At 44.3% G+C, this 71,749-nt stretch overlaps 4 protein-coding genes across 5 annotated transcripts; all 4 read left to right on the top strand.

The window, feature by feature from the left end:
* Window positions 1-34,352: 34,352 nt before the first annotated feature.
* LOC109745870 (putative lipase YDR444W) lies at window positions 34,353-38,341 on the top strand. Of its 2 annotated transcripts, none has more exons than XM_020304987.4 (12): window positions 34,353-34,700; window positions 35,117-35,258; window positions 35,602-35,669; window positions 35,800-35,870; window positions 35,949-36,212; window positions 36,517-36,680; window positions 36,756-36,811; window positions 36,909-36,961; window positions 37,058-37,226; window positions 37,310-37,407; window positions 37,502-37,631; window positions 37,828-38,341. In XM_020304987.4, exons 1-11 carry the CDS (start codon window positions 34,583-34,585, stop codon window positions 37,592-37,594), a joined length of 1,296 nt encoding a protein of 431 aa, XP_020160576.1. In that variant the 5' UTR covers window positions 34,353-34,582; the 3' UTR covers window positions 37,595-37,631; window positions 37,828-38,341. The 2 variants fall into 2 exon arrangements, with proteins under 2 accessions (XP_020160576.1, XP_040252684.1); XM_040396750.3 differs by having other exon boundaries at window positions 37,844-37,924.
* A 200-nt stretch (window positions 38,342-38,541) lies between these two features.
* On the top strand, window positions 38,542-43,425 carry LOC109745869 (disease resistance protein RGA5). The gene is given in 6 exon segments (XM_073505452.1): window positions 38,542-38,897; window positions 39,379-39,463; window positions 39,598-40,502; window positions 40,862-41,098; window positions 41,100-42,850; window positions 42,955-43,425. Coding segments are annotated over 3 exon segments (2,799 nt in total). The 5' UTR covers window positions 38,542-38,897; window positions 39,379-39,463; window positions 39,598-39,669; the 3' UTR covers window positions 42,829-42,850; window positions 42,955-43,425.
* Window positions 43,426-44,177: 752 nt separating this feature from the next.
* LOC109745866 (proteasome subunit beta type-5-A) lies at window positions 44,178-46,980 on the top strand. The gene is made up of 7 exons (XM_020304984.3): window positions 44,178-44,447; window positions 44,535-44,664; window positions 45,596-45,702; window positions 45,776-45,910; window positions 45,989-46,092; window positions 46,178-46,278; window positions 46,655-46,980. The coding sequence occupies exons 1-7, from the start codon at window positions 44,319-44,321 to the stop codon at window positions 46,786-46,788; spliced, it is 840 nt and encodes a 279-aa protein (XP_020160573.3). The 5' UTR covers window positions 44,178-44,318; the 3' UTR covers window positions 46,789-46,980.
* Window positions 46,981-49,667: 2,687 nt separating this feature from the next.
* LOC109745868 (uncharacterized) lies at window positions 49,668-53,828 on the top strand. The gene is made up of 8 exons (XM_020304986.4): window positions 49,668-50,633; window positions 50,717-50,761; window positions 50,848-50,895; window positions 50,976-51,032; window positions 51,116-51,208; window positions 51,363-51,455; window positions 51,526-51,627; window positions 53,491-53,828. The coding sequence occupies exons 1-8, from the start codon at window positions 49,770-49,772 to the stop codon at window positions 53,494-53,496; spliced, it is 1,308 nt and encodes a 435-aa protein (XP_020160575.1). The 5' UTR covers window positions 49,668-49,769; the 3' UTR covers window positions 53,497-53,828.
* The last annotated feature ends 17,921 nt before the right edge of the window (window positions 53,829-71,749 follow it).

The following is a 71,749-nucleotide window of genomic DNA, read 5'->3' as shown; positions in this document are numbered from 1 at the left end:
TGCCCCGTTGGGCCTACCGGCAACTTATATACATTCACCGCGGGCCTGCATCCTGGCCCAATGGGTTACTAGTCGTATGCAGGCTGTGGGGTTTCATATAAATGCTGTTGGTAGGCTGGCATTTTTTATTATTTATTTAATTTTTTGCATATGTCACATGTCAAATTTTGCAAACAAGTTTGAATCATTAAATTTTCAAATTATAAATTAAATTTAAAATTTAAAAATATTAAAAATATTTGGACCAAACATTTCCACCATGTGAGGATACCCAAAGTAAATTTTTAAATTTGTATTCAATTTTTTGCATATGTCAAATGTCTAATTTTGCACACAAGTTTGAAACAAAATATGTCCTCTAGACTGACTGGTCAAAACATCGGTCTATACCTCAAGGGGGCATTGTAAAGTATTATTTTTCCAATTTTTTTTCATAGCCATGTTTGGCACATGTGGGTCACCATGTACAAGAAAATTTGGGTGATTTGGAGGTGGTGGAAAAAATCACGTATGTTCAAAAACTGGCTTAAGTTAGACCAAATGGTCCCTCAGGATCGATGTTGGGTTGATTTACATGTACATGTACAGGGACCGGAAATGCGCGTGTCAGAGATCGTACTTGCGTGTACATGTACTAATGATCCCAAACTTTCTTCATGGCATCCCATGACCCCATAGAGAATTCATGCATAATGGTTTCCATGTGGGGCAAAATTTTGAATGTTTTTACGGTTTTGTGTGTGTGGGGGGGGGGGGGGTTCGGGTTCAGGGTACATGCCACATTGTTCACATTGTCCAATTAACACTTTGTATAGATTTTTTGGGTAAAAAATGAACGAAATAATGCAACTAATCTGAACGTAACGTTTGGCATGTATCAAACCAAGTAGCCCCTATTCCTAAAAAAACCCAGTTAGCCACTAATTTGGCATGCATCGAAGCGCATTACTTCAAAATAACTAATTAACCCTACAATCACGGATATATACGTTCCCATTCTACCGCATATCAACCCTATCCTAACCACCCCCATCTACCTTGTTTCTCCTCACATAGCCATCGCCGGGATCGCGCCATCGCTTCTCAAGCGACCACGCCGACGCCGGATTAAAAAGGTCTCCTCCACGGCTCCTCCCATCTTCGATTGCAGTGCTGATTATTTTTTCCATTGATTCGACCAAGAAGTCATTTCCGAAGAGATTAGAAAATACAGCCTTTGCCATAGTTGAGTAGTTCTGGTGTAATTGGAGTACAGGATGTCATGCAAGAGCTTTTTGATTGATAGTTTGTAGTAGTTGTTCGTACGAACTGGTTATGAATATATTTTCTCGATGGTATTGTTAGGAATTAGTTGGATGAGGTTGTGGATACAGTTTTCATACTATGGGTATATTTGTTGTTGTAGGGACCATGGTCTCAGAGGCGCATAACAACCGTGCGGAGTACGACAAGTCTTTGCATGAAGCGCGCCGGGAGATCGACTTGAAGGTGCAAAAGGATCGCGCTGAGGTAGATAAGAAACTCAAAAAAGAACGTTCATACGTGGACAGGATGATAAAGGAGGAGCGTGAGGAGTTTTCCCGTAAGATGGCGAAGATGCGTCTTGAGATTGAAGAAAAGTATAAGCGGGACTGTGAGGACATGGAAAAAAAGTTTTTCCTTGGCTACAAGGAAATGCATCAAACGTTGCAGAAGGACCGGAAGCTTGTGGATAGTATTATACAGACAGAGCGAGTCAGGATGGATGCCTATGTGTTGCAGGCACGTTCCGATATGGACAGCAAGCTGCTACAGGAGCGGTGGGACATGGATTATAAGGCCATGCTGGAGAAGGTCCGTTTGGAAGGACATATGTTAGAAGCCCGTGCGATCTCACGGCCACCCCGACAACATGTCTTCAATTTTTCTCCCCCTGTAAGTATCTCGCACCGATTGTATATATTAAGGACCTACGTATTCTATGATAAAAACATCTTCAATTTGTGGCAACCTTATGTCGGCGATTGTATGTAGGCTAAGCATCATGAGACGGCACAGTCGCCATCCACTCGAGACATTGCGATAGAGTCACCCGTTCAATGCCACATCACTCCACCCCAACAACATATCTTCAATTCTCCCCTTGTAAGTACCTCGCAACGATGCCATACCCAAGATATGGTATGACCTTTTAAAATTTGTGTGTAAACCCACTGTCGACGGTTCATACGCAGGATAAGAAACCTGTGATGGCAGAGTCCCCAGTCACACCACATGAAGGATACATTCCACATAACAAGGTCAGAAGGTTTGAGATGGCACAATCCACAGTCACTCCACGTGAAGGATACATTCCACAAAAGCAGGTAACAACACCGCAATGTTGCTATGCACATAAAAAATTATGTTTGCCCCTTTACTCATTGAATGTATTAACTCTGATGTGAGATACTAGGTGCTGGTCATGGAATTTTTTGTTAGTAGGGATGATGAGATGTCACATGTCCCGAGAGCATACTTTGATGAACACCCGGTAGAAGTCAGAATTTTTGAACCTGCCAAAGTGACCTACGATCTCATTATGAGTGAAATGAGAGATACTTTTGGTTGCCAACTGGGAGCAGAACTGTACTACTTCTTACCTGGGTCTGCGTGGAAGCTGCCAGAAGGAATGTTCTTGATTGCAGGACCAGATGATGTAGAAAAAATGCTTTCTGATCTGAATGGCAGCAAGACATGTCACCTGTACATTGTGTACAATAGAACTACGGGTTGTTTTCCCGAGGATGACATTGATCCAGAGGTTCAAATTTTACATGTTACATGCATCTAGTTTATGGCTACGTCATTTTTAAGTTCTTCCTAATACAATTCCTATGGTTTTCTACAGCATGTGAGAATCCAAGAAATGGAGGGTCTTGCTAGAGAGTTGGCGGAGAAAGAACAAGAACAACTTCAGTTGTATGGTTACATTGATGTTAAAGAGAAAAAGATTGAAGCACATGGGTCGTCGCCAAGCCCGACACAATCTCCAACGTCGCAACGCAAGAGGTCACTGGATTTTGGCAGTGCAGAAGACCATATGGAGTAGGCTCAATTGTTTTTCAACCAGTTTAAGCTTCAAACCAGGATTATTTTGTTGCAAACAAACATTTTTTTTCTGTTTCACACTATGTTCGCAATTATGGTACAATTTATTCATGAGACAGTTCTTTGAACAACAATGCATGTGTTTTATGATCAATCATACAGTTGTTTCTGAGTTGTTTGTGAGATGGCATTGCATCTAAAGAAGTTTCCATCTATAAAACTTGTAAAAAATCATTTATGTTGTCTTTGTTGAAACTGTTTTTTCATGCCTTTCATCTACACGTGTAATCATTATAGCCTACAAAACCATACAACGTCGCAAAACAATTTCCAGTTGGCATGGATGCTTGTCATCTTGGTACAAGGGTTTCAAAAAAAAATTCGGTCCTTTTCAAGCATGCCGAAAAAATCCGTCTTCCCAGACGGAACATCCCCTGCTACCCGAACGGCTAAGTTGAATGACACCAATTTTTTCCATCAAGCGTGCAAGCACACCCCCGTGGGCCGCGTGAAATCTGAGCTAACCCCAAAACTTGCTGGTTTTGACGTCAAATAAGATAGAAATATCAAGGGAAGAAGATAGAAATAGCAAGCAAAACACAGATAACCAACAACATATCAAATAGACTGGTAGAAATCATAACATAGTTCGGATAGATAAAGTTCACGGTAGAACCAACAACATGATTTAATAGAAATATTTAAAAGATAAAAAACTTGCCCTAACACGCTAGGGCAAGACAAGCTGACGAGACCGGGCCTTCACCACCATCTTCACTGCGCCTCCTCTCCAGTGCTCCTCTCCATCCCGTCCTCGCCGATGTAGTAGGGGAGGGTGTGCATACCGTCGCGGGTGGGGAAGACGCAGTCGAAGTTTGTGAAGATGTTGTGGGTTGTGAATGGGATGAATTCGCATCCACACCAAAACACCTTGCCGAGGAGGTAGTACGCATCAAATCTGTTGGTGAAGGTGACGGTGAGCCCTATCGGCGGAGACCAGGAGTTTGGACGCACTTCATCCAGTCGGAACATCACCGGCGAGCCCGCCGGGAGGTGGGCGAAGCCCGCACGGAGGAACCACTGGGCAAAGCCCCTTGCACCCCTCCAGCGTGAGAACGCCCACACGCGAAGCGTGCTCTCCACGACGACGCCGGCCGGATACTGTCTCTCCGGCACGGTCGGTGGGAGCCGGTAGGTGGGGCCGTTGTACTGCATCCTCGCGGCTCGCTCAGAGAGTGCTCTGGGTCTGGGGAAGAAGAGAAGGACGGCGCAAATGGATGTGTGCAGAAGGTGAGGGCGGTGGTTTAAATAGGGAAAGGGGAGGTCAAACGATCCATATGCCACTTTAATTGCCTCGTTGAATAGATGCGGGTGGATCAAAAAAGTGTGAACCCAAGGCTTTAATTGCCACGTTGAATACATGCGGGTGGATCAAAAAAGTGTGAAACCAAGGTTTTAATTGCCACGTTGAATCGAAAAGTGTGAAAACAAGGTTTTAATCGCCTCACTCGCATGCATGCACGTCCGCCACCCGCGCATGCAAACCCACGTCGCCGCCCTTCCCATGCATGCAGGCCTCAGGCGCAGACAACGAGATGGCCCAACGGTCCATCCAGCGACCCAGCGGGTGAGGCTGGCGTGGGACGGCCCACCCAAATTAGGCCCAAGCGAGCTTCGCGTCGGGCACATCCCAAGGCTGCAGGGAGTTTAGTCCCACCTCGCCGAGCGAGGGGAGCTAGCACCGGTTTATATAGCGGGCTGAGCTTTCCCTCTCAAGTTCCTTTCTAAAGCGGGCAGCACATTGCCTAACCGTCTCTGTCCCTGCCCTGTGGGGCCTACTTGCTACCTGTTTTCACAATCTGGCGGGCCACTGCATCCTGGCCCAATAAATGATTGGGTTACTAGTCGTATGCATGCCGTTGAATTGTGAAAGCGGGCAAGTAGGCGGGCTTTTTTTGTCTATTTCATTTTTTTCATTTGTCACCATTATTTCCATTGCAGCCTGTCCATCATGCTGCATTTTGGCAAGAACAAGCTAGAGTTGTACACACCCGGATTTAATGCTCAAAACGTCGGTCTATACCTCAAGGGGACATTGTAAAATAATTGTTTTCAAAAATTTCTTTCATAGACATGTTGCACACATGATCTCTTCCACAAACAAAACTAGGTTTTCAAGTTTTTGTATTTTTTGAATTTTTTTTGAATTTATAATGCCCTCTAGACTGACTACTAAAAACATCGGTCTATGCCTCAAGGGGGCATTGTAAAATAATTTTTTTTAAAATTTCTTTCATAGACATGTTTGGCACATGTGGGTCACCATGTACAAGAAAATTTGGGTGATTTGGAGGTGGTGGAAAAAATCACGTATGTTCAAAAACTGGCTTAAGTTACCAAATGGCCCCTCCGGAATGCGATGATTTTTTCGACCACCTCCAAATCACCTCAGTTTTGGCACACATGATCTCTTGCACAAACAAAGCTAGTTTTCCAAGGTTTTACTTTTTTTGAATTTTTTATTAATTTATAATGCCCTCTAGACTGACTGGTCAAAACATCGGTCTATACCTCAAGGGGCATTGTAAAGTATTATTTTTCCAAAATTTCTTTCATAGCCATGTTTGGCACATGTGGGTCACCATGTACAAGAAAATTTGGGTGATTTGGAGGTGGTGGAAAAAATCACGTATGTTCAAAAACTGGCTTAAGTTACCAAATGGCCCCTCCGGAATGCGATGATTTTTTCGACCACCTCCAAATCACCTCAGTTTTGGCACACATGATCTCTTGCACAAACAAAGCTAGTTTTCCAAGGTTTTACTTTTTTTGAATTTTTTTATTAATTTATAATGCCCTCTAGACTGACTGGTCAAAACATCGGTCTATACCTCAAGAGGGCATTGTAAAGTATTATTTTTCCAAAATTTCTTTCATAGCCATGTTTGGCACATGTGGGTCACCATGTACAAGAAAATTTGGGTGATTTGGAGGTGGTGGAAAAAAACACGTATGTTCAAAAACTGGCTTAAGTTAGACCAAATGGCCCCTCCGGAATGCGATGATTTTTTCGACCACCTCCAAATCACCTCAGTTTTGGCACACATGATCTCTTGCACAAACAAAGCTAGTTTCCAAGGTTTTATTTTTTTGAATTTTTTATTAATTTATAATGCCCTCTAGACTGACTGGTCAAAATATCGGTCTATACCTCAAGGGGGCATTGTAAAATATATATTTTCAAATTTTTTCTTTCATAGCCATGTTTGGCACATGTGGGTCACCAAGTACAAGAAAATTTGCGTGATTTGGAGGTGGTGGAAAAAATCACCTATGCTCAAAAACTGGCTTAAGTTAGACCAAATGGCCCCGTCGGAATGCGGTGATTTTTTCGACCACCTTCAAATCACCTCAATTTGGGCACACATGATCTCTTGCACAAACAAAGCTAGGTTTCCAAGGTTTTATATTAGTTTTTTTTTTAATTTATACTGCCCTATAGACTGACTGCAAAAAATCACCATGTAAGTTTGACCAAATGGTCCCTCCAGAAGGCGGTGATTTTATCGACGACCTCCAAAATTTCCACTTTTTAAAATATATTAGAAATGGAAGATTCAATCTTGCTAACTTATGAACATTGACAAAAAAAGATTTTCAAAATTTTCTAATTCTTATAATATATTTCAAATGGAAGTTTCAATCACGCTAACTTATGAACATTGACAAAAAAGATTTTCAACATTTTCTAATTTTAAAAACATATTTCAAATGGAATATTCAATCATGCTCACTTATGAACATTGACAAAAAAGGATTTTCAACATTTTCTCATTTTAAATATATATTTGAAATGGAATATTCAATCATGCTCACTTATGAACATTGACAAAAAAGGATTTTCAACATTTTCCAATTTTTATAATATATTTGAAATGGAATATTCAATCATGCTAACTTAACAACATTGACAAAAAATGATTTTCAACATTTTCTAAATTTAATAATATATTTGTAATGGAAGATTCGATCATGCTAACTTATGAAAACCTGAAGTCAATGTTTTTTACTATCTATCCTATGTAGATAAGGCTTGTTATTTGCACACACCATTACCAAGCACATGCCCACTGTATGCAGCATGTCTCATCAGTCAAGCAACATTGAAGCACCTACTGTGATCATTGCAGCATCAGAATATAAACACTGCAACAAAGCATAGCTGACCTGCATCTAGACAGTTGATATACTTCAGAGACATACTAGATTAAGTAAGTCTCTGCCATACTTAAGAGTCTGCCATACTACTTAAGAGTCTGCCATACTACTTAACAGTTCACAAACACTTCCACCTTCCAGATTCACAGTTCACAACCATACTAGCGCAAAAGTTAAACATCATCAACTATATTGATGATGAGTACCACTACCAGCTTCACAGAGGGTGACTAGATGGGACCCATAGCCTTTAGGAGGGCTGCATGCTCTGCCCTGATCTTCACGTCGTTCCCACTCGTCGCTACACCGCGTGCATGCGACATAAGGTGCTCATACAACCCATCCTTGGGAATTGGCTTAGTGGTGCAGTATGGGCACCTGAACTTGCCCCACTTGTAGTACGCCGCCTTCCCCTTCTCCCTGATCTTGTTGGCTTCATGCTCAATGAAGGACTTGTGGTTCCACTCTTCCACCTCATCTCCAGAGTTGTACTGCACATACAAATAATTTGCATAAATACATACTTCCCATTTAGAGTAATGTAATTAACAAACATCAAATGATTGCCATTTACTTGCCCGTTAATGAACAAACAAACATAATATCCCATTTACAGCTAATTAATGCACAGACAACAGAATAGTTCCATCTAGAAGATTTTAATGGACAAACAACAGAATAGTTCCATTTATATGCATTCATATATGGTTTCATGAAAAAACATCACACATATCCCATTTACAGCTAATTAATGCACAAACAACACAACTTTCAGAGGAATTAATTGAAAGTACAACAAAACTTTCCATTTTAGAATAATTCAATGGACAAACAACACAATATTTCCATTTATGTGCATTCAGATATGGTTTCATGATCAAAGACCACAAATATGCCATTTAGAGCTAATTAATGACCAAACAACACAACTTTATGATATCAATGAATAAACTATATAACATTCCAATTTAGAGGCATTCATATAGGGCATCATCAACAAAGAACATCTCACACAGATTAATAAACAGACCAAAAACAACTTGGGGTTACCTCCTCGTCGTCGTCAGACTCAGACGGGTCGTCGAACCCAGCGATGTCCAGCTTCCTCTTGTTGCCAGCAGCTTCCTCATTCTGCAATACAAGTAATTAATTCAATTATACTACTAACTACATATAACATAGTATGCAAAGGTCAAGCAATCTGCAATGTGCTTCTAATAACCTAAAATGTTACTTTGACCTAAAATTATCCAAAGGTCAAGCATTCTACAATGATAGCTTGGACAAACTAAAATTTTAGATCATACTGACTGTGGTCCTTCAAACTATAATGCCAGACTGGGCACCAACAATAATTTTGTGAGTGCTCAGGTCTGCCAATTAATGGAGGTAGTACATTGGTTGACAACAAGTAATTGCATTTACTTCATCTGGCTCATGTAATGTACATAGTGGTGCATCAGCTGCCCTATAATCTGAACCTTATATTGGATAGTATATTGTAATGCCATGAGCTTCAGGAAAGGAAATCTTAGTGCAATTTTTGGTGCTAGGTGTGAAACTATTTCATGTGACATTCATTCATGGAGTTATGCAACATAAATTTAATATGACCTGGTCATCTGGCATAGTTGCATGTCTAGCAAATCTACTTATGGTTTACTTTATAAGTACAGCAATCCTACAGATCAAAAATAAAACCTACCTACAATTTTAGTTTATGGATAATGAAGTGAAGCTCCTAACTATTTTGAAATTGTGCACTAGTTAAACGTACTGTGTTCATTTCAACAATTAATTGATAGACATCAAATGAACAAAGTAGGATTTTAACCTCATTTGTACAATATCAACTTTAATAGATACACTGGGTGGCGGCTCAGCCCCTGCCGTGGCCCACTGAGGGAATATGCAAAACAAATCTAACAACATATACAGCATAGAACAAAATCTGAGCACATGAGGCAATCCAGATTCTAATATAAAAAACCTAACTCTCATTATGATCTCTCTAGCATTCAACCACGAATCAACTACAAAAAACCCTAACTCTCAAATGGGGTTCCCCATTCAATCAAAAAACCCTAACAAGCAGAAGGGGGTGCCGCATTCAATCACAAATCTACAATAAAAAACACTATCTACTAAATCTTCTGCTTAACAACTACAACTAAGAGAGGAGGGGAACGAGAAGGATTACCACATCCACCACCTGCTTGTCGCTCGCCTCCGCACCTGCATCCAGTGCGCCGTCAGACGCCGTCACCACCAGGTCCGGCACGACGGAGTCCGAGCCCACCACCCCCTGCTCCAACAGATCCGCCGCCGCAGCGACCGATCCAGCGACCGCGGGTGCAGCATCTCCCGCACTGCCGACGACGGCCACTTCTTGGACGGCATCTGCCACGGTGTTCGCGGTCTCGACCGCAACTCCGTGCGCAGTGGCGGCAGCGCCACCACCTTGCGCCATCAAAGCCTAAGAGAACCCACCGGAGAGAGGGAGGCGGTGGGGTTGAGCGAGTAGGTGCAGTGGCGGGGCGATGGAGACGAGGGGGAGACGATGCGGCAAGGAGGGAGGGAGTGAGCCGATTTGGGGGGAAATGGTGGGGGCGATGCGGCCGGTGGTGGTTCCCCTCCCTCTTTATAGGATGTGACGTTTTTGGAAGTTTTCGTGCGCCGCGTGGCCGCGTGGCTAGCCCACGACCGCCGCCGCCCACGCCCACGACCGCCGCACGTGACAAGGGAAAACGAATCACCCACGTACAATACATGTATACCCCCAGTGTACAAAAGTAATCGGGCCGGTGCAGGCTTGTACAGGGCTGTACGCGCGCTCTCCGCGGGCATAAAAAGACGATCGTGCCCCTCTTCACGAATCATTTTTGACAGATCTCAGCCATCCTTGTGTTTCTCCCCCTCGCGTTCAGCCCAGGGGGGAGCACCGGAGCAGAAACCCTTGAATTCAATATTGTATCAAAGTTAAAGAGGTTTTAAGTTCAATGCCTAGCTCCACCACTCGAACTTTTGAATTGATTGTCCGAATTTATAAAGCTACACAAATTTAGTTCATACCATGATGAGACTAGAGTACTATTCTTGTCATATTCAAATGTCCACCTAACTAGGCCTCATGCTCAACTAACTCAACACACCCCAAGACACGGTGAAAGGGCAAGGGGTGCCAAACTAGTTTTTCTTCGAAGGAGTGTTTCCGCTGACGAGAACTTTCAGTATCTCTCGTCTTGGTGGTTTTTTGGCTCTAGAGGGATCCTGAATCTAAAGGAAATATGCCCTAGAGGCAATAATAAAGACATTATTTATATTTCCTTATATCATGATAAATGTTTATTATTCGTGCTAGAATTGTATTAACCAAAAACTTAGTACATGTGTGAATATATAGACAAACAAAGTGTCACTAGTATGCCTCTACTTGACTAGCTCATTGAATCAAAGATGGTTAAGTTTCCTAGCCATAGACACGAGTTGTCATTTGATTAACGGGATCACATCATTAGAAGAATGATGTGATTGACTTGACCCATTCCGTTAGCTTAGCACTTGATCGTTTAGTATATTGCTATTGCTTTCTTCATGACTTATACATGTTCCTATGACTTTGAGATTATGCAACTCCCGAATACCGAAGGAACACTTTGTGTGCTACCAAACATCACAACGTAATTGAGTGATTATAAAGTTGCTCTACAGGTGTCTCCGATGGTGCTTGTTGAGTTGGCATAGATCGAGATTACGATTTGTCACTCCGATTGTCGTAGAGGTATCTCTGGGCCCTCTCGGTAATGCACATCACTATAAGCCTTGCAAACAATGTGACTAATGAGTTAGTTGCGGGATAATGCATTACGGTACGAGTAAAGAGACTTGCCGGTAACAAGATTGAACTAGGTATTGAGATACCGACGATCGAATCTCGGGCAAGTAACATACCGATGACAAATGGAACAACGTATGTTGTTATGCGGTTTGACCGATAAAGATCTTTGTACAATATGTGGGAGCCAATATGAACATCCAGGTTCCGCTATTGGTTATTAACCGGAGACGTGTCTCGGTCATGTCTACATAGTTCTCGAACCCGTAGGGTCTGCACGCTTAACGTTCGGTGATGATCGGTATTATGAGTTTATGTGTTTTGATGTACCGAAGATAGTTCGGAGTCCCGGATGTGATCACGGACATGACGAGGAGTCTCGAAATGGTGGAGACATAATGATTGATATATTGGACGGCTATATTCGGACACCGGAAGTGTTCCGGGTGATTTCCAAGAAAATCGGAGTGCCGGAGGGTTACCGGAACCCCCCCCCCCGGAGAACTAATGGGCCACATGGGCCTTAGTGGAGAGAGAGGGCAGGCCGCGCGCCCCCTCCCTCTCTGGTCCGAATTGGACTAGGGAAGGGGGCGGCTCCCCCCTTTCCTTCTCCCTCTCCTCCTTCCTTTCCCCCTCCTAGTAGGAGTAGGAAAGGGCAGTCCTACTCCTACTAGGAGGAGGACTCCTCCTCTCCTGGCGCGCCACAAGGGCCGGCCGGCCTCCCCCCTTTCTCCTTTATATACGGGGGCAGGGGGCACCCTAGAACACACAAGTTGATTGTTTCCAGCCGTGTGCGGTGCCCTCCTCCACAATAATCCACCTCAGTCATATCGTCGTAGTACCATGCTTTACGGCTTAGAACCGGGACTTCAAAAATGTTTTGAGCACCATGGAGCATATAATATGTTCCAAGAGTTGAAATTGGTATTTCATACTCACGTCCGTGTCGAGAGGTATGAGACCTCTGACAGTACTTTGCCTACAAGATGGAGGAGAATAGCTCAACCAGTGAGCATGTGCTCAGATTGTCTGGGTACTACAATTGCTTGAATCAAGTGGGAGTTAATCTTCCAGATAAGATAGTAATTGACAAAGTTCTCTAGTCACTATCACCAAGTTACTAGAACTTCGTGATGAACTATAATATGCAAGGGATAACAAAAGTAATTCCCGAGCTCTTCGCGATGCTGAAATTGACGAAGGTAGAAATCAAGAAAAACATCAAGTGTTGATGGTTGACAAGACCACTAGTTTCAAGAAAAGGGCAAAGGGAAGAAGTGGAACTTCAAGAAGAACGGCAAGCAAGTTGCTAACTCAAGTGAAGAAGCCCAATTCTATACCTAAGCCTGAGACTAAGTGCTTCTACTGCAATGGGACTGGTCACTAGAAGCGGAACTGCCCCAAGTATTTGGCGGATAAGAAGGATGGCAAAGTGAACAAAGGTATATTGGATATACATGTTATTAATGTGTACTTTACTAGTGTTTATAGAAACCCCTCGGCATTTGATACTGGTTCAGTTGCTAAGAGTAGTAACTCGAAACGGGAGTTGCAGAATAAAACAGAAACTAGTAAAGGGCGAGGTGACGATGTGTGTTGGAAGTAGTTCCAAGACTGATATGATCATCATCGCACACTCCCTATACTTTCGGGATTAGTGTTGATACTAAATAAGTGTTATTTGGTGTTTGCGTTGAGCATGAATATGATTTGATCATGTTTGTTGCAATACGATTATTCATTTAAATTAGAGAATAATTGTTGTTCTGTTTACATGAATAAAACCTTCTATGGTCATACACCCAATAAAATGGTTTGTTGGATCTCGATCGTAGTGATACACATATTCATAATATTGAAGCCAAAAGATGCAAAGTTAATGATGATACTGCAACTTATTTGTGGCACTGCCGTTTAGGTCATATTGGTGTAAAGCGCATGAAGAAACTCCATGCTGATGAGATTTTGGAATCACTTGATTATGAATCACTTGATGCTTGCGAACCATGCCTTATGAGCAAGATGACTAAGACTCCGTTCTCCGGAACAATGGAGCGAGCAACTGACTTATTGGAAATAATACATACTGATTATGCGATCCGATGAGTGTTGAGGCTCGCGGCGGGTATCGTTATTTTCTCACCTTCACAGATGATTTGAGCAGATATGGGTATATCTACTTGATGAAACATAAATCTGAAACATTTGAAAAGTTCAAATAATTTCAGAGTGAAGTGGAAAATCATCGTAACAAGAAAATAAAGTTTCTACGATCTGATCGTGGAAGAGAATATTTGAGTTACGAGTTTGGTCTTCATTTGAAACAATGCGGAATAGTTTCACAACTCACGCCACCTGGAACACCACAGCGTAATGGTGTGTCTAAACGTCGTAATCGCACTTTACTAGATATGGCGCAATCTATGATGTCTCTTACTGATTTACCGCTATCGTTTTGGGGTTATGCATTAGAGACAATTGCATTCACATTAAAAAGGGCACCATATAAATCCGTTGACACGACACCGTATGAACTGTGTTTTAGCAAGAAACCTAAGCTGTCGTTTCTTAAAGTTTGGGGCGGCGATGCTTATGTGAAAAGGTTTCAAACTGATAAGCTCGAACCCAAATCGGAGAAGTGCATCTTCATAGGATACCCAAACGAAATTGTTGGGCACACCTTCTATCACAGATCCGAAGGCAAATTCGTTACTGAGAATGGATCCTTTCTAGAGAAGGAGTTTCTCTCGAAAGAAGTGAGTGGGAGGAAAGTAGAACTTGATGAGGTAATTGTAACTTCTCTCGAATTGAAAAGTAGCTCATCACTGAAATCAGTTCCAGTGATGCCTACACGAATTAGTGAGGAAGTTAATGATGATGATCATGAAACTTCAGATCAAGTTACTACCGAACCTCGTAGGTCAACAAGAGTAAGATCCGCACCAGAGTGGTACGTAATCCTGTTCTGGAGGTCATGTTACTAGACCATGACGAACCTACGAACTATGAGGAAGCGATGATGAGCCCAGATTCCGCGAAATGGTTTGAGGCCATGAAATCTGAGATAGGATCCATGTATGAGAACAAAGTATGGACTTTGGTTGACTTGCCCGATGATCGGCAAGCCATAGGAAATAAATGGATCTTCAAGAGGAAGACGGACGCTGATAGTAGTGTTACTATCTACAAAGCTAGACTTGTCGAAAAAGGTTTCTTGACAAAGTTCAAGGTGTTGACTACGATGAGATTTTCTCACTCGTATCGATGCTTAAAGTCTGTCCGAATCATGTTAGCAATTGCCGTATTTTATGAAATCTGGCAAATGGATAACAAAACTGCAATCCTTAGTGGACTTATTAAAGAAGAGTTGTATATGATGCAACCAGAAGCTTTTGTCAATCCTAAAGGTGCTAACAAAATGTGCAAGCTCCAGCGATCCATCTGTGGACTGGTGCAAGCATCTCGGAGTTGGAATATGCGCTTTAATGAGATTATCAAAGCATATAGTTTTATACAGACTTGCGATGAAGTCTGTATTTACAAGAAAGTGAGTGGGAGCACTACAACATCTCTGATAAGTATATGTGGATGACATATTGATGATCAAAAATAATGTAGAATTATTCTGGAAAGCATAAAGGAGTGTTTGAAAGGAGTTTTTTCAAAGAAAGACCTCGATGAAGCTTCTTACATATTGAGCATCAAGATCTATAGAGATAGATCAAGACGCTTGATAAGTTTTTCAATGAGTACATACCTTGACAAGATTTTGAAGTAGTTCAAAATGAAACAGTCAAAGAAAGAGTTCTTGCTTGTGTTACAAGGTGTGAAATTGAGTAAGACTCAAAGCCCGACCACGGCAGAAGATAGAAAGAGAATGAAAGTCATTCCCTATGCCTTGGCCATAGGTTCTATAAAGTATGCCATGCTGTGTACCAGATCTATTGTATACCCTACACTGATTTTGGCAAGGGAGTACAATAGTGATCTAGGAGTAGATCACTGGACAACGGTCAAAGTTATCCTTAGTGGAATAAGGATATGTTTCTCAATTATGGAGGTGAAAAAAAGGTTCGTCGTAAAGGGTTACGTCGATGCAAATTTTGACACTGATCCAGATGACTCTAAGTCTCAATCTGGATACATATTGATAGTGGGAGCAATTAGCTAGAGTAGCTCCGTGCAGAGCATTGTTGACATAGAAATTTGCAAATTACATACGGATCTGAATGTGGCAGACCCGTTGTCTAAACTTCTCTCACAAGCAAAACATGATCACACCTTAAGTACTCTTTGGGTGTTAATCACATAAGCGATGTGAACTAGATTATTGACTCTAGTAAACCCTTTGGGTGTTCGTCACATGACGATGTGAACTATGGGTGTTAATCACATGGCGATGTGAACTATTGGTATTAAATCACACGGTGATGTGAACTAGATTATTGACTCTAGTGCAAGTGGGAGACTGAAGGAAATATGCCCTAGAGGCAATAATAAAGTTATTACTTATTTCCTTATATCATGATAAATGTTTATTATTCATGCTAGAATTGTATTAACCGGAAACATAATACATGTGTGAATACATAGACAAACAGAGTGTCACTAGTATGCCTCTACTTGACTATCTCGTTAATTAAAGATGGTTATGTTTCCTAACCATAGACATGAGTTGTCATTTGATTAACGGGATCACATCATTAGGAGAATGATGTGATTGACTTGACCCATTCCGTTAGCTTAGCATTTGATCGTTTACTATGTTGCTATTGCTTTCTTCATGACTTATACATGTTCCTATGACTATGAGATTATGCAACTCCCGTTTACCGGAGGAACACTTTGTGTGCTACCAAACGTCACAACGTAACTGGGTGATTATAAAGGTGCTCTACAGGTGTCTCCGAAGGTACTTGTTGGGTTGGCATATTTCGAGATTAGGATTCGTCACTCCGATTGTCGGAGAGGTATCTCTGGGCCCACTCGGTAATGCACATCACTATAAGCCTTGCAAGCATTGCAACTAATGAGTTAGTTGCGGGATGATGTATTACGGAACGAGTAAAGAGACTTGCCAGTAACGAGATTGAACTAGGTATTGAGATACCGACGATCGAATCTCGGGCAAGTAACATACCGATGACAAAGGGAACAACGAATGTTGTTATGCGGTTTGACCGATAAAGATTTTCGTAGAATATGTAGGAGCCAATATGAGCATCCAGGTTCCGCTATTGGTTATTGACCGGAGACGTGTCTCGGTTATGTCTACATAGTTCTCGAACCCGTAGGGTCCGCACGCTTAAAATTCGATGACGGTTATATTATGAGTTTATGTGTTTTGATGTACCGAAGGTAGTTCGGAGTCCCAGATGAGATCGGGGACATGACGAGGAGTCTCGAAATGGTCGAGACGTAAAGATCGATATATTGGACGACTATATTCGGACATCGGAATGGTTCCGAGTGATTTAGGTATTCTCGGGGGTACCGGGGAGTTATGGGAATACGAGGAAGAAGCAATGGGCCTCATGGGCCAAGTGGTGGAAGAGAGGAGGCAGGGCGCGCGGCCCCCCTAGCCCAAACCGAATTGGACTAGGGGGCCAGCCCCCCTTTCCGCCCTTTCCTCCCTCTCCTTCCTTCTCCTTCTCCTTCCCTTCCTTCCCCTCTCCTACTTGGACTAGGAAAGAAGGGGGAATCCTACTTGGAGTAGGATTGCCCCCCTTGGGCGCGCCTCTCCCCTTGGTCGGCCCTCTCCTCCTCCCCCCCTTTATATACGGAGGGGGGGCACCCCATAGACACAACAATTGATCATTGATCTTTTAGCCGTGTGCGGTGCCCCCCTCCACCATAGTCCACCTCGATAATACTGTAGCGGTGCTTAGGCGAAGCCCTGCATCGGTAGAACATCATCATCGTCACCACGCCGTCGTGCTGACAAAACTCTCCCTCAACACTCGGCTGGATCGGAGTTCGAGGGACGTCATCGAGTTGAACATGTGCAGAACTCGGAGGTGCCGTGCGTTCGGTACTTGATCGGTCAGATCGTGAAGACGTACGACTACATCAACCGCGTTGTGCTAACGATTCTGCTTTCAGTCTACGAGGGTACGTGGACAACACTCTCCCCTCTCGTTGCTATGCAGCACCATGATCTTGCGTGTGAGTAGGAATTTTTTTGAAATTACTACGTTCCCCAACAAGTAGAACACAAGTGAGTTGTTGTGGGCGATAATAGTCATACTGCTTACCAGCATGTCATACTTTGATTCGGTGGTATTGTTGGATGAAGCGACCCAGACCGACATTACGCGCACGCTTACACAAGACTGGTTCTACCGATGTGCTTCGCACATAGGTGGCTGGCGGGTGTCAGTTTCTTCAACTTTAGTTGAATCGAGTGTGGCTACGCTTGGTCCTTGTTGAACGTTAAAACAACACATACTTGACGAAAAATCGTTGTCGTTTTGATGCGTAGTTAAGAACGGTTCTTGCTCAGCCCATAGCAGCCACGTAAAACTTGCAACAACAAAGTAGAGGACGTCTAACTTGTTTTTGCAGGGCATGTTGTGATGTGATATGGTCAAGACATGATGCTAAATTTTATTGTATGAGATGATCATGTTTTGTAACGGAGTTATCGGCAACTGGCAGGAGCCATATGGTTGTCGCTTTATTGTATGAAATGCAATCGCCATGTAATTGCTTTACTTTATCACTAAGCGGTAGCGATAGTCGTAGAAGCAATAGTTGGCGAGACGACAACGATGCTTCGATGGAGATCAAGGTGTCAAGCCGGTGACGATGGTGATCATGACAGTGCTTTGGAGATGGAGATCAAAGGCACAAGATGATGATGGCCATATCATATCACTTATCTTGATTGCATGTGATGTTTATCCTTTATGCACATTATTTTGCTTAGTTCGACGGTAGCATTATAAGATGATCTCTCACTAAATTTCAAGGTACAAGTGTTCTCCCTAAGTATGCATCGTTGCGGAAGTTCGTCGTGCCGAGACACCACGTGATGATCGGGTGTGATAAGCTCTACGTTCACATACAACGGGTGCAAACCAGCTTTGCACACGCAGAATACTCGGGTTAAACTTGACGAGCCTAGCATATGCAGATATGGCCTCGAAACACTGAGACCGAAAGGTCGAGCGTGAATCATATAGTAGATATGATCAACATAGTGATGTTCACCATTGAAAACTACTCCATCTCACGTGATGATCGGACATGGTTTGGTTGATATGGATCACGTGATCACTTAGATGATTAGAGGGATGTCTATCTAAGTGGGAGTTCTTAAGTAATTTGATTAATTGTACTTTAAATTTATCATGAACTTAGTCCTGATAGTATTTGCATATCTATGTTGTAGATCAATAGCTCACAAATAGCTTCCCCGTTTTATTTATGATATGTTCCTAGAGGAAACTAAGTTGAAAGATGATAGTAGCAATGATGCAGACTTGGTCTGTAATCTGAGGATTATCCTCATTGCTGCACAGAAGAATTATGTCCTTGATGCACCGCTAGATGACAGACCTATTGCAGGAGCAGATACAGATGTTATGAACGTTTGACAAAGCTCGGTATGATGACTACTTGATAGTTTAGTGCATCATGCTTTACGGCTTAGAACCGGGACTTCAAAAATGTTTTGAATGCCATGGAGCATATAAAATGTTCCAAGAGTTGAAACGGGTATTTCATACTCATGCCCGTGTCGAGAGGTATAAGACCTCTGACAGTACTTTGCCCACAAAATGGAAGAGAATGGCTCAACCAGTGAGCATGTGCTCAGATTGTCTGGGTACTACAATTGCTTGAATCAAGTGGGAGTTAATCTTTCAGATAAGATAGTAATTGACAAAGTTCTCTAGTCACTATCACCAAGTTACTAGAACTTCGTGATGAACTATAATATGCAAGGGATGACGAAAGTAATTTCCGAGCTCTTCGCGATGTTGAAATTGGCGAAGGTAGAAATTAAGAAAGAGCATCAAGTGTTGATGGTTTACAAGACCACTAGTTTCAAGAAAATGGGCAAACTAATAGAAGGGGAACTTCAAGAAGAACGACAAGCAAGTTACTGCTCAAGTGAAGAAACTCTAGTCTGGACCTAAGCCTGAGACTGAGTGCTTCTACTGCAAAGGAAATGGTCACTAGAAGTGGAACTGCCCCTAGATACTTGGCGGATAAGAAGGATGGCAAAATGAACAAAGGTATATTTGATATACATGTTATTGATGTGTACTTTACTAGTGTTTATAGCAACCCCTCGGTATTTGATACTAGTTCAGTTGCTAAGAGTAGTAACTCAAAATGGGAGTTGCAAAATAAACAGAGACTAGTTAAGGGGGCCATAGGTTTCACTAGTGGCTTCTCTCAAGAGCATAAGTATTACGGTGGGTGAACGAATTACTGTCGAGCAATTGATAGAATTGAGCATAGTTATGAGAATATCTAGGTATGATCATGTATATAGGCATCACGTCCGCGACAAGTAGACCGAAACGATTCTGCATCTACTACTATTACTCCACACATCGACCGCTATCCAGCATGCATCTAGAGTATTAAGTTCATAAGAACAGAGTAATGCTTTAAGTAAGATGACATGATGTAGAGGGGTAAAGTCATGCAATATGATATAAACCCCATCTTTTTATCCTCGATGACAACAATACAATACGTGTCGTTTCCTTTACTGTCACTGGGATCGAGCACCGCAAGATTGAACCCAAAGCTAAGCACTTCTCCCATTGCAAGAAAGATCAATCTAGTAGGCCAAACCAAACTGATAATTCGAAGAGACTTGCAAAGATAACCAATCATACATAAAAGAATTCAGTGGAGATTCAAATATTGTTCATAGATAATCTTGATCATAAACCCACAATTCATCGGATCTCAACAAACACACCGCAAAAGAAGATTACATCGAATAGATCTCCAAGAAGATCGAGGAGAACTTTGTATTGAGATCCAAATAGAGAGAAGAAGCCATCTAGCTAATAACTATGGACCCGAAGGTCTGAGGTAAACTAATCACACATCATCGGAGAGGCTATGGTGTTGATGTAGAAGCCCTCCGTGATCAATGCCCCCTCCGGTGGAGCGCCGGAAATGGCCCCAAGATGGGATCTCACGGGTACAGAAGGTAGCGGCGGTGGAAATAGGTTTTTGGCTCCGTATCTGGTAGTTTGGGGGTACGTAGGTATATATAGGAGGAAGAAGTACGTCAGTGGAGCAACATGGGCCCCACGAGGGTGGAGGGCGCGCCTGGGGGGTAGGCGCGCCCCCTGCCTCGTGCTCTCCACGTTGATTGCTTTGCGTAGACTCCAAGTCCTCTGGATCACGTTTGTTCCGAAAATCACGTTCCCGAAGGTTTCATTCCGTTTGGACTCTGTTTGATATTCTTTTTCTGCGAAACACTGAAATAGGCAAAAAACAGCAATTCGGGCTGGGCCTCCGGTTAATAGGTTAGTCCCGAAAATAATATAAAAGTGTATAATAAAGCCCATTAATGTCCAAAACAGAATATAATATAGCATGGAACAATCAAAAATTATAGATATGTTGGAGACGTATCAAGCATCCCCAAGCTTAATTCCTGCTCGTCCTCGAGTAGGTAAATGATAAAAATATAATTTTTGATGAGGAATGCTACTTAGCATAATTTTCAATGTAATTCTCTTATTTGTCGTATGAACATTCAGATCCGAAAGATTGAAGATAAAAGTTTAATATTGACATAAAAATAATAATGCTTCAAGCATACTAAGTAAGCAATTATGTCTTCTCAAAATAACATGGCCAAAGAAGGTTATCCCTACAAAATCATATAGTCTGGCTATGCTCTATCTTCACCACACAAAGTATTTAAATCATGCACAACCCCGATGACAAGCCAAGCAATTGTTTCATACTTTTGGTGTTCTCAACCTTTTTCAATCTTCACGCAATACATGAGCGTGAGCCATGGATATAGCACTATATGTGGAATGGAATGGTGGTTGTGGAGAAGACAAAAAAGGAGAAGATAGTCTCACATCAACTAGGCGTATCAACGGGCTATGGAGATGCCCATCAATAGATATCAATGTGAGTGAGTAGGGATTTCCATGCAACGGATGCACTAGAGCTATAAGTATATGAAAGCTCAACAAAAGAAACTAAGTGGGTGTGCATCCAACTCGCTTGCTCACGAAGACCTAGGGCATTTTGAGGAAGCCCGTCATTGGAATATACAAGCCAAGGTCTATAATAAAAAATTCCCACTAGTATATAAAAGTGATATCATAGGAGACTCTCTATCATGAAGATCATGGTGCTACTTTGAAGCACAAGTGTGGTAAAAGGATAGTAACATTGTCCCTTCTCTCTTTTTCTCTCTCTTTTTTTATTTGGGCCTTTTCTCCTTTTTTATGGCCTCTTTTTTTCTTTTTCTTTTATTTTTTGTCCGGTGTCTCATCCCGACTTGTGGGGGAATCATAGTCTCCACCATCCTTTCCTCACTTGGGACAATGCTCTAATAATGATGATCATCACACTTTTGTTTACTTACAACTCAAGAATTACAACTCAATACTTAGAACAAAATATGACTCTATGTGAATGCCTCCGGCGGTGTACCGGGATATGCAATGAATCAAGAGTGACATGTATGAAAGAATTATGAACGGTGGCTTTGCCACAAATACGATGTCAACTACATGATCATGCGAAGCAATATGACAATGATGGAGTGTCTCATAGTAAACGGAACGGTGGTAAGTTTCATGGCAATACATCTCGGAATGGCTACGGAAATGCCATGATAGGTAGGTATGGTGGCTATTTTGAGGAAGGTATATGGTGGGTGTATGATACTGGCGAAAAGTGCGCGGTATTAGAGAGGCTAGCAATGGTGGAAAGATGAAAAGTGCGTATAATCCATGGACTCAACATTAGTATAAAGAACTCATATACTTATTGGAAAAATCTACAAGTTATCAAAGCAAAGTATTACGCGCATGCTCCTAGGGGGATAGATTGGTAGGAAAAGACCATCGCTCGTCCCCGACCGCCACTCATAAGGAAGACAATCAATAAATAAATCATGCTCCGACTTCATCACATAACGGTTCACCATACGTGCATGCTACGGGAATCGCAAACTTTAACATAAGTATTCCTTAAATCCACAACTACTCAACTAGCATAACTCTAATATCACCATCTTCATATCTCAATACAATTATCAAGCATCAAACTTCTCATAGTATTCAACACACTCATAAGAATTTTTTTACTAATCTTGGATGCCTATCACTTTAGGACTAATTTCTCAATTTAAGCAAATTACCATGCTGTTTTGTAGGACTCTCAAAATAATATAAGCGAAGCATGAGAGAACAATAGTTTCTATAAAACAAATCCACCACCGTGCTCTAAAAGATATAAGTGAAGCACTAGAGCAAAAACTATATGGCTCAAAAGATATAAGTGAAGCACATAGAATATTCTAATAAATTCCGAACCATGTGTCTCTCTCTCAAAAGGTGTGTACAGCAAGGATGATTGTGGTAAACTAAAAAGCAAAGACTCAAATCATACAAGACGCTCCAAGCAAAACACATATCATGTGGTGAATAAAAATATAGCTCCAAGTAAAGTTACCGATGGACGAAGACGAAAGAGGGGATGCCTTCCGGGGTATCCCCAAGCTTTGGCTTTTTGGTGTCCTTAGATTATCTTGGGGTGCCATGGGCATCCCCAATCTTAGGCTCTTGCCACTCCTTGTTCCATAATCCATCAAATCTTTTACCCAAAACTTGAAAACTTCACAACACAAAACTTAGCAGAAAATCTCGTGAGCTCCGTTAGCAAAAGAAAACAAAACACCACTTCAAGGTACTGTAATGAACTCACTATTTATTTATATTGGTGTTAAACCTACTGTATTCCAACTTCTCTATGGTTTATAAACTATTTTACTAGCCATAGATTCATCAAAATAAGCAAACAACACACGAAAAACATAACAGTCTGTAGTAATCTGTAACTAACGCACACTTCTGGAACTCAAAAAAATCTACCAAAATAGGACGACCTAGACAATTTATTTATTGATCTGCTGCAATTGGAATCAATATTTTATCACGCTCTGGTGATTTTTAACAATTGTTTTCGTGAACAGAAAGTTTCTGGAATTTTCAGCAAGATCAAATAACTATCATCCAATAAGATCCTATAGGTTTAACTTGGCACAAACACTAATTAAAACATAAAAACAAATCTAACCAGAGGCTAGATAAAATATTTATTCCTAAACAGAATCAAAAATAAAAAAACTAAAATAAAATTGGGTTGCCTCCCAACAAGCGCTGTCGTTTAACGCCCCTAGCTAGGCAATGAGATTTCGATGATGCTCACATGAAAGACAAGAATTGAAGCGCAAAGAGAGCATCATAAAACACGTGACAAACACATCTAAGTCTAACATACTTCCTATGCATAGGCATTTTATAAGCAAACAAATTATCAAGACAAGCAAAAGCTAGCATATGCAAGGAAGAAGAAAGAGACGATAGCAATCTCAACATGAAGAGAGGTAATTTAGTAACATGAAAATTTCTACAACCATATTTTCCTCTCTCATAATAATTGCATGCAGGATCATAAGCAAATTCAACAATATAGCTATCACATAACATATCAACACGATCCACATGCATGCGAAGTTGACACTCTTCCAAAATAGTGGGATTAACATTAACTAAAGTCATGACCTCTCCAAACCCACTTTTATCAAAAATTTCATAAGATTGAACATGCTCCAAATATGTGGGATCTAAAGTTGACACTCTTCCAAACCCACTTTCAATAATATTGCAAACACTATTATCAATCTCATATTCATCATGGGGCATAAATAAATTTTCAAGATCATAAGAAGAATCACCCCAATCATGATCATTGCAACAAGTAGTAGACATAGCAAAACTAGCATCCCCAAGCTTAGGGTTTTGCATATTTTTAGCACAATTTACATCAAGAAAATTTATAGTAAAATCATCGCAATCATGCTTTTTATTCAAAGATCTATCGTGAATCGCTTCATAAAGTACTTCATCACAATTTTCAGATTCACGAATTTCAAGCAAAACCTCATAAAGATAATCTAGTGCACTTAAATCACTAGCAATAGGTTCATCATAATTGGATCTCTTAAAGAGATTAGCAAGTGGATGAGGATCCATAAACTTTTAGCAAGCGAAGATGCAAGCAAAAAGAAGGTACATGGTAACACAAGATCGAACGGAAGGAGGGCGAAGAAAAGGAAAAGGTGAAGTGGGGGAGAGGAAAATGAGAGGAAAATGGAAAATAATGTAATGCGAGGGATAAGAGTTTGTGATGGGTACTTGGTATGTCTTGACTTGTGCATAGACTCCCCGGCAACGGCGCCAGAAATCCTTCTTGCTACCTCTTGAGCACTGCGTTGGTTTTCCCTTGAAGAGGAAAGGGTGATGCAGTAAAGTAGCGTAAGTATTTCCCTCAGTTTTTGAGAACCAAGGTATCAATCCAGTAGGAGATCACGCACGAGTCCCTCACACCTACACAAAAAAATAAGAACCTTGCAACCAACGCGATAAAGGGGTTGTCAATCCCTCAACGGTCACTTACGAGAGTGAGATCTGATAGATATGATAAGATAATATTTTTTGTATTTTTATGATAAAGATGCACAGTAAAACAAACGGCAATAAAAAATAGCTAAGTGTTAGAAGATTAATATGATGGAAAATAGACCCGGGGGCCATAGGTTTCACTAGTGGCTTCTCTCAAGAGCATAAGTATTACGGTGGGTGAACGAATTACTGTCGAGCAATTGATAGAATTGAGCATAGTTATGAGAATATCTAGGTATGATCATGTATATAGGCATCATGTCCGCGACAAGTAGACCGGAACGATTCTGCATCTACTACTATTACTCCACACATTGACCGCTATCCAGCATGCATCTAGAGTATTAAGTTCATAAGAACAGAGTAATGCTTTAAGTAAGATGACATGATGTAGAGGGATAAACTCATGCAATATGATATAAACCCCATCTTTTTATCCTCGATGGCAAAAATATAATACTTGTCGTTTCCCTTACTATCACTGGGATCGAGCACCGCAAGATTGAACCCAAAGCTAAGAACTTCTCCCATTGCCAGAAAGATCAATCTAGTAGGCCAAACCAAACTGATAATTCGAAGAGACTTGCAAAGACAACCAATCATACATAAAAGAATTCAGAGGAGATTCAAATATTATTCATAGATAATCTTGATCATAAACCCACAATTCATCGGATCTCGACAAACACACCGCAAAAGAAGATTACATCGAATAGATCTCCAAGAAGATCGAGGAGAACTTTGTATTGAGATCCAAATAGAGAGAACAAGCCATCTAGCTAATAACTGTGGACCCGAAGGTCTGAGGTAAACTACTCACACATCATCGGAGAGGCTATGGTGTTGATGTAGAAGCCCTCCATGATCAATGCCCCCTCCGGCGGAGCGCCGGAAAAGGCCCCAAGAAGGGATCTCACGGGTACAGAAGGTTGCGGCGGTGGAAATAGGTTTTGCTCCGTATCTGGTAGTTTGGGGGTACGTAGGTATATATAGGAGGAGGAAGTACGTCGGTGGAGCAACATGGGCCCCACAAGGGTGGAGGGCGCGCCTAGGGGTAGGCGCTCCCCCCTGCCTCGTGCTCTCCACGTTGATTGCTTTGCGTAGACTCCAAGTCCTTTGCATCACGTTTGTTCCGAAAATCATGTTCCCGAAGGTTTCAATACATTTGGACTCCGTTTGATATTCTTTTTCTGCGAAACACTGAAATAGGTTAAAAAACAGCAATTCGGGCTGGGCCTCCGGTTAATAGGTTAGTCCCAAAAATAATATAAAAGTGTATAATAAAGCCCGTTGAACATCCAAAACAGAATATAATATAGCATGGAACAATCAAAAATTATAGATACGTTGGAGACTTATCAGCTCACGGCGGGTATCATGTTTTTCTGACCTTCATAGATGATTTGAGTAGATATGTGTATATCTACTTGATGAAACACAAGTCTGAAACACTTGAAAAGTTCAAAGATTTTCAGAGTGAAGTAGAAAATAAAGTTTCTACGATCTGATCGTAGAGGCAAATATTTGAGTTACGAGTTTGGCCTTCAATTAAAACAATGTGAAATAGTTTCACAAACTCATGCCACCTGGAACACCACATCATAATGGTGTGTCCGAACGTCATAACCGTACTTTATTGGATATAGTGCAATCTATGATGTCTCTTACCGATTTACCACTATCGTTTTGGGGTTATGCATTAGAGACAGCTGCATTCACGTTAAATAGGGCACCATCTAAATCAGTTGAGACGACACCTTATGAACTGTGGTTTGGCAAGAAACCCAAGTTGTCGTTTCTTAAAGTTTGAGGCTGCGATGCTTATGTGAAAAAGCTTCACCCTGATAAGCTCGAGTCCAAATCGGAGAAATGTGTCTTCATAGGATACCCAAAAGAGACTATTGGGTACACCTTCTATCACAGATCCGAAAGCAAGATGCTTGTTACTAAGAATGGATCCTTTCTGGAGAAGGAGTTTCTCTCGAAAGAAGTGAGTGGGAGGAAGGTAGAACTTGATGAGATAATTGTACCTTCTCCCGAATAGGAAAGTATTTCTTCACTGAAATCAGTTCAAGTGATGATTACACCAATTAGTGAGGAAGTTAATGATGATGATCATGAAGCTTCGGATCAAGTTACTACCGAACCTCATAGGTCAACCAGAGTACGTTCCGCACCAGGGTGGTATGGTAATCCTATTCTGGAGTTCATGTTACTTGACCATGACGAACCTACGAACTATGAGGAAGCGATGATGAGCCCAGATTCCGCGAAATGGCTTGAGGCCATGAAATCTGAGATGGGATCCATGTATGAGAATAAAGTGTGGACTTTGGTTGACTTGCCCGATGATTGGCAAGCCATAGAAAATAAATGGATCTTCAAGAGGAAGACGGACGCTGATAGTAGTGTTACTATCTACAAAGCTAGACTTGTCGATAAAGGTTTTTGACAAAGTTCAAGGTGTTGACTACGATGAGATTTTTCTCACTCGTAGCGATGCTTAAGTCTGTCCGAATCATGTTAGCAAATTGCCACATTTTATGAAATCTGGCAAATGGATGTCCAAACTACATTCCTTAATGGATTTCTTAAAGAAGAGTTGTATATGATGCAACCAGAAGGTTTTGTCAATCCTAAAGGTGCTAACAAAATGTGCAAGCTCCGGCGATCCATCCATGGACTGGTGCAAAGCATCTCAGAGTTGGAATATACGCTTTGATGAGTTGATCAAAGCATATAGTTTTATACAAATTTGCGATGAAGCCTATATTTATAAGAAAGTGAGTGGGAGCACTACAACCTTTCTGATAAGTATATGTGAATGACATATTGTTGATCGGAAATGATGTAGAATTTTCTGGAAAGCATAAAAGGAGTGTTTGAAAGGAGTTTTTCAAAGAAAGACCTCGATGAAGCTGCTTACATATTGAGCATCAAGATCTATAGAGATAGATCAAGACGCTTGATGAGTTTTTTCAATGAGTACATACCTTGGCAAATTTTTGAAGTAGTTCAAAATGGAACAGTCAAAGAAGGAGTTCTTGCTTGTATTGCAAGGTGTGAAATTGAGTAAGACTCAAAGCCCGACCACGGCAGAAGATAGAAAGAGAATGAAAGTCATTCCCTATGCCTCAGCCATAGGTTCCATAAAGTATGCCATGCTATGTACCAGATCTATTGTATACCCTACACTGAGTTTGGCGAGGGAGTAAAATAGTGATCTAGGAGTAGATCACTGGACAGCGGTCAAAATTATCCTTAGTGGAATAAGGATATGTTTCTCGATTATGGAGGTGACAAAAGGTTCGTCGTAAAGGGTTACGTCGATGCAAGTTTTGACACTGATCCAGATGACTCCAAGTCTCAATCTAGATACATATTGAAAGTGGGAGCAATTAGCTAGAGTAGCTCCGTGCAGAGCATTGTTGACATAGAAATTTGCAAAATACATACGGATCTGAATATGGCAGACCCGTTGACTAAACTTCTCTCACAAGCAAATCATGATCACACCTTAGTACTCTTTGGGTGTTAATCATATGGCGATGTGAACTAAGATTACTGACTCTAGTAAACCCTTTGAGTGTTGGTCACATGGCGATGTGAACTATGGGTGTTAATGACATGGTGATGTGAACTATTGGTGTTAAATCACATGGCTATGTGAACTAGATTATTGACTCTAGTGCAAGTGGGAGACTGAAGGAAATATGCCCTAGAGGCAATAATAAAGTTATTATTTATTTCCTTATTTCATGATAAATATTAATCATGCTAGAATTGTATTAACCAGAAACTTAGTACATGTGTGAATACATAGACAAAACAAAGTGTCCCTAGTATGCCTCTACTTGACTAGCTCGTTTATCAAAGATGGTTATGTTTCCTAACCATAGACATGTGTTGTCATTTGGTGAACAGGGATCACATCATTAGGAGAATGATGTGATGGACAAGACCCATTCGTTAGCTTAGCATTATGATCGTTACAGTTTCATTGCTACTGCTTTCTTCATGACTTATACATGTTCCTCACACTATGAGATTATGCAACTCCCGAATACCGGAGGAACACCTTGTGTGCTATCTGTTGGGGAACGTAGTAATTTCAAAAAATTCCTACGCACACACATGATCATGGTGATGCATAGCAACGAGAGGGGAGAGTGTGTCCACGTACCCTTGTAGACTGAAAGCGGAAGCGTTAGCACAACGCGGTTGATGTAGTCGTACGTCTACACGATCTGACCGATCCAAGTACTGAACGCACGGCACATCCGAGTTCAGCACACGTTCAACTCGATGACGTCCCGCGAGCTCCGATCCAGAAAAGCTTCGCCGGAGAGTTTTGTCAGCATGACGGCGTGATAACGGTGATGATGATGCTACCGACGCAGGGCTTCGCCTAAGCACCGCTACGATATGATCGAGGTGGATTATGGTGGAGGGGGGCACTGCACACGGCTGGGAGATCAACAGATCAACTTGTGTGTCTAGAGGTGCCCCCTGCCCCCGTATATAAAGGAGCAAGGGGGGAGGCCGGCCGGCCCCTGTAGGCGCGCCAGGAGGAGGAGTCCTCCTCCTAGTAGGAGTAGGACTCCCCTCTTTCCTACTCCTACTGGGTGGGGAAAAGGAAGGGGGAGAGGGAGAAGGAAAGGGGGCGCCGCCCCCCTCTCCTAGTCCAATTCGGACCAGAGGGGGAGGGGCGCGCGGCCTGCCCTAGGCCAGCCCTCTCTCTCCACTAAGGCCCATAAGGCCCACTATTTCTCCCAGGGGGTTCCGGTAACCCTCCGGCACTCCGGTTTTCTCCGAAACCACCCGGAACACTTCCGGTGTCCGAATATAGTCGTCCAATATATCGATCTTTACGTCTCGACCATTTAGAGACTCCTCGTCATGTCCGTGATCATATCCGGGACTCTGAACTACCTTCGGTACATCAAAACACAAAAACTCATAATACCGATCGTCACCGAACTTTAAGCGTGCGGACCCTACGGGTTCGAGAACTATGTAGACATGACCGAGACACGTCTCCGGTCAATAACCAATAGTGGAACCTGGATGCTCATATTGGCTCCCACATATTCTACGAAGATCTTTATCGGTCAAACCGCATAACAACATATGTTGTTCCCTTTGTCATTGGTATGTAACTTGTCCGAGATTCGATCGTCGGTATCTCAATACCTAGCTCAATATCATTACCGGCAAGTCTCTTTACTCGTTACGTAATGCATCATCCCGCAACTAACTCATTAGTCACATTGCTTGCAAGGCTTATTGTGATGTGCATTACCGAGAGGGTCCAGAGATACCTCTCCGACAATCGGAGTGACAAATCCTAATCTTGAACTATGCCAACTCAACAAGTACCATCAGAGACACCTGTAGAGCACCTTTATAATCACCCAGTTATGTTGTGATGTTTGGTAGCACACAAAGTGTTCCTCCGGTAATCGGGAGTTGCATAATCTCATAGTCATAGGAACATGTATAAGTCATGAAGAAAGCAATAGCAGTAAACTAAACGATCAAGTGCTAAGCTAACGGAATGGGTCAAGTCAATCACATCATTCTCCTAATGATGTGATCCCATTAATCAAATGACAACTCATGTCTATGGCTAGGAAACTTAACCATCTTTGATTCAACGAGCTAGTCAAGTAGAGGCATACTAGTGACACTTTGTTTGTCTATATATTCACACATGTACTAAGTTTCCGGTTAATACAATTCTAGCATGAATAATAAACATTTATCATGATATAAGAAAATATAAATAACAACTTTATTATTGCCTCTAGGGCATATTTCCTTCACTATCAAACGTCACAACGTAACTGGGTGATTATAAAGATGCTCTACAGGTATCTCCGATGGTGTTTGTTGAGTTGGCATAGATCGAGATTAGGATTTGTCACTCCGTGTATCGCAGAGGTATCTCTGGGCCCTCTCAGTAATGCACATCACTATAAGCCATGCAAGCATTGTGACTAATGAGTTAGTTGCGGGATGATGCATTATGGAACGAGTAAAGAGACTTGCCGGTAACGAGATTGAACTAGGTATGAGGATACCGACGATCGAATCTCGGGCAAGTAACATACCGATGACAAAGGGAACAACGTATGTTGTTATGTGGTTTGACCGATAAAGATCTTCGTAGAATATGTAGGAGCCAATATGAGCATCCAGATTCCGCTATTGGTTATTGGCCGGAGATGTGTCTCGGTCATGTCTACATAGTTCTCGAACCCGTAGGGTCCGCACGCTTAACGTTCAATGACGATTTGTACTATGAGTTATGTGATTTGATGACCGAAGTTTGTTCAGAGTCCCGGATGAGATCGGGGACATGACGAGGAGTCTCGAAATGGTCGAGAGGTAAAGATCGATATATTCGAAGGGTATATTCGGACATCGGAAAGGTTCTGAGTGATTCGGTTATTTTTCGGAGTACCGGAGAGTTACGGGAATTCGTTGGGAGAAGTATTGGGCCTTATTGGGCCATACGGGAATAGAGGAGGCAGGCCAAAGGGAAGGAGGCGCCCCCCCCCCATGGGTCCTAATTGGACTAGGGGAAAGGGAGCGCCCCCCCCCCCCCTTTGCCCTTTCCTACTCCCTCTCTCTTTCCCTCTTTCTTCTCTCCTACTCCGGAAAGGAAAAGGGGAATCCTACTAGGACTTGGGAGTCCTAGTAGGACTCCCCACACTTGGCGCGCCCCCTCTAGGGCCGGCCTCCTCCTCCTCCCTCCTTTATATACGTGGGCAGGGGACACCCCAAAGACACAACAGACAATCTCTTAGCCGTGTGAGGTGCTCCCCTCCATAGTTACACACCTTGGTCATATCGTCGTGGTGCTTAGGCGAAGCCCTGCGCCGGTAACTTCATCATCACCGTCGCCACGCCTTCATGCTGACGGAACTCTACCTCGGCCTCAACTGGATCAAGAGTACGAGGGACGTCATCGAGCTGAGCACACAGAGGTGCCGTACGTTCGGTGCTAGGATCGGTCGGATCGTGAAGACGTACGACTACATCAACTGCGTTAATAAAATGCTTCCGCTTACGGTCTACGAGGGTACGTGGACTACACTCTCCCCTCTCGTTGCTATGCATAACCATGATCTTGCGTGTGCGTAGGAATTTTTTTGAAATTACTGCGTTCCCCAACACGAGCAGGCTTCTCTCGGTATTTATGTTTTGCCAACGGTGTTGGAGGAGTGACAAAATAAAAGTTGTGACTGGAAGTTTCTTCTTCTCTAACATTTTCCATTGGTGCCTTCAGTCTTGATTTTTGGACACGTAGGGAATATTTCTGGCCTATTTTTTGGGTTGAGACTAGTTCGATGAGCTGTAGATGTGCTATTATTCCATCTCGTGCTTAGTGAGGTTTCCACACTAACGCATACTGAATCAGCCGTTGTATAAGTCCTAGAGTGGAGTCGACAATCTCATGTTGATGGATGATCGACCACATCTTTTCCCATGAAAAGACCTTCTAAATGCGAATTAAGACATCACATCTTATTTTGTGAAATTGAATGGTTGGAACTCAACGGTAAGCATATTTTTCTTTCATTTTCTCTCCCCCCCCACCCCCCCACCCCCCCCCCACCCCCCCCCACCCCCCCCCCCCCCCCCCCCCACCCCAAAAAAATGTAACTCCTTTCATTTTCATGTATTTTTTATCAAGGAAACATAATTTTTATGTCAGTAAAACACTCTTATATTTCTTTACAGATAGAGTAGTCAATAAACAAAAAAACTTTATGTGAGAAGTGCATCAAAGTTCTTTTCAGAATCCACGAAAGAGTTACTTTGGCCTGGGGCATGCCCTGATCCCGACACAGTGGCGATCCACTGTACGCATGTCCGTGTTGCACATTATATGTGCAGACTGCAGACCTTTATTCGTGTGTATATGATATGACAGTTTCTATCCACCGTAAGTGTATCCTTGTGAGAATCACATATACTCCCTCCGTTCCTAAATATAAGTCTTTGAAGAGATTTCACTATGAACCATATACGGATGTATATAGATGTATTTTAGAGTGTAGATTCATCCATTTTGCTCCGTATGTAGTCCATAGTGAAATCTCTATAAAGACTTATATTTAGGAACGGAGGGAATAGTTTTTCTGTTTTATAGTTTTTTTGGAGGGGGGGGGGGGGGGGGGGGGGGGGGAGGTGGCATATGTACCCTAGTTGTGATGTAGGTGTGCCCGTGCGTTAGACAAGGCCGTCTTAGGTTTCACGCTGTAGGTTTTTTAGGGCTAAAGTTCAAACATTCACTGGAATGCAAATAATGTATAGTGTGAGCCAAAAGTGGCGACCACAGACTAACATAGTAGCGGCATTTGCAATCACATGAGCTTCAGTATTATGATCACGTGGATAACTTCCACGGACGAAATTAGTAGTAATTTCGACTTCATTTCTTCCACCACACCCATACTTGGAGGCTGTTTGGTTCACAGCCGAGAGCTGCCACGCCAAATTATTGGCGCTGACCAGATGTCTTGGCCAGCGTTTGGATAGACGCCAATCTTTTGGACATGCGCCAACTTTTTGGCTCCCCGTTCAGTTTTCTGCGCCAACTCCCGGCGAGGCAGCGGCGGCGAATTTGTTCGCCAAATATTTGGCTAGCCCCGCGTTGGTAAGGCTGGCATGGGCGCAAGCCAAACAGGCCCTTAGTCCTAAGAATAGCTCCTGAACGTGTTTAACTGTTGCAGAACAATCAGTAGCAATCTGTACTTTGTGGACATTAAGATCAAGTGCCAACGAGATGCTTTCGCTGCATGCCATTGCCTCAAGCGTTTCCGGCTCAGCCAGATCATCTACTATCATTGCCGATACACCCAGGAACATTCCAGCGTGGTCTCGACAGATTGCAGCAAAGGTTCCCCTATCCAGATTTCACGCTATAGGTGGGACGATATGCGGAGGACAGTGGTATCCCGGCCCACCAAATCCTGATGCTCGCATTTATCCTGTATTTGTTTCTGAATTGCCGGCGATGCATGTTCAATGAGAGGAGACGTTCTTGTCCACCTAGGCGCCGGACGCCTCATCCGTTTTCTTCCTGTGATCCGTTTTCTTCCAGTGATGCAGACCCTATAGATATTCTTTATGTAGAAAATTAAAAGAATTAAACACAATACAGACGCAAGCGCTCATATACACGCAGACTGAGCCAGCGTATCATCTTGAAATTTACGAAGTCACCGTAAGCACCTCGTCGTCGACAGGAACGTTTCCTCCCACTGAATGCGCATCGCCGGTGTCCTAAAACCTCCAACCATCCAACTACAGGTTGGCTCGCGTAGAAAATTAATTTTGTTAGCGCTCAAACAATCGCTCCTGCATCGGAGGAGTGGACTCCTACATGGGCGCCATTTCCTTAGTTAATTTTTTTTATTTTCTAAGTGCACAGATAAGCGACTCTCCATTCGAGATGCCCTGAAGCGTCTATGCTTAAGATGGCGTGCCGGTTCAGTCATTCGGATGTGCTCATAGGAGTAAGGGGTGCGCGTCTGAACTGAGGTGTGTTAAAAAAATCCATGAACAGTGGTCCGATGTAGAGCCGTTTGAGCCGCCGGCCGTCCGCGGCGAATCCAACGGACGGCGGCGACGCCGTATCCCACCCGAGCGCCGGAACCGCCGCGTCGTCCGCACGCGCGTCAGCCCCTCGTCGGCCGCCGCATTTCCTCGATTCGCGAGCGTCGGCGGCGATAACTCCCGCTTACGCGCGCGCGGGATGGCGTCAACGCTTTGCTCTCCCCGCCACCACCACCGCTCGTATATCTGCCGTCGCCGCCTGCGCCCCTCCCCTCCCAGCCACGCCCGTCCCCGGAGCGGCGCCGGCGGCCCACCAGGTACGTTCCGCTCCCAGGATCCGTTCCACATAGTTCCTGCCGTAGCTTTACCGCTCCGTTGAAGAAAAATCTGTCGCCTTGGTTCGGGATCGAATCGAGGGAAAATATTGAGATTTTCGAAATTCGGGGTCGCGGTTGGGGTGTGCCGGATCATTTCGTAGCCGCAGTGCTAAAATTCGGCAGTTCTTCAAGTGCCCAAGCGACCGGTGCTCTGATGGGATTCGTTTCGGTAGTTTGTTTCCCACGAGCACAGAGGATTCTTGGATCCAACCCATGGTGCCAATTTAGTTTCAGTTTTTTGGAATGAATGGAGCCGATGCCTGGGGCAGATTAATGGGGGATGGAGTCTTTCGCTGAAACTCTGCTGTCAAAAAAGAAAGTGTGCTGAAACTCTGTCATTACTTTGTGTTGTGCAGGATTGAACACCACGAAATATCTTTGTTCCCACCCAATGTCCACCGGCAGGGGTTCTCCTGTATCGTGTTCATCCATGGAAGCATCCAAAAGCAAGCCAGGACCGGAACATCTCATTGTTCTGGTTCATGGTATCATGGCAAGGTAACAGCCTAGTCCTACCATACTACTCCATCATGCAGCTAAGTATACCAGATAAAATTAGGCATTACTCTGTGCCTCTTTCTCGAGAACTTAATTTCATTGTTACCGGTTAGTTGGTTACAAATTTCTCAAGAACTTAATTTCATTAGTTAAATCACATGACATACATCTGTACTTAACTGTCAGAACTCAAAGTACACACCTGTATTTGTAAAATCCATATAAGCAATAGTAAGGGCTTTGCAAAATGCTAAAGGTATATTTACGTTTGCCACAGTTTACTTAATAATGTTATAGCTGTATTTATTGCTGATAGTTTTTCTTCGTTCTCTGTTGATTATAGCCCCAGTGACTGGACATATGGGGAAGCAGTGCTGAAAAAGAGGCTTGGTGACAATTTCTTCATCTATGGTATGCGTGCATTTTAACTCTTCATCTATATAGAGAAAGGACATTGTAGTTAGAGATGAAATTAGCATCCACTGCTTTACTGCAGCACAAAAAATTGTCAGCCATAAAATAGCAAACTATTTCCTTGCAGCTAGTTCATCAAACATCTACGCCAAATCTTTTGACGGGATCAATGTAGCTGGAAGGAGGTTAGCGAAAGAAGTATGTGGTAGAGACTGTTCTCTGCTGTTCATGTATTGATTGCTTAGAAGCTTGCGTAATATTGCCCTATGGAAGCAGGTCTTGGACGTGGTTCAGAAGATGGCCGGCTTGAAAAAGATTTCCTTCATAGCACATTCTTTGGGTGGTTTGTTTGCTAGATATGCTATTTCTATACTATATTCACAGCAAGCAAAAGAAACAGGAAGTGGTGCTAGTGTCATGCTGACAAGTGGAGGATCTGAAATATCACGCACTTCAGGATTAGGTGCCATTGCTGGGTTGGAGCCAACTAATTTTATTACATTGGCAACCCCACATCTTGGTGTTAGAGGAAAAAATCAGGTGGGTGTCCAACATGCATTAAATTATATTTGTGAACCTTTTTTAACTTCCCATCTAATCTTGGTTGCCTTGGAAGCAAAAGCTTTGTTTTGGTGCTTGACCAATTTTTAACGATGTATTAAGGATTTTGTGAGGTACCCAACACATCGTGGTATATCATTAATTGGTGCCAAAGCCATATAAGTAAACTTCTGGTGAAACATACAAGCGATTGCTTGCTGAGAAAATAGTGATATTACTGTGGCTTTTTAATATCGAGAATGCATTGATTTCATGCGAGTTTACCCCCTTTGGTGATTATCAGCTTCCATTTCTTCAAGGGCTGTCAATTCTAGAGAAACTTGCAGCACCTTTGGCGCCCTTCATTGTCGGACGCACTGGTGCTCAGCTCTTTCTCACTGATGGTGAACCTACCAAGCCGCCTCTCCTTCTACTAATGACATCTGACCATGAAGACAAAAAGTTCATGTAGGTGAGGAGGACAGATCACTTGGAGGCTAATTTATTCAACTAGAAAAATAATGTTTCTTCATCACTCAACAGATCTGCACTAGCAGCTTTTAAGAACCGCATTTTGTATGCTAATGTTTCATATGACCGTATCCTCCATACAAAATTATTTCTTGAACTTGATCTGCAACATATGTTCAAACGGGATATTTCTGTTTTCTTGTTTTCCTGAGCCTCGAATGCCAGATATGGTTGGTTGGAAAACATCTTCAATAAGGAGAGAATTGGACCTTAGAAAGGTACCTTACTTCCACTAGGATTCAGTGGCAGCCACTAAAGTGGGGTTCTGGGGTAGTGATATTTTGAGTAACTCCTTACTTGCTCCCTATACACAGCCCTTGCGTCGTTCACTTGATGGCTACAAGTACATTGTGAATGTGGAGTACTGTTCGCCTGTGTCGTCCGATGGTCCCCATTTTCCTTCGCGGGCTGCCAGAGCCAAGGAAGCTGCACAGAGTACACCGAATGTGGAAAATACCGAGGAATATCACCAGATGATGGAAGGCAAGTAGGAGCTTTGTGCTACCTCTATGTACTAGATTTGTTCCTTTTCACACGGAGAAAATGAATTCTTTGTACCAAAACAGAGGAGATGATTCGTGGGTTGCAGAGAGTGGGTTGGAAGAAAGTAGATGTGAACTTCCATGCATCAATGTGGCCTTACTCTGCTCACAACAACATGCATGTATGTACATGTGCACCCCCAAGAGTCCCCTGAGGACATACATTTTTTCTGCTCGATAAATTATCTTCAAGATACATGGTATGTATCAATGCAGGTTAAGAATGAGTGGCTTCATAACGCGGGTGCCGGTGTGATCGCCCACGTCGCAGACAGCATGAAACAGACATGTCTGCCCTCCAGCCTGTGAGATTTACACCTGGGATGCTGACTTTCGCCACGGTTAGGTAAGTACCCTATTGGTAAACTTTTGAGCAACTTGTGCTTCCCAGCTTTTCCTAACCAACACAAAGGTTGTTTTGCCAATATTCGAAGATACCGTAAGCCATAAATCCATTGCTAAAGGTTGATTGCTTGCCAGCTTGTTGCTTCGATGCCTGTATATATTTTCATCTCACACGAAGTATTATATTTGCGTCGCAGATCTACAAGGAATTAGTGATACATTTTGTTGCAGACGGTTCGCAAGTCAGTTGCAGAGGCAGGTGCCGGCACAAACTGGAAATGAAAAAAGAAGAAACGGGATGATATTTCTCATTCGGAAGATGATTGCCTCGACTTGTGCTGGAAGCAAATGGTATTTTATATGATATTACACCACAGATAGGTGTGAAGTGTTCGTAGCTATGGTGGATTATGCTAATATTGAGAGAGGGCGTACTGGAAATGTAACACCGCGGTTGACCTGGAAAACCCAGGCATTTTAACACTGAGGCCTGTTTTTGCTGGTGTCCCGTCCAACAAGAATGAACATATGGTGGTAAAAAATCGGATTTAAAGTAGACCATTCTAGAGAAGAGTAGGAACCACAGATGGCATGCATATTGTAGAACTAATAGGGGAAGCAAGGAGTTGTAAGAAAATAAACATGGGGGATGGATTGTAGGCTTGAAAATACAGTTTGGTTATTCTTTGCTGTATTCCGTACATTGTAAAACATGTGTCCTTTTCTTGGTTTTCCTTTTATTTATTTCTCAGAACAGTGCTTCTCATCTGCCCCTTCTCCAAACCTTGTGTATTAATAATACAGTTTGTAGATATATTATTAAGTTTGGAATATCTGGTTTTGTCTCCAACTGTTTTTGCAAAAAATAAAAAATAAAAATTCACACGTTCGCGGAGGCTGCTGCCGCTGACGCGCAGACACACGAGACGGCCGCAAGTCTTCCCGGGTGCACGCAATAGTTTCCGCTACTTCCTCTCTGCTTCTTTCCTTTGTCTCTGGTTCTCCGAGGAATGATACCACGGTGTGGTCGCGCCGGTGGTACTCTTCCTTCTACTCGTCTCCGTCCTCCCCCTCCTCCTCTCTTCCTTCTACTCGTCTACGGCGATCTAGTCAGCGCACACCTCTCTTCTTCTTTTTTGTCCATTCTCTGTGGCCTCCACGTTGCAGAGTTGAGTCCGTTCAGCTCAGCAGAGGTGGGGAGTTGCCGCTCGGTGTTCTTCAGGACGATGCTCTTCTCCAGCTCGCGCTCTCGATCCACCCAAGCCAGGTGATGCCTTTTTTTTTCTGCCGTCCGCCACAAGTTCAGCTTTTGCTCATCCTGAAACCGATTGCCTCCCCTCCTTATTAACCTCTTGTTTGCTGTATATGCTATTTTTATTTCTGGGACGCGCAAACAGCAAAATCTGGTTCCCGGGTATTTTTATTTTTACTCTGTAATTGTATTAGATAGAGTGAAAGTGTTAAATATGTAGTACATACATCAGGAAAAGAAAAAGATACGAGTAAGATGAAATAAAGCAAAGAGAATAAATGGTCAGTGGTCAGCGCTTAGCATCTATCCAAGCTCGCAGGGATGCTGCATTTTATTTTTTCTAAACAAAACCAGATCATGCTTTTCCAAACAAAATTAGTACCGCGAGCTGTTACTTTCACGAAACACAAATGTCCAGCTTTTGCTCATCCGGTGGTCCTCTGAAAGCAACTAGTAGGATTTTTGGTTTTGCTGATGTTGAATTTGTGATGTGCAGAACCGGATCTTTTCTTCACTAGTTCACCTTGGGTTACTGTTGCAAAGGACTCTGCCAATTGGATTTGAAGGAGCTGTTATTCAAGGTGCCCTTCTGCTTCTGCTTCTGCTTTGGAAGGAAGCGATGCATATGCGCATAGTGTACTGTTGCTTTCACCGACCAATCAAGTTCAGGTTTTCCTCATTCTGTCTTCTGAAAACCATCATGTTTTCATTGCAGAATTTCAAGCCAAGGACAATGCTATAGTCGTCTGTAGATCAGAGTGCAAAGACAAAAAAGAAGGGTCGAGGTATGGAGGTCGCCGCTGGGGCGATGATCCCTGTGCTCCGTAAGCTCGGTGAGCTGCTCGCTGGAGAATACAACCTAGAGAAACGAGTAAAGAAAGGTGTACGATCGCTCCTTACAGAGCTGGAGATGATGCATGCCGTGCTCCGTAAGGTTGGCGAGGTGCCACCGGACCAACTCGAGGAGCCGGTCCGTATTTGGGCCGGCAAGGTTAGAGACGTCTCTTGCGACATGGAAGACGTTGTTGACGACTTCCTGGTGTGTGTGGATGAGGGTTCAAGTAGCAAGCCAATGAACATGAGGAATCAAGTCAAGAAGTTCCTCAAAAAGACCACCAAACTGTATGGTAAGGGCAAAGCACTTCATCAAATCTGTGATGCCATTGAAGAAGCTCAGGATCTTGCCAAGGAGTTGGCGGACCTGCGTAAAAGGTACGAGCTTGACGTTCATAGCACTAGCAATCATGCTACCATTGACCCTCGGGTGTTAGCTCTACACAAAAATGTAGAGGAGCTTGTTGGGGTTGACCGCACAAGGGATGAGCTTATCAAAACACTGATTTGTGAGGACGGGAGTTCTAAGGACCAATTGAAGACAATCTCTATTGTTGGTGTTGGTGGGCTGGGCAAGACTACACTCACCAAAGCAATTTATGAGAAGATCAAAGCCCAGTTTGAATGTGCGGCTTTTGTCCCCGTAGGTCAGAACGCAGATATCAAGAAAGTTTTCAAGGACTTACTCTATGGACTTGACAAAGAAAAGTTCAATGACATTCATAATACAGCAAAGGATGAAAATCTACTCATCAAGGAAATCAATGAATTCCTTATGGATAAGAGGTATGCATCACATAGTTCTTGGCTTTGTTTTTATATTTCGAGATTGTATGAAGTAGCCACATGTATACTGAATTCCATATCTTCAGTTACATTTTTTGTTATATTTTTATATTTGTAGCATGTTTCTTATTTTAAGCAAATTCTAGTTAATTTTTGTGTGTGTACCTTATTTTTTTTTTGTTAGTATTGTAGACCTTTAAGAAATTTCTGCTGTATTTCTTAACATTTCTGCATGCATATCTTTAGTGGGTCACATAATTCCTGTGGTTAGCTTTAGTACCATACAATTTATCCTTGTTACAAAACTCAGCTGTATATATATGACTTGCCAGCTAATGATATCAAAATAATTGGCATAGGTACCTCATTGTAATTGATGATATATGGGGAAAAGACATATGGAAATATATAGATTGTGCTTTGTATAAAAACAAACTCCATAGTCGGGTAATCACAACTACCCGCAATGTGAGTTTGTCTGAAGCATGTCTCTCTTCCAGTGATGACATGATTCATAGAATGAAACCTCTTTCTGATGAAGACTCGCGAATACTCTTCCATAGAAGAATATTTCAAAGCGAGGACAAATGTCCAAAAGTTGCAGGTAGTATCAAGAGAGATCTTGAAGAAATGTGGTGGTGTACCATTAGCCATCATTACAATAGCTAGCCTACTTGCTAGTAATCAACGGGTAAAGCAAAAATATGAGTGGATGCATTTGCACAATTCGATTGGCCGTGGAGTTACACAAGGTGATATTGTGAAGGAGATGAACAGGATATTATCACTCAGCTATTATGATTTGCCATCTCATCTGAAGCCTTGTTTATTATATCTAAGCATCTTTCCTGAAGACTTTGAGATTAATAGAGATTGGCTGATATGGAGGTGGCTTGCTGAAGGGTTTATCCAATGTGACAAAGAAGAAACCAGGCTGTTTGAGATCGGAGAGAGCTACTTCAATGAGCTCATGAACAGGAGCTTGATCCAGCCAGCGGAAATCAATGATGAAGGAACGGTAGTAACTTGCCGTATACATGATATGGTGCTTCACCTTATATGCTCACTGTCAAGTGCGGAAAATTTTATCTCCATATTGAATAATGCTGAGTGGCATGCACCTAATCTGCAAAGGAAGTTTCGCAGATTATCACTTCATAATATCAAGGCAAAGGTTCAGAACCATCAGTTTGATAGCACTAGCCTGTCAAAAGTGAGGACCTTTGCTGTTTTTTCTCCCGTTGCTTGTGATTGGTTGCCATCTCTCTCAAGCTTCCAATTTTTACGTGTGCTGGATCTTGGAAATTGTGGCAGCCGTGAAAGTAGCTCTGGTCTCAACCTCAAGTATGTTGGGAATTTGATTCACCTAAGGTACTTAGGGCTCAAGGGTGCAGATGTTCACGAACTCCCAGTGGACATAAGCAAGCTGCAGCTTTTGCAGATACTGGACATACAAGGAACTAGAATAAATGAGTTACCTGCAAGTATTGTTCAACTAAGAAATTTGATATGCCTATCTGTCGATAGTGGCTTGAGGCTGCCAAAAGGAATGGGGAACTTGATGTCCCTTGAAGTGCTGGAACGAGTAGGCTTATCCTCATCTCCTCACATTGTGGAAGAGTTGAGGCATCTGACAGAGGTTATGACACTCAGTATTAACTGTGATAACATGGACGAGGATCTGATTGATATATTAATCAAGTCTCTAGGCAACCTGCACAAATTGCAAAATCTGCATATTGATGATGGTGGCAGATTGATAGATTGCATGTGTGAAAGTTGGGTGCCCCCTCCAAACCTTCGTAGTTTTGATTCATGGGACCCCTTCTTTTTCTTTTCGTCGTTATGCAGACTTCCAAAGTGGGTCAATTCAAGGTCGCTTCCCCACCTCTCCAGCCTGGCCATAGATGTGGAAGAACTGCAAGGGGATGACGTTCAGATCATTGGGATGCTGCCTGCTCTTCGGTCTCTGCGACTTGCTGCAAAACGAGTGATGGGAAGGTTGGTTGTGAGGGCCGATGCATTCCCATCTGCGAGATGCTGCAAGTTCTACGGGTTTCTGACTTGGCCATGCCTTTTTCCACCTGGAGCTATGCCAAGGGTTCAACACCTTGAGTTCTGGGTATCTTATTGGTCGATCGCGATTGGTGAGGTTGACTGTGGCATGAACCACCTCCCTTCTCTCGAGCATGTCAAGGTTACTCTGCAGCGTGATAGGTTCACCGTTAACGGGGTCGATGAAGAGGTGGATATAGCCAAGGCTTTGCTGAGGCGCGCAACAGAAGCCCATCCAAAACGTCCCACCATTGAAATCTATTCGACATAAGTGCTCACATTCCTTGCCGCCGGTAAGTCACGTTTACTCATCTGAGGAACCATGAATAAATCTCTTTGCCTGAATATGCTCGTTATCATACTGTTTGATTTGTCCCTCTTACTTTCTGAATTTCAGGCCTTGAATAAAATCTTGGGAGCCAAATACTAGTAATTCGATCAGTTGCCTTTCGATAGGCAACAAACAATTCATTGCGCCGTGGCAGGCACCAGCATCTCGTTTGATTGGTGTACCGCTGCAGCTCCCGATAAGCAAGGATCATTCTCTCCAACGTATGTTCAGGCTCTGTCTTCCGCGTGTTGTTCTTGTTCAGGATGAACTATTTTATTTTTTCTGCGTATGCTTTCAGAAATGCAGCACCTCATTTCCTTCATTCAGTCAAGACTCGGCACAATGTAAGGTTGCATTCAGTTGGCACTTATTCAGTGTTGTTTTGTAACAGTACTACCTCTACGTTTGCAGCTTATTCACATACAGTGTTGTTTTGTTTTTATCGTCTTATAGCGAAGAGTTAATTGAACTCGGCTTGTTGGCTTCTCTTGTCACTTATTCAGTCAAGACTCGTACAATAAAAAGCAGTTGGTTGAACTCCTGTTGTGCATGGCCCCAGATTTGCTTGATGTTGTTCGTCAAGTTTTCTCTTCTTACTGCAACTCTTGTTTTGGAGCTCGTGATAGAGAACCACAAACGGACATGCTTGTTCTTCTTGGGTGTAAACTAAGAGCCCACCAAATGGTAAGTATGAATGAACTGCGCCGGATTGCTTTGCTGTTTTCGCTTGTTCGTGTATTCTTTTCACAGATGATTGCCTTGCCTTGTGTTGCAAGCAAATGCGATTCACAAACTGAAACCGCTTTCCGATGAAGACTCACAAATACTCTTCCATAGAAGAATATATCAAAGCAAGGGGAAATGTCCACAAGATTTGCAGGTAGTATCAAGAGATATATCTTGAGTTCCCGCGAAAAAAACAAAAGAGATATCTTGAGAATATGTGGTGGTTTACCATTAGCAAATTGAGAAAAGTTTGCAAATTTGAAAAAAGTTCACCAATTTGGAAAAAAGTTTGCGGTTTTTAAAAATAAAGATTTGCAGGGAGTAACGAACAAAAACCTGCCAAAAAACGGACAGAAACAAAACACAAAAAACCGGCCAGGCAGCCACCAGAAAAAACCCCGGAGAAGAACCACATAGCTACAGTTCTAAGTGGGCCGGCCCGTTCGGTCGGGGGTGGGTACGTTTCGGCCTATTCGGCGGTACAGTTTACAAGTCGGCGGGCGCGCACGCTGCCCGGCCCAAATCCTCTACAAGCGGGCCCGCAGGCCCGCGACCAGGCCTCCTCTCTTCATCTTCTTAGGCCGCAAGAAAGGAAGAGGAGAGAGAGAGAGAGAGACCGAAGAAGAGGAAAATCCCGAGAGGCCAAAGAGAGAAAAGCTCACTTCATCGCCTCCGTCCCCCAGCACCCCCACGCCGACGACGCGATGATTCCCAACCTCTCCGCCCTCGAGAACCACTTCGGCGCCGCCGCCGCCGGCAGCGACGACCTCGGCGCCCTCTTCTCCGCCGACGCCGCCGACCAGCTTGCCCTCGAGTTCCCCACCTGCAACGACGTGCGTGAGCCACCCCCCCGATCCCCTTCTCCCTCGCCCCGATCCGCCGGCCTCTGATCCCGTTTGTTGTTTTTTCCCCGGTCGCAGTTCGATGGGTTCCAGAAGGCGACCAAGGAGATGGTGAACAACAAGAAGGGAACCACCACGCTCTCCTTCATCTTCGACAAGGGCGTCATCGTCGCCGCCGACTCCCGGGCCAGCATGGGCGGCTACATATGTGAGTCCCCCTCCTCCTTCCTTCCCCTGGGCCCGCGTCCCGGTGCTAGCTAGGGTTTGGTCGCGCGGGGGCTCGATTCGCGGCCTGGATGCGTGATTTAGGGTCCTGGAGTTTAGATCTAGCTCCTCTGTTGGTCGATTGTTTCTGGGAGGATGCTTTTGTGATTATTAGTAATGTTGGGATGTTTTTGGGGTGTAGGTTTTTATATCTAGCAATTCAGGGAACTGATTCATATTTTTGTAAAATCTCAAAGCAACCTGAGTAGGGTGTGAAGAACTTCTGCTTAGGTTTAGTGTACCGCAAAGAAAAATGGGCACAACCTCACAGCAGCTGAGCTGCGAAGTGCAGTGCCATAACCACACAACAGTTGTGGCGACTCTGCTTGGCTATGGGGATTCATTTGGGTTACATGATGGATACAAAGATACTGGTTGAGTATAGATGCTAACTATCTGTAGGAACTAAGAAGAGATATACTCTGTAGTTGAAGCGGTGAGTGCTGAGAACTACTCCCTCCGTCCCAAAATAAGTGGTCGATTTGGTTTTAGTTCAAAATTGATGACAAGAGTTGGGACGGAGGGAGTATTTAATGATAAGAGTTGTGATCGATGTCATGTAGAGATATACTAACATCAGGCAAAAAATTGTTAGTTTTGCTAATACTTGCCAACATTTGTGCATACTGATTTGTGTCCTTCGTGGTTTTGGAAAAAGACAATAGAAAGCTGCGATTACTGTATAATGTCTATTTTTCCACAAGCGATGATCCTTCTGTAAACTTGCCTTCCCTGTTTCTTATCGTTGAGAAGACTTTTCTGAAAGAACTATTTGTCGTTTTAGAAGGCTTTTGCTTGATGCAAGGATTATCACTTAAACATTCATCAGATTGTATTTCTGTTTCTTACATGATCGCGTGTTTCTTTTCCTGCAGCTTCGCAAACTGTGAGGAAAATCATCGAGATTAATCCCTACATGCTGGGAACCATGGCTGGAGGTGCTGCTGATTGCCAGTTTTGGCATAGAAACTTGGGGGTCAAGGTAAAATGACACCTGCTTGTCTACTTGCATCTCATCTTTGCATAGTAAGACTAACAATAGATTCTTCTTTCAGTGCCGGCTCCATGAGCTTGCCAACAAGCGAAGGATCTCTATTGCTGGTTCTTCAAAGACGTTAGCTAATATCCTTTACTCGTACCGCGGGATGGGACTTTCAATCGGTACAATGATTGCTGGATTTGATGAAACTGTGAGTCGCCCTTTGCCAGATTTTAGTTTTGTTAAGCTGTATATAGGTCTAAGCTTAACAATTCTGCTCTTGATCTAGGGTCCGGGATTGTACTATGTTGACAGTGAGGGTGCAAGGCTCAAGGGAAGCCGGTTCTCTGTTGGTTCTGGCTCTCTATATGCTTATGGTATCTTGGATGAGGGGTATGTTTCCTCCACTATTTTCCTTCGCTTACTGCTCATATTATCTTGAAGTTGCATGCCCTTATGTTTGTGCTTCACATTTCAGTTACAAATTCAACATGTCAGTTGAGGAAGCTGCTGAGTTAGCACGGCGGGCTATTTATCATGCAACATTCCGTGACGGAGCCAGTGGTGGCTGTGTTAGTGGTATGCATTCTGTTTCTTATTATCTGTCCTGATATTTGTTTTATAATTTTGTACATTACCCTGTTTTGCACAACTGTCTACTTATGCTGTTATGAAGCAATAAGTAATAACAATTAACAGCAAACAACCTTTATGACAATATAATCTGGACGTACTGTTCTCATTATTACAGTTTTAAACCAAGCTGCCTTGGTTGATATGTTTATGTTGCATCCATGATCTAATAAAGCATTGAACAAGTAATGCTGAAGCCCTGATCCATTCTTGAATCTTGATAGGCCTGTAGGACAGCGGGACTTGTGATCTTCTTGAACATCTGCTCCTGCCTGAGTTCACGTATTGTGCCTGACAATTACCTCTTTTGCTTCGATTTCAGTCTACTACGTTGGCCCTGACGGCTGGAAGAAGCTGTCTGGAGATGATGTTGGGGAGCTGCACTACCACTACTACCCAGTCCAGGCGGCTCCCGTCGAGCAAGAGATGGCCGAGGCCCCTTCTGCGTCAACCTGATTGATGTCGTACGAAATTCCGTGAACTGTGCTGAAGCACCTTGTTTTATGGACTGGGGGCTTGTTTGTCTCCTCCTCGACATTAGAGTGTTCTCTTCTGAGACCTGCTGATGTTCGACTTACGCATCTGGTATGGCAGTGTGGTTGTAGACTGATGAATGTTATAGATGTTTCCATTGAAGTTTCATTTGAATTCGCTCGCTTGCCTGTTGTTATGACTTTTGTGTTTGCTGCTGGATAGTCTGGGCCTAGGGTGGGCAAATGAAGATGCTTTTTAAATCAACGGCGAACTGAGAAGTGCACGTTTCTTTGGTGAAACTGATGGTCCGACGGATGCTGAACAATCGTGCTGTAAACATTAGGCGAAAAAATCTCATATTCAAACCTCACTTTTTTCATGCAGAGGTATAAAGATGGACTCGTTCGTTTCCTGTAGAACAGGCGGCACTGCAGATTTCGAGCATTTCGTTCCTCTCTGAATTTTACTACTCTGACGTTTATCGGAGTAGTAAAAGTATCTTTTTTTAGACAATGTAAAATATCTTCTCAAATGATAAGTGTCACACATGTGGCACGAAGTAACAATGGTCTGGCGTTTTTATAACTAAAATTGCCATAAAAAAAGAAAATCTAAAAAAACATTGAAATGTCTTTTTTTAGACAATGTAGATAAGTGCCACATATGTGGCACGAAGTAACAATGCCCTGACGTTTTTATAACTAAAATTGCCATAAAAAGAAAATCTAAAAAAACACTGAAACTTGCCATCCAAACAGAACGTTGTCATACTTCATAACTAAAGTTGCCATCCTCATGGTCTAATATCTTTTCGTGAGATATTCTCTTGATGATTTTTTCTATGGTACTACAGTATTTCCGCAACCAAAATAGGAACGCACGCGCCGCCGCCCCTTTCTCTTCTTCCCTTCCCATAGTGCAACCGTCGACCCAAATCCTCCGCTTGCTAGGAGGAACCGCCGCCTGCGATGACGCGACGAAGCCGGGAACGACGCGGTGCCGCCAGCGAGGGAAACTAGGCGGCAGCGCGTGCCGCCGCCGCCCCCCCCCCCCCCCCCCCCCCGGCATACGACGCCTACGAGGAACGCTGCCACGCCGAGGAGGTGCTCTACCTCCATTCCCTCTGGTGCATCGGCCCGCCCCGCCCCTGCCCCCGCCGGAGGCTCCCGCCCCACCCGCGCCGCCTCGCTGAGGAGGATGTGGCTATGAGGATGGGCAGGTGGAAGACTCATATCCCACCCAGTTTGACAACTAACAACAGCAGCAGTCCTACACCAGACGGTCAACCAACAGTCCTACACCCAGACCAGCGTGGGCGCACAGCAAGAGTAGCATTGGGCCATCGGACAACAGCAGTAGGAGGGGAAGGAGGAGGAGGGTGAGGATGATGATATCCGGATGATACAGCTGGTGATCTAAAGAAGAAGGGTAGAGGGAGAAAGCTTCAACATGCAGGAGGGCGAGCTGTTGTGCGATGCATGATTAGCCACTGGCCTCAATCCAATCCATGGCACGAAGCAAAAGGGCACAACATTTTGGAAAAACATTCACATTTGGTTCCACGAACACCAGCATTTCAGTGCTTACTCCGGCGCGGCCATCCGCAACCATGAGTCAAAGTCCCTCAATCATAGATGGTACACCATCAAGAGGACGTGTCCAAGTATTGCGGGCACATGAAGCATCTCATCGCACGGTGGCCTAGCGGTGCACAAATCATCAAGCAAGTAAGTTGATCACTAGCCGGATGTGCTTAGTTTTGTTGCTCACTAGATGGATATGCATTGTTCACAATGTGTCACTTTGTAGCCTTCTCGTGCTTGTTTGGTGTACAAGAAGTTGGAGAAGAAGAACTTCACCGTCACGCATTGTTGGTTGAAGTTGAATGGACAACCGAAGTGGAACCTTTTCATAGCCAAGACCGCCACCCAAGCCACAGAGGGAGAAACTGGTGACCCTACCGACCCAACCCAAGAACCGCCAAAAAAGGTTAGAAGATTTTTACGGGGGAAGAAGTTGGAGGAGGAGAGAGCGAAGCGAGAAGGTGCGGTGGTCAACCCGATGGAGAGGTTCGAGGACATCTTGTCAAAGAAGGAGGCATGCGTGAAGCGCTCAGACCTCAAGGAGGATAAAAAGGCGGAGAGGTTCAAATTGTTGATGAAGGCGACAGACAAAAAGTTCAAGCTCGAAGAGAGGAGGACCATGATCGAAGAGAGGAAAGCCGCGCTCAAGGAAAAGAAGTTGAAGATCACAACCAATGCGGATGATGCCAAGATGTTGACCTTGAATTTGGATGCTTTGGATGCCGACGCAAGAATGATCGTGCAATCCGTCCGCTACCAGATGTTGCAGTGGCAGAAAAATGAGTTGATAGCGGCGGACAATGAGGCAGAGGTGGACGGGGGCGCGGAGGTTGCCTACGCGCCGACGATGACACCTTGATCGGTGAGCAGATGGCTGGGATTGCCGGTCCGGCAGGGCATACATTTGCACGGACTGCCGAACTGATGTTCTTTTAGATCCAGGCATGTAAAAACTAAGCATACTTGCCTCCTTTTAGTTGTGATTGGGCATGCGATCCAGCGCTGGTGTGACCCGGCGCGCTGTATGGATCAGACTACATTTGAATTTTAAATTGACCTTGACTGACGGCATTGGATGGCCGGCTCTGCATCCTTGTTCGGAGGAATGCCGGAGAAAATTTGCGCGTTGCTGTCGAAGATGCCATAACAGATTTTTTTTAGCCATAATAGGGGTGTTTGCAGTAAATATATTTTTTAGTCTAAGTAGTAAGGGAGTATCTTTTTGTGAGATATTCTTTTGATGGTTTTTCGGCGGCCCACGCGGTCGGGCTCCCTCTCGCAACCAAAATAGAAACTCAGCCGCCGCCGCGGCGCCGCCCCTTTCTCTTCTTCTCCCTCCCACCCAAATCCCCCGCTCGCCACGACGAACCGCCGCCTGCGATGACGCGCCGAAGCCGGGAACGCCGCGCGGCCGCCGGCGACGGAGACCCCGCCGGCCCCCCGCATTACGCCCCCGACGAGGAGCGCCGCCTCGCCGAGGAGGTGCTCTACCTCCACTCCCTCTGGCGCAGGGGCCCGCCCGCCCCCGCCCCCGCCGGGCCTCCCGCGCCACCCGCCGGAGGCTCCCGCGCCAGCGCCGGAGGCTCCCGCCCCAACCAGCGGAAGCGCCGCAGGACCGAGCGCACCGCCGCGGAGCCCGAGGAACCCGGCGCCGACTGGCCCCTCGCGCCCTCCCCGCCCGCCTCCCCATCCCCCGCCTCCTGGCCCGACGCCGCCCCCTCCTCCCCCGCTCCCAGGCCGCCGCCGCAGCAGCAACCTTCCCCCGCCTCGCTCGCGCAGCGGGACGCCCTCCGCGCCGCCGAGGAGTTCTTCTCCGCGCGCGGCTCCTCGGGCGAGGACGGCGACGGCGAGTCCGAGGGGTCCGAGTCGGAGGACGGCGGGGACGCGGCGGCGGGGTTCTTCCTCGGGCTGTTCGAGCGGGACGCCGCGCTGCGGGGGTACTACGAGCGGTGCCACGAGGAGGGGGAGTTCCGGTGCATGGGGTGCGTGGGGAGGAAGAGGAAGGGCAGGGGCCAGGCCAGGAGGTTCCGGGACTGCAAAAGCCTCGTGCACCACGCGCGCGACGCCACGCGCTGCGGGAGGCCGCTGGCGCACCGCGCGCTCGCCGCCGCCGTCTGCCGCGTTCTCGGCTGGGACGTCAAGCGGCTGCCCAGCATCGTCATCGACCCCTGCGGCACGCTCGGCCAGGCGCTGCTCGCCAGGGAGGGGGCGAGTGCCGCCGCTTCCACCGCCCAGGAGGCAAAGGTTCTCAGCCCATTCGTTGCCGCAGGTCGCTCACTGATGAGACTTTGTGCTGTAACTTAATTTGATTTAATTGTTGATTGCAGGAGAATGTTGATAGTGTGGACAATGATGGCATGGATGCAGTGAAGGTGTGCGCCTTGTTACGTTAAAATGGTGGTTATTGATGGTTGGCGAGATTGCTAGTCAGTTAATCTGGTTTCGTTATTGATTTCAGGAGGATGTTGGTTTGGACAAGAACGGCTCCTTGAATGATGACAGGAAGGTAACGCTGGCGTGCAAAGTTGATCACTGACGAGATCACGAGACTACTGGTTGTTATTCTGATTTAGTTGTTGATTGCAGGAGGATGTTGATAGTAGAATGAATGAGGCCGCATTAAGTGATGGGGATGGAGCAAAGGTCTGCAACATACAACATAAATGATTACTGATCGATCATGAGATTGTTGCTTGGTTATGTTCTGATTTGGTTGTGACTTTCAGGACGGTGTTGATACAGGGAAGATTGGCTCTCCAAGTAATGACAATGATGGAGAGGTTCATGGGCAAGACAATGATACAAGAACTGTTGAAAAGGTCTGTATCAGTGATAATTAGCCATATATAAAGGTTAAAACTCCAATATGATGTACAGCAGTATTTTTATGATTTTGGTTGTTCAGTATTTTCTTATAACATGCGGTTTAATGCTTTCTTACACAATCTGACATAACTGTTGTTTGGCATGCAGGAAGGTGCTATTGGCAATAAACAGGAGCATCCTAAGAGTGCAGATGCTATGGGGGGCACTTGTGATGTCAGACCAGAAAACAATTCATCAAAGGTGCGTCTCTAACCTTCACATTTGCTTAACGTGATTGTTTTCTTCTGCTTATTGTAATTTTGGCATGCAGGAAGAAGCTGCTACAGAGAATAAGGAGGAGCATACTGACGGTGTTGTTGACTCCGGAGATGATATTGGTAACTTGGGAGACAATTTAGTGGACTCATCAAAGGTATTGTCTCTCTCTTAACTCGTCGCATACCAGCATGCTTGAAATCAATCTGTTTTAAACTTGATGTATTGTGTGCAATCACTACCTTAGGTGTACTCGTGCACTCATGACATCTGGACATCACGAAAGGAGATTCTAGATTGACAAGCCACTCACTGAACGTGTTATCGTCCACCTGCCCATCCTACCCTCGCCAGTTTACAGCCCTCTCATCCAACCAAAAACCTTAACCCATGACTGAGCAGGGCCAACGATGAACGGGCATAATGCCACAACAATAACGACGGCCCATTTCTGCCTGCCAACTCAAAGCCTTGTCCGCAACTGTCTTTGGCCATCCAACCTCCGCTCCCATGTCTCCTGCCTCCCTAACAAACCTCTGACCCTCTCGCAGCCTGATCTGGTCACATGGCTCGTGCCACCGATGGGGCCATCATCATGGGTAGTTGGGTACTCCCACCGACTTCACAGCTTGCACAATGTTGTCAGATCTGCTGCATCTGCATTTTAAGGATTACACGCAATCCCACGATTCATTTTGGCATTACCCGACCTCATGTATATCTTTCTTATGCATTTTTGGGACATTATATTGCCAAGACACTGTTTAGATAATGGAAGCAAACACTGTTCCGGCCTCCTTCAAAAGATACACATGTTTGGTGCATTATTTTATATTTTTCTGTTTTGCATTTTTGTACTGGTTTGTAATTGTATATTTTGTTGAAAAAGTAGTATGTCAAACAATATATTTGTGGGTTGCATTGGCGTACATAGATATTTTTCTAATGCAGTTTTGTGATAGGCAAACATATTTGTCATACATTTTTTTTCATTCAACTTATAAAATTGGATGTGAGGAAGTGAGTCTCAGCCAAATTTGTGGAGGGTTGACGTGAAGATATACTAAGTGGCATGATATTTGATGTCCACCAGTCCTGATTTGGATTCTCGACCACACGTTCTTATCGAACTATCCAGATCTCTTTTTTTAGCATGATATCCAGATCTCATTAGTGCTGGAGTCCACCAGAAATGGTAATTGAAGAACAATATACTCCTTCGCACATGCATTTCAAAACTCAATTTTGACCATTAATTTGACTAAACCAGACGTGGGTTATGTTCCACAAAAATTGTTTTATCGGATTCGTGTTTGTACAAAGTTTCCAATGGTATAATTCTTTGACATAGGAGTACAAGACATTGTTAATCAAATTTGTGGTCAAAGTTAAATCATGCAAAACAAGGACACCATGTAAAAGGGGGCAGAGGGAGTATGCCTTTTCTTTACATGCATTTGGCCAAAATCAATTGAAATGTGCGCTGTGATGGTAAACTATTGTGATGGTGTAGATTTTCTGTTCCAGATGAAGATTAGGTAAAATAATACTCCGTCCCGAATTACATGTCTTAGATTTGTCTAGATATGGATGTGACACGTCTTAGTGTTAGATTCATCTGTATCTGACAAATCTAAGACAAGTAATTTGGGACGGAGGTAATAGGAAGGTAGACTTAAAAGGTTCTGAAGAGAAACTGCTCGGCTGACCAGCTAGCTATCTTACGAACGAACAATAGAAGTTTCTGAAGAGAAGTCCTGGATGTATATAATTGGATGAAGTATGTATGAAACTCCAAAATTTGAAGGATCAAATATCATCCCACAATGTACATCCAGTAATTTATTTGACTCCTTTGAGGGAGTGTTTGTGTGTGTGTGTGTGTGTAGAGTCTGCAGATGTGAACCGAGATCATCCGAACATTCTCCTAGCTGGCTGTTGTGATGGCACCCACATACTTTTCGATGACATCAGTATTTGGCTACTTGCTGATGCTAACTTCATTTTATCTGGAATGCAGAGTTGAAAGTTGAGATTGTGCTGTGTACACATGAACTGAAGGAGCACATCCTGGCATCTATCCAATCCGACCATGTGGAGAACGCAGGCGACCATTTCGTATTCTGTTTCGTGAATTCTACCCGAGCATTTCTCTATTTTGCATTTGTGTAGTTAATCAACTGTTCTTCTTTGGCCTAACTGAGCATATATAGCTCGTTCTCCCACTGGAGCACTCTCATGTTAAGAGAGAAGTTTCTGTTGTGGCCAGTTAGATTCAGTAGCAATTTCTTGAAATGAATGAAGCGATGTGGTCCTTCTTTTCCTCCAAATCAAAAGGTTTTTGAGCGTTGTTGTGATCTTGCTTTCGACAAAATATCGGTGGAGTAAAGAATCCCTTCTCCAACCGTGAGTCTCTTGAGCAATTTTTCAATCAAGGAATTTCAAACACCCTACTCGGAAGCCTTAGTCAAACTTACGCAAGTATGACAATTTATATATAGAAAAATACTTGTCCTTAAAAGACACCAATTGCCAAGATTTGAAGGGAGTCAACAGATGCCCTTCGTCGGTGCAGGATCGAATGTCGTCGAGGTAGCAAGAGCCCGGGGAGACCTTATTCCAACATGCCCTGGCCACTACCACTTTATCATGTCGCCATAGAAACAAAACCTAAGGAAAAGGAAACAAGATGTGTGTGTCCCCACTCTTGCCGTTGATGAGGCCGCCGATCGAGGAAGAGAAGGGGTACCGAGGCAGCAACATGTAGAAAACTCTACAAGGCCTTTTCTTCACCGACGAGGACTCCGCCAAGGCGACCCGTTGTTTCTGCTCGTATGGAAGTTCTTAATGCCATCTTGAAGAAGGCGGAAGCGGATGGAGTGCTATCTCCACTGCTTTGCAGGGGTGTCCGGTTCCGCACCTCCATGTATGCTCACGACGTCGTCATCTTCCTCGAGCCATGGCCCAGGGACCTCACCTTCATGCGCGATGCCCTTGATGTCTTTGGTAGCGCCTCGGGGCTTCACACCAACTTCCACAAATGTTCTCTGTCCCCGATCCATTAGACGGAGGAGCACCTCACCATTACCGCCAAGCACTTCCCCTGCGCCATCTCGTGTTTCCCCTGCACACACCTTGGGTTGCCGCTGTCATACAAGCAACGTCTCCCCAGGGCTTGCTTGCAGCCCATTGTGGACACAGTTCGTCGACGCTTACAACCATGGATTGCCGGGATGATCACGATGGTGGGGCGCCTTGTGTTTATCAAATCGGTGCTCATGTCCATCCTGGTATACCACGCCATCACCATTCAGGACATCGAGAGGCGGATCCAAGATTTCTTTTGTAACGGCAGAAAAGTAGCATGCATCGCGAGGAACTGAGGAACAAGGGCAAAGCATGATTAGAGAGAAAAACATAAAGCTTGTAAAATATCCCCTCTGTAAAGAAATATAAGAGCGTTTAGATCACGACTTTAGTAATCTAAACGCTCTTATATTTCTTTACGGAGGGAGTACTTGTAATTATGCAATGTGTCTCCATGAGACAGGATTGTGTCAACCACAAATATAGCCCTGCTCGAATCCTGGTTTAACCTACTCACTCGTTAATGCAGTGCTTACTGATTGGTATGTGAAAAAAGGGAAGAAGAAAAAAAAAGACATGGTGGCATCCTTAGCAATAGTGTATCGTGTGTGAGTGCTCGAAATTTAGTTTTGGGGTGTGCACACGTTCATGCGTGATAGTGTCATGTCTGCACACCTAAATGATACTGTACATACATAGATTTAGTGTTATGAGTTGGTTTAGCAACCCTAGCAAGGTTCCGCTTACAGGCTGAGTTTCTTAATGCTTTCACTCTAGTTTGAAGTGAAAAGAAGAGGAAATTAAAATGGTGTGATGACTAACACAGTTGTGCCAATAGTCGCCCACGAAGTAGGTCCAGGTGTCCTGCAGGGAAACAAAAAGAGGTTAATCCGTCGGATGGTGCTTGGAAATGGCATCGTCAACGACAGAGAAGAAACAAGAAATCACGAATCAAAAGTTTTGTGGAGGAAGTGCAGATCAAAAGAGAAAATTGCGAATCCGGATGGTGTCTCGAATAGCAGCTTGCATGCCCCAGAAATCTTCTTTTTATTTATTGCTGGTAAATGAATGAAGAAAAACACAAATCAAGCAAACGTAAGTAAGTAAGCTGTGGATCTGGGACTTTGGATATAATAAATCCAACTTTAGAAAGGTAGGTGAATAAACAAAGATCTGCCGGCCCTAGCTAGCAAACGCATCGGAATGCAAATCGGGCCCTCGCCGGTCCGCCTCACAACCGAATCCGCATGTACAACGAGGCAAAGGCTCGGATCTACAGTAGGTTTCATTGCTTGCCCTAACGATTCCAGCTTTGCTCCGGCACAGCGTTGGAGAGAGAGACGCGGGGCGCGGGGGTAGAGGAGATAGTTGAGGCGACTTACGAAAGTTGGTGACGGGCGGAAAAATAGGAGAAGCCATGGTGGTCGTGAGCATCTGCAGGCAGAACGAACGATGTGCGGCGGGGTGGGGAATCCAATCGAGTTATATTAGGGAGGGAAATTGGTATTTGGTAATTGGAGCGGAGGGCTAAACCTTCCCTTCTCTCGCGAGGAGTCCCAGAGAAGGAACGCTCGATCGAATTTTTTTCCTTTCCTTTTTCTTTTTCTATTTTCTGTTTGTTTGTTTCTTCCCTCTATTTTTCCTTTATTTTTGTGAGATTTGGCTAGAACTCTTCCTCGTACTCCCACGCGTTACGTGCCCATTCACCATTTTATTCTCAACTATTCTGATTATTCTAGCAAACAAGGGCCGTTGAAGGTAAGATGAAGGGTCTTCGACATAAGGGCGGATTAGTAATACTCTAGAAGGTAGACAAACGATGGGTTTGACCAAGGCAAAAACTATCCAAATGCCTCTAACTCCTTATGTGCTTCGTAGGTGCTGTTTCTTTCTAGGGCTTCCAACACAACAGAATTGCTTCTAATCTTTTGCGTTATCTTTTGTCATGGAAGTAGCTATGTGCTGCTTCAGTGTGTAGTTAAGTTGTGCATTATGGCTTAAATAAGAATCTCAGAAAAAAATTGTAGCACATTGGCATCGACATGTACCGCATTGTTTTTCCGTGTCATTCTTCTGAAGAATCTGAAGTTTCTGAATCTCGCTTGTGGTGGCGACGCTAACGGTCGTCGAGAGGTTCGTGGACTGCATGGTGTCGTGGCTGCCGATGGATTCCTTCGTCCGCTGGTGGTGAGGCACGAGCACGACATCGATCGAGGCCTGCTGTAGCTGAGGGTCAGGGCAAGGGACGTGACGGCGTCACAACTCAAGGCGGCGGCCGCCGTCGGACAGGTGTGGCTCGCGAGGCTGCTCGGTGTGTTTCGTCGCAGCTGCAGGCCACGTGATCAGGCCGGGCAGGCTTCGCACATTGACTAGGCACACAACACTATGTGATAGGAATTATACATGAGTTGCCGCTAGCTACAATGAGAAATTGTGTGATGGAATGGAATTGCTTCATTTTATTTTTTTAATTCCTCACAAGTTAATAGTAGCGTGGGGAGGAAACTGGGCGCTACTAGTATATAGGATACTAGTAGCGTTTGTAGTTTACCAATGCTACTACTATTTCATTACTGGTAGCGCGTGTACGTAATAGCAGTAGCGTGGGTGGAACACGCTACTAGTAACTTTTTTAGCTGTAGCGTGGGGTAAAAAACGCGCTACTGCTAAAATTTAGCTGTAGCGCCGTAGCAGTAGCGCGGGTGTACGCGCTACTGGTATGCAAAAAACCTACGCTACTGGTAGTGTTTTTTCTAGTAGTGACCACTTGGGCCTCGCCAACGCCTCAGACGGCGAGTCGCTTTCGGCCGCAATCCTGTGCTGCTCTCTCTGCAAAAGGAACAAGAATCGTTTACAAATATGACTAAACATGCAGTCGAATTGACTAGAAGCTAAAATTACCAGCAGTCTCATGAACTCCGTCGTGACCACGTCCGTCTCGAAAACCTTCTTCACTAGGTCCCAACGTACCGGGCCCTGAGGACGTCACGCTCCTGCGGGACGGTGAACTCCGCCAAGGGGTTCCGCCAAGGGGTCTGGGATGCCCAGACTTTCGCGTTCCGCGTCCTCCTTGGCCCATATGGACCTCTTCCCCGCGTAACCACGGCTTCCTTGTGGTGACACCCCATGTTCCTCTCTTGAAGCCCCTTCATGTACTTCGACTTTTTTTTGGCAGCTTCGGCGATGCAAGCCGCCTTGAATATTTCAAACCGCGCTTCCGTAATTGTCTAATTATCCTTTACAATCTCGGAGTAGGGTTCCTTTTTGTCGATGATCCTTGCTTTCACCCTTACTTTCCAGGCGGCCAACACGTCGCTAAACTTGCTCATGGCGCGTTTGTTTGTCTTCTTCATTGCCGGGTCTTTATTTGGATCAGTATATTTCTTTTCTTCCCGGTCTGAAAACAAGAATACCTAGTGCAGCTTCGTTAGGAGGAAGTGCTTCATATTTTCTATCTTCTTTAGTTTCTCATCGTTGATGGTGGCGGTTGTCCGTACGATGCAGCCTATTTAATTGCTGTAACACGCTCGCGCTTCCGCAGGCGCTTTTGGCTCAAAATTGCCGTCGTCCACCTCCGTGACCACCAGTCTAGTAGTGATGAGCTGGTTTGGGCGTAGACATCTCCTCTTCGGTTTCGGTTCTATACCGGCTTCGCCAGTCTCGGTGTCGGGCTAGGTCTCATGCTCAAGTCATGCCAAAATTCATGAAAAATTTCGGCATGACCTTTGCTAAAAAGTGGACAAATCGAGCACCTGAAATTTGCCGGAACGGAAATGAATCAACATTCCGACAAAACATAGCCCACTCGGCTTCATTCCCTGGAAACAAATAAAGGCCACTTGGGCACAATCGAACCACTTCAATGTTGCATATAACGGGACCACTTAAGAACATGTACATGAGCAACTACAACAGTAGATAAACATGAGCAAACACTATTGAGGAATTTGCATATAACATGACCACTTCAAATTTAAATCTTCTAGTGTTTGACACATCAAGAAAATCTACACAAATCTCATGCTCTCTCAAACTCAATTCAAAAACCAAATATAGATGGATGAACCCTAGAAACCTAAAATCTTTACATATTTATGTCCTAAATTGTTGTCCTAATAAAAATTATGTTCTAATATAAATTTTGAACCATAGAAATCAATTTCTGTCCTAAATTTCAAATTATGAACCCTAGAACTCAATTCAAATTATGTCCTAAATTTCTGTCCTAATAAAAAATCAGTAAAAATTAAGAACCTACTAGACTTGCATCACTAATAGAAATTTATATTTTTATACTAACTTTTTTCTCTAAACTAAACCCTACTTCCCTAATTAGCATTAAACCCTACTGCCCTAACATTTCTAGTTAAACCTACTGCCCTAACCGTACCCTACTACCCTAGTACTTAAGCATCTACAAGTTTGTCCTAAAAATTGTATTTAGTCAACTATTTAAGCATATACAATTTTTTCCTAAAAATTATATTTAGTTAACTACTTAAGAATATACAAATTTTCCCCTAAAATTTATATTTAGTTAACTACATTGGGTGCACAACAACTATACAACTACTTAAGCATCTACAAGTACTAGCTAATTTGATGAACCCTAACTAATTAGATGAACCCTAAAATTTGATGAACCCTAGGAACCCTAGCTAGGCAGAGGTAGGGGAGGAGGAGGAGGACGTGTCCGTAGGCGTGCTTACCTCGGGCGCCGGCGGAGTTAGGGAGCAGGAGGAGGCAGAGCGGCCGAGGGAGGGGGCGCGCAGCGAGGGCGGGGTCGGGGCTCAGGCGCGCGGCGATGGGCAACAGGCGGCCACGGACGGCAGCAGACGGCGTGCGGAGGGCGACGACGTGCGGAAGGCGACGGCGGCGACGACATCAGAGGTGAGTGGGGATTTGGGGGAAGTGGCGGGGGGGGGGGGGGGGGGGGGGGAACCGCGCGGGCCGGTTAAGTCAAACATAGCAGTAGCGCTTGTGCGGAAAAGCGCTATAGCTAATTTAGCTATAGCTCTTTCTACCAAAACACGCTACGGCTATAGGAAGTAGTTATTTATTTTCCTTTTTCTTTTCTTTTTATCTAAGGAATGTAGCTATAGCGCGGGCCTATGAAACGCGCTACTGCTATAGTAACTACAACGCTTTGCGGCAACAAGCGCTACTGCTATGCATTTCTCCTTTATTTTTATTTTTATTTTTCTTTTTATTTATCTTTATATTTTGTTTTTTCATTTCTCCTTTTTCTACTTCTTTCATATTCATTTACTTTTCTACTTCTTTTCCATTTTATTTTCTTCTTTTAGCAGTAGCGCTCTATACAGGAAACACGCTACTAGAAGGAACTTAGCGGTAGCGTGCTTTTTGCAGCCGCACTACTACTATTCCTAGCCTACCGACAACAGTGTGAGAATTATAGTAGTAGCGTTTTTTTTCTCGCAGATGCGCTACTGCTACAACTATAGTTGTAGCGGGCTTTTCTGACGCGCGCTACTACTAAGTAGCAGTAGCGCTCTGTTCTAACCAGCCCTACTGCTATACCTCTGTGTATAAGGATTTTCCTAGTAGTGAGAGGAAAGAAAAATAAGCTAGCTGATGAGTAACCATGCCAACATTAGCAACATCCAGTACAAAATAATTAATACACAGAGAGAGATGAAATAGACAAGTGAGATGCAAATTAATTAATAGTACATGTGAATCAGATTAGAACATGTTTTAGTAGAAGTGACAAGGGAGAATAGACCGCGGAAGACGGCACCATTGCATGACCATGTCAGCATCTTTGCCGCAGTGATCTTCTCCTCGGATATATGGAAAATTCGAAACTATCTTATGTGTGATGATATCGATAACCACCACCGAAACATCATCAATCTCGTTCTTCTTCCTCGGCTCGGAGACGAGGAAGTGCACAAGATGCGGCTTGTCCATACTCACAAGAGGGAATGTGGTCATGGCGTGGTCGGGCATAAGCCACTTCTGACGGGCGTTAAGATACCATAGATCTTCAGAATCAATGAGCGCATCCCTGTGCCACCTGTGATCTGTTGTGCAGAAAGTATGGCATGCGATTTTGTAAAAAGAACTGACTCTGATCTGTCCACAGCAGACACCGACCCTACGGACCACGTCGACGAACTTAAGCTGCTCGTTGCCCCTTGCGCCGGTGACACACAGGCTGCGGTACTACTCGAGTAATTGGTCGGTTCGTGATAAAGTCTTGGGACGGTTGTCGACGGGCAGTCGGATGTATGAGATGCTGCTGCTGCTTTCTGCTATTATTCCTGCTAGAGGAGGTGGTGTATACCGGAGGATGCCTCCTTGGTGGTAATCAAACCAGCATATGGATTTGCCAAATGTGACAGCACCATCGGCTGACCAACCCTTGAGGTCAAAGAATTCCTCCTCGGCATGCTGGATCGACAGCTCCAGAACCTCCCACTCGCCCTCAGCAACGCCATCATCATCGTCATCTTGAGTGTTGGTGTTGGATTTGGAAGAAGAAGAGGGCAGACGGGAGCAGAACACACATAGCTCAGCTCCCATCTTGGGGGCGCTGCCCGGAATATGCACAAACTTGGCCAGCTGCACCACCGCAAACTCGTCTTCGTCGCCACCGCCGTCACCAGAAAGTGAAACCAGACCGATCGTGTTCTCATGAAACCAGCGCTCCATGGTCACCTCCGACTCCCCGTAAGGTAGCACTATGGGTTGGGTGCACGCCGGGAGCCGCCTGAGCCGCGAATTGTCCCCGGCGGAGGTGGCGGCTTTGAAGACGAAGTAGTCCTGCAGGTAATCATTCTCGCCAGGCCCTGTGGGGGAGGTGATCCTGAGTAGGAGGAAACCTCGGCGGGCCGTCACGAGCTCGGCTGCCCTGCCATTACCATCCTGCTCCTCCGGCGGACTGAGCGGCCACTGCACGTAGAGGCGGGAGAGCATGGGCGGGGCGGCGGGGAGCAGGGCGACGTTGAAGATTTTCCCAGCGGAGGTGAGGGACTGAGCTCTCATGTGCGTGGCCTCGGCGTCCGGGAAAAGCTCGTCGTCGTCCCTGCGGAACACGAAGCGATCTAGCATCACCCACGACATGTCCGCAGCCGGACCGTCATCGTGGTTGCCACCGCCGCTTGCAGATCGATACATGACCATGGATCCACGCATAAGAATTCTCGGCGTATTAGGGTCGTGAGACGGAGGTCTATTCAGATATATTGAACCTCCCTTGATTTGGAGCCTTGGAGGCTGTGGGAAGTGGTATCTGCCTCGTGTATATATGCGCACAAAGCTGCCGACCCATGGATCACCTAGTATATATGCTTCAAGTCCAAATCGGACACAGCTTATTACACCTTGCCTAAACACACGCGAACTAGTACTCCTGGATTAGTCTAGGACACGAACTACTACTAGCACACGACATGCAAGCCTATTCCAATGGGAAACGTTTTACGCCAGCGCGCCGGCCGAAACTTCGGCCGGTCGCATCGCGCTTGTCTATCGCATGCAATCCAACAGCCCGCGTTGATCACATGCAAGTTTAATCAATCACCCATTCAACCTCCTCAGCCTACGTGCGCCTGGGCCCGCCACAGCCCCTTCCCATTTCCTTTTTTCTCTGGTTATCTTCTTCCTCTCGCTCCTTCCTTCTTCTCTTTCCTACAGACAAGCATGGGAAACAACCATTGCTACTACACGGCGGTCTCTACCACATGGCGAGATGCTGCAACCGGTACGCAGCGGAGCTGGAACCGCACACCCGCAGAGTTGCAACCGTGAGCCGAAGAAGTACTGCCCTTTTGCTGGGACCGGCACCGTATTTTTGCTACAACCGGTGTCGCATTTTGCTACAACCAACCAATTTTTTTGCTGGAACCAACTATTGAAACTTCGTTGTTGTTTTTTGTTTTTGCTGGAACCGTCGTTTGATTTTGCTACTACCTACCACTTCATTTGCTACTACCGGCGACGGCTTTTTTCTTTGCTAAATCATTCATGAAAGATTATGCAACCCGACGGCGTGCGACAATGTTTATTTATGCTACAAACGACACAACTTTTTGCTACCACCGGCAACGATTTTTGTTACCACCATACGCAGATGTGATTAGCACCATCTTTTTTATTTTTTGCTACAACTGCGTCATTCTGTTTTGCTGCAACCGGCAACCAGAAAGCTACAATCACTCAGAGTTTTGGCTACGATGGCGACCGAGTGGCGGCACCGGCGACTTTCTTTTGCTCGAACTGTAATGTTTTTTTGCTACAATCGGCTGACTTTTTTCCTACAACCGGCAACCAGAGGGGTAGTACAGGTTTTTTGCGAGCTCGTTGTCAGAGGTGCTGCGGCCGCTGGCCATGGCCGCCGGAGCCGTGGCCGCCACGACTAGAGCTGCGACCATGGGGAAAGGCTACGGCATGCGTGGAGCCGGTGAGAAATACAGTAGACGACGACGGCGAACTGCGGCGACCAGCGGCAACCGGCGGCGAGGGCGACGACCGGCAGCGGGGGCAGCAGTAGAGGAGGAGAAGACGCAGGAGAGGAGGAAGCAGCGTTGGGCAGTGCTTCAAGGCCTCACATCCATGGCGGCGCGATGGGGCTATTTTCTCATAGAAGAAGACGCTGGAGAGGGGGAAGGAAATCGTGCGGCTGCAAACGAACAGATCCTACGCTGCTGGTGTGACCGGCCGAAAGTTTTGGGCCGGTGCGCCGGCGCAGAGTACTCGCCTATTCCAATACGTACTCCACGTCTCCACCACGTAGTAGAGCTGATCCCTTTGTTGTTGGAATATTAGGCAAGTTCATGATTAATTCCAGTAAATAATTCATGACTAGAAGAGATACTAGCATGCAAAAATCTAGCAAACTAGAAGAACAACAAGACATGCATAACAACAGCAAACACGTAACAATAGCTGTAGAGACAGACATGAACAGAGGATGTTGGACGTACTGATCGTTAGCTATTATGAGTGCGACGGTGTTGATGACGATGTTGGCGACGATCTGCTGCTGACGGCGATGAATACGACGATGAGTAGCACCGCCCGACTTGGACTGAAGACGACCCGTGATGACGAATTTGAGCAGTCGCGCACAGCGCTTCCCAAAAACCTAATTCGTCCTCTCCCAGTGCAGGATCGCAAAGACGAACGGTTCCGGAGACCTGCTCTCCCACGCGCCGATGCACGCCGGCGTTAGGGATGGAGTAGACTATGACGGCGGCGCAAGTTGTGAGATGAGGCAAAACCCTAGGTGATTTTCGGTGTGTCTCTGGCCGCAGCCGGTAGCTGTATATATATTAGGACCAGAGGCGGTATTGTGTCGCGATCACAATCCCAAACCGACTCGGTTTCTAATTCGTATACTTACCGGACAAGAAATCAAAAACTTGTCTGCCAAGACATAAAAATAAAACGGCAAAAGGAAGCTGCGCTCCTGCAAGGAGACGGACCGGATTTCGGCGGACCATTCACGCGCATGTCGCATGTACGCGCCGCCTCGCCTCGCCACGCCACGCCACGCCACGCCACGCCACGCCCCGGCCCGGCGAGGCGAGCGAGCGCGCGCGTGTGGTTTTCCCTTTTCTCTTCTCACACACCACTTAGAGTGGTGGAGAGAACCCACTATATAAAGAGTCCCAACTCTTCTTCAACTTCCGTGGTGGGACTAAACTTAGCACCACCACTTGCCATTTTACACATGGGCTTTGAGATTTCAGAAATTGCTATGGGCCTAGCCCATTAATTCTAACAATCCCCCACCAGATCTCAAATACCCATTTAGAGATTTGCCTTCTCTCACCACTTGTTTAATATACCAGTGTTTCAGCAGAGACTGTTAAGTTGAATTTCTGCCTAGAACTTTAAGCTACATCCATTCACAACTTGACAATGGACTATGCCTTGAATTGCTAGTTTTGTGTGAACAGGTTTCACTCAAAGTCTTAACCAGTACCTGACCGCCAGTAGGCTACCCCGCGGTTTGGAGCTTATACGTCATACTCGCTGGTCTCTTCGTGAGCTTACTAGAGATCACCCAAATCTCATAGACTGCGACGTTTACAGTCAGAACTCATATAGGTGTGTTCTTTCAAGACTGCTCTGTAGGACAGCATCTTTGCTAATTATAGCCCATAGAACCACGTTAAGGCATGTTACCAACCTGCCTTACAGATCTGAGCCTTACAGCTCTGAGAGTTTTGCATCTTCACTTGGAGACGATCATTAGTTATTACTCTCCTCAGTTAACCAATAGCTTGTTCTTCCCAGATCCTAATTCACGGGATCTCCGATCACAAAGGTTGGGTTACTACTATGGTGTAACATCTATGGGTCTCATACCCATCTCCCTCGATGCAATATCTATCACATTTCGTGATAGTCCCTTTGTAAAGGGATCTGCCAGGTTTTTGTCTGTTTGTATATACGTAACAGTTATTACTCCGGAGTTTCTCAACTTCCTGACAGACTTCAAACGTCTCTTCACGTGTCTTGATGACTTTGCATTATCTTTAGAATTGTTCACTTTAGCGATAACCGTTTGGTTATCACAATTCATAAGAATAGCCGGTACAGGTTTTTCAACAACTGGCAAGTCCATCAAGAGCTCACGCAGCCATTCTGCCTCAACAGTAGCTGTGTCCAAAGCAGTTAATTCTGCTTCCATAGTTGACCTCGTCAATATGGTTTGCTTGCAAGACCTCCATGACACTGCGCCACCACCATGAGTAAATACATACCCACTTGTTGCGTAAAGTACATCAACATCGGAGATCCAATTTGAATCACTATATCCTTCTAGCACAGCAGGATGCCCTGAATAAGTAATTCCGTAACTCATAGTACCTCTCAGATAGCGCAAGACCCTTTCTAGTGCATGCCAATGATCATCACCCGGGTTGGACATGAACCTACTCAGTTTGCTCACAGCGAAAGAGATATCTGGTCTTGTAGCGCTAGCTAGGTACATGAGTGAACCGACAATTTGAGAGTATCTTAATTGATCTCTCGTTTCTTTCTTGTTCTTTCTGAGTGTCACGCTGGGATCATAAGGTGTTGGAGAAGGCTTGCTATCCATAAAACCGAATCGGTTCAAGACCTTCTCAACATAGTGAGATTGCGTTAATGTAATCCCACTCTCATCCTTAATAAGTTTGATGTTTAGAATTACATCGGCTTCTCCCAGATCTTTCATGTCACAACTTTTTGATAGAAAAGACTTGACCTCATTAATTGCATTAATGTTTGTACCAAAGATCAGCATGTCGTCCACATACAAACATAATATGACACTATTGCCCCCACCATGGCGATAGTAAACACACCTATCAGCCTCGTTAATGACAAATCCTGCAGAAGTCAGAGTTCTTTCAAACTTCTCATGCCATTGCTTAGGTGCCTGTTTCAGACCATACAAAGATTTTAACAACTTGCACACCTTTCTCTCTTCACCCTTTACCACAAACCCGTCAGGCTGATCCATACAGATCTCCTCTTCCAACTCTCCATTGAGAAAAGCTATCTTTACATCCATTTGATGAATGATAAGACCATAAGAGGCAGCCAAGGAAAGTAACACTCGAATGGTGGTCATTCTAGCAACGGGTAAATAGGTGTCAAAGTAATCTTCGCCTTCTTTCTGAGTGTAGCCCTTGGCCACTAGCCGCGCCTTGTACTTTTCCATAGTACCATCAGGCTTTAGCTTCTTTTTGAACACCCACTTACAGCCCACAGGTTTACAACCATATGGTCTATCAGTTAGTTCCCAAGTTCCATTAGAAAGAATTGAGTCCATCTCATTATGAACAGCTTCTTTCCAATCATCTACATCTTGAGATGCATATGCTTCTGCAATCGTCTTGGGTGTGTCGTCCACAAGGTATACAATGAAATCATCACCAAAGGATTTTGCAATCCTTTGTCTCTTGTTCCTTCTAGGAACTTCATTGTTATCCTTCTCAAGGACTTCCTCATGTGATTGTTCGAAATATTCATCAGTTGTACTAGATTCACGAATTATCTCAGAAGAAAATCTAGCAATGCTATGCATATCTTTCATAGGAAACATGTTCTCAAAAAATGTTGCATCAGGAGATTCCATTATAGTATCAACATGCATATTAGGTACTTCAGATTTTACCACTAAAAACCTATAAGCAATGCTCCGTTGAGCATACCCTAGAAAAACACAATCCACTGTCTTTGGTCCAAGTTTGCGTTTCTTAGGAATAGGAATATTGACCTTTGCCAAACATCCCCAAGTGCGCAAATAAGAAAGTGATGGTTTTCTCCCAACCCACTCCTCATAAGGGGTTTTCTCCTTATTATTGTTCGGAACTCTATTCAGGACATGACATGAAGTCAATAGAGCCTCCCCCCACCATGCCTTAGATAAACCAGCAGTGTCTAACATGGCATTCACCAAGTCAGTCAATGTGCGGTTTTTCCTCTCGGCCACTCCATTTGATTGAGGTGAATAGGGAGGCGTCCTCTCATGAATAATACCATGTTCCTCACAAAAGTCATCAAAAACTTTTGGAAAATACTCTCCACCACGATCGGACCTAAGACGCTTGATCTTTCTCTCTAGTTGATTTTCAACTTCAGCTCTATAGATTTTAAAGTAGTCGAATGCTTCACCTTTAGTTTGCAACAAATAAACATAGCAAAATCTAGTCGCATCATCAATCAAAGTCATGAAATATCTCTTTCCACCTTTTGTCAACACACCATTCATCTCACAAAGATCAGAATGTATGAGTTCTAGAGGTGCCAAGTTTCTCTCCTCGGCAGCCTTATGAGGCTTTCGAGGTTGCTTCGATTGCACACAACTATGGCACTTAGAACCTTTGGCAACTGTGAAGTTCGGAATTAAACTCATGCTGGATAGCCGAGACATTAAACCAAAATTAATATGACATAAACGAGAGTGCCAAATATTTGCATCATCATTAACACTAGCACAAATTTGGTTTATTGACTTATTGCAAAAATCTGAAAGGGAAAAGCGGAACAAGCCTCCGCACTCATAGCCTTTTCCTATAAATTGTCCAAATCTTGACACGATTACTTTATTGGACTCTAAAACTACCTTAAATCCATCTCGACATAGAAGGGAGCCGCTAACTAGATTCTTGTTCATAGTAGGGACATGCTCCACGTTCCTTAGTTGCACGATCTTTCCCGAAGTAAACTTCAGACCCACCGTGCCATGCCACGAACAGAAGCATGTGACCCATTCCCCATTAGGATGGAAGAATCCCTTGCGACCTGATAAGAAGTAAACAGGGAGATGTCAGCACACACATGAACGTTAGCACCCGAATCAATCCACCACGAAGATGATTGAAATACTGAAAGCACAATAGGTAAATTACCATACCCATCAGTATTGCTAGCGGTCACCATGTTGACAGTCTTGGAGCTTGTTTTCCCTCTGCGGTCTGCACGTTCAGGGCATTCCTTGGAAAAGTGTCCGGGCTTCCCACAGGCGTAGCACTCTAGCTCAGCCTTGTTGAACTTCTTCTTCTTGAAGGTAGTAGTCTTGGTAGGCTTGTTGAAAACAGGTTTGTTCTTCCCTTTGTTCTTGTTCTGTGGGTACCTCTGCACCATGTTAGCAGTAGGCTGAACCTCACCTCCTTTTTCAGTAGTATCTTTAGCCCGAGCTTTTTCTTCAACATCAAGAGATGCAATCAGATTTTCAACTGATATCTCCTGTCTCTTATGCTTCAGAGTTGTGGCGAAATTCCTCCATGAAGGAGGCAACTTTGCAATCATGCACCCAGCCACGAATTTGTCGGGTAGAACACATTTAAGGAGTTCAAGTTCCTTCACAATGCACTGTATCTCATGAGCTTGTTCAACCACAGAACGGTTATTCACCATCTTGTAGTCATGAAAACTCTCCATGATGTACAGTTCACTGCCTGCATCTGTTGCACCGAATTTTGCATTCAGTGCATCCCATAGAATCTTTCTGTCATTTATGTGCATGTACACATCACACAGACGGTCAGCAAGAACACTCAGAATGCATCCCACAAACATAGTATTGGCTTCCTGGAATTTTCTCCGATCTTCGTCAGTCATTCCCTCTGGAGCACCAACACTAGCGTGGAAAACTTTCAGAGCAGTAAGCCAGAGCGTGGTCTTCACCTGCCACCTCTTAAAGTGCACACCGGTAAACTTATCCGGCCTTAGTGCATCAGCGAATCCAGCCATAGTTAACTCAGGAAATTGCCTATAATTAGGTTTTTGGATTGTTGGAATATTAGGCAAGTTCATGATTAATTCCAGTAAATAATTCATGACTAGAAGAGATACTAGCATGCAAAAATCTAGCAAACTAGAAGAACAACAAGACATGCATAACAGCAGCAAACACGTAACAATAGCTGTAGAGACAGACATGAACAGAGGATGTTGGACGTACTGATCGTTAGCAATTATGGGTGCGACGGTGTTGATGACGATGTTGGCGACGATCTGCTGCTGACGGCGATGAATACGACAATGAGTAGCACCGCCCGACTTGGACAGAAGACGACCCATGATGACGAATTTGAGCAGTCGCGCACAGCGCTTCCCAAAAACCTAATTTGTCCTCTCCCAGTGCAGGATCGCAAAGACGAACGGTTCCGGAGACCTGCTCTCCCACGCGCCGATGCACGCCGGCGTTAGGGATGGAGTAGACTACGACGGTGGCGCAAGTTGTGAGATGAGGCAAAACCCTAGGTGTTTTTCGGTGTGTCTCTGGCCGCAGCCGGTAGCTGTATATATATTAAGACCAGAGGCGGTATTGTGTCGCGATCACAATCCCAAACCGACTCGGTTTCTAATTCGTATACTTACCGGACAAGAAATCAAAAACTTGTCTGCCAAGACATAAAAATAAAACGGCAAAAGGAAGCTGCGCTCCTGCAAGGAGACAGACCGGATTTCGGCGAACCATTCAGGCGCATGTCGCATCTACGCGCCGCCTCGCCTCGCCACGCCACGCCACGCCACGCCACGCCACGCCACGCCCCGGCCCGGCGAGGCAAGGCGAGGCGAGCGAGCGCGCGCGTGTGGTTTTCCCTTTTCTCTTCTCACACACCACTTAGAGTGGTGGAGAGAACCCACTATTTAAAGAGGTCCAACTCTTCTTCAACTTCCGGGGTGGGACTAAACTTAGCACCACCACTTGCCATTTTACACATGGGCTTTGAGATTTCAGAAATTGCTATGGGCCTAGCCCATTAATTCTAACAATCCCCCACCAGATCTCAAATACCCATTTGGAGATTTGCCTTCTCTCACCACTTGTTTAATATACGAGTGTTTCAGCAGAGACTGTTAAGTTGAACTTCTGCCTAGAACTTTAAGCTACATCCATTCACAACTTGACAATGGACTATGCCTTGAATTGCTAGTTTTGTGTGAACAGGTTTCACTCAAAGTCTTAACCAGTACCTGACCGCCAGTAGGCTACCCCGCGGTTTGGAGCTTATACGTCATACTCTCTGGTCTCTTCGTGAGCTTACTAGAGATCACCCAAATCTCATAGACTGCGACGTTTACAGTCAGAACTCATATAGGTGAGTTTTTTCCAGACTGCTCTGTAGGACAGCATCTTTGCTAATTATAGCCAATAGAACCACGTTAAGGCATGTTGCCAACCTGCCTTACAGATCTGAGAGTTTTGCATCTTCACTTGGAGACGATCATTAGTTATTACTCTCCTCAGTTAACCAATAGCTTGTTCTTCCCAGATCCTAATTCACGGGATCTCCGATCACAAAGGTTGGGTTACTACTATGGTGTAACATCTATGGGTCTCATACCCATCTCCCTCGATGCAATATCTATCACATTTCGTGATAGTCCCTTTGTAAAGGGATCTGCCAGGTTTTTGTCTGTTTGTATATACGTAACAGTTATTACTCCGGAGTTTCTCAACTTCCTGACAGACTTCAAACGTCTCTTCACGTGTCTTGATGACTTTGCATTATCTTTAGAATTGTTCACTTTAGCGATAACCGTTTGGTTATCACAATTCATAAGAATAGCCGGTACAGGTTTTTCAACAACTGGCAAGTCCATCAAGAGCTCACGCAGCCATTCTGCCTCAACAGTAGCTGTGTCCAAAGCAGTTAATTCTGCTTCCATAGTTGACCTCGTCAATATGGTTTGCTTGCAAGACCTCCATGACACTGCGCCACCACCATGAGTAAATACATACCCACTTGTTGCGTAAAGTACATCAACATCGGAGATCCAATTTGAATCACTATATCCTTCTAGCACAGCAGGATGCCCTGAATAAGTAATTCCGTAACTCATAGTACCTCTCAGATAGCGCAAGACCCTTTCTAGTGCATGCCAATGATCATCACCCGGGTTGGACATGAACCTACTCAGTTTGCTCACAGCAAAAGAGATATCTGGTCTTGTAGCGCTAGCTAGGTACATGAGTGAACCGACAATTTGAGAGTATCTTAATTGATCTCTCGTTTCTTTCTTGTTCTTTTTGAGTGTCACGCTGGGATCATAAGGTGTTGGAGAAGGCTTGCTATCCATAAAACCGAATCGGTTCAAGACCTTCTCAACATAGTGAGATTGCGTTAATGTAATCCCACTCTCATCCTTAATAAGTTTGATGTTTAGAATTACATCGGCTTCTCCCAGATCTTTCATGTCAAAACTTTTTGATAGAAAAGACTTGACCTCATTAATTGCATTAATGTTTGTACCAAAGATCAGTATGTCGTCCACATACAAAGATAATATGACACTATTGCCCCCACCATGGCGATAGTAAACACACCTATCAGCCTCGTTAATGACAAATCCTGCAGAAGTCAGAGTTCTTTCAAACTTCTCATGCCATTGCTTAGGTGCCTGTTTCAGACCATACAAAGATTTTAACAACTTGCACACCTTTCTCTCTTCACCCTTTACCACAAACCCGTCAGGCTGATCCATATAGATCTCCTCTTCCAACTCTCCATTGAGAAAAGCTGTCTTTACATCCATTTGATGAATGATAAGACCATAAGACGCAGCCAAGGAAAGTAACACTCGAATGGTGGTCATTCTAGCAACGGGTGAATAGGTGTCAAAGTAATCTTTGCCTTCTTTCTGAGTGTAGCCCTTGGCCACTAGCCGTGCCTTGTACTTATCAATAGTACCATCAGGCTTTAGCTTCTTTTTGA

This window comes from Aegilops tauschii, chromosome 7, assembly GCF_002575655.3.
Source record: "Aegilops tauschii subsp. strangulata cultivar AL8/78 chromosome 7, Aet v6.0, whole genome shotgun sequence".
NCBI classification, from domain to species: Eukaryota; Viridiplantae; Streptophyta; class Magnoliopsida; order Poales; family Poaceae; genus Aegilops; species Aegilops tauschii.
This window is presented reverse-complemented; position numbering and strand designations above follow the sequence as displayed.

Bases quoted from the DNA above. Each gene is read 5' to 3' on its own strand.
- LOC109745868 (XM_020304986.4), top strand. From the start codon at position 49,770: ATGACGCGCCGAAGCCGGGAACGCCGCGCGGCCGCCGGCGACGGAGAC. The intron at 50,762-50,847 runs GTGTGCGCCTTG...TATTGATTTCAG, and splicing joins ATGGCATGGATGCAGTGAAG to GAGGATGTTGGTTTGGACAA. The intron at 51,033-51,115 runs GTCTGCAACATA...TGTGACTTTCAG, and splicing joins GTGATGGGGATGGAGCAAAG to GACGGTGTTGATACAGGGAA.
- LOC109745866 (XM_020304984.3), top strand. From the start codon at position 44,319: ATGATTCCCAACCTCTCCGCCCTCGAGAACCACTTCGGCGCCGCCGCC. The intron at 44,665-45,595 runs GTGAGTCCCCCT...CTTTTCCTGCAG, and splicing joins CAGCATGGGCGGCTACATAT to CTTCGCAAACTGTGAGGAAA. The intron at 46,279-46,654 runs GTATGCATTCTG...CTTCGATTTCAG, and splicing joins CAGTGGTGGCTGTGTTAGTG to TCTACTACGTTGGCCCTGAC.
- LOC109745870 (XM_020304987.4), top strand. From the start codon at position 34,583: ATGGCGTCAACGCTTTGCTCTCCCCGCCACCACCACCGCTCGTATATC. The intron at 35,259-35,601 runs GTAACAGCCTAG...TGTTGATTATAG, and splicing joins GTTCATGGTATCATGGCAAG to CCCCAGTGACTGGACATATG. The intron at 36,213-36,516 runs GTGGGTGTCCAA...GGTGATTATCAG, and splicing joins GTGTTAGAGGAAAAAATCAG to CTTCCATTTCTTCAAGGGCT.